The sequence below is a fragment of the Mytilus californianus genome, unplaced genomic scaffold, assembly GCF_021869535.1.
Source record: "Mytilus californianus isolate M0D057914Y unplaced genomic scaffold, xbMytCali1.0.p SCAF_7, whole genome shotgun sequence".
NCBI lineage: Eukaryota > Metazoa > Mollusca > Bivalvia > Mytilida > Mytilidae > Mytilus > Mytilus californianus.
This window is the reverse complement of record NW_026262723.1, coordinates 113,787,809-113,848,756: the sequence shown is the minus strand read 5'-3', so window position 1 is coordinate 113,848,756 and position 60,948 is coordinate 113,787,809. Positions and strand designations below refer to the sequence as shown.

The 60,948-nt window shown below is 32.6% G+C and overlaps 2 protein-coding genes across 8 annotated transcripts; both read left to right on the top strand.

The window, feature by feature from the left end:
- Nucleotides 1-274: 274 nt before the first annotated feature.
- LOC127707847 (glycoprotein-N-acetylgalactosamine 3-beta-galactosyltransferase 1-like) lies at nt 275-12,796 on the top strand. Of its 3 annotated transcripts, XM_052212598.1 has the most exons (6): nt 275-391; nt 2,856-3,004; nt 4,664-4,743; nt 6,030-6,160; nt 9,046-9,854; nt 12,185-12,796. In XM_052212598.1, the coding sequence occupies exons 4-6, from the start codon at nt 6,052-6,054 to the stop codon at nt 12,344-12,346; spliced, it is 1,080 nt and encodes a 359-aa protein (XP_052068558.1). In that variant the 5' UTR covers nt 275-391; nt 2,856-3,004; nt 4,664-4,743; nt 6,030-6,051; the 3' UTR covers nt 12,347-12,796. The 3 variants fall into 3 exon arrangements, with proteins under 3 accessions (XP_052068558.1, XP_052068557.1, XP_052068559.1); XM_052212597.1 differs by lacking the exon at nt 2,856-3,004; XM_052212599.1 differs by lacking the exons at nt 2,856-3,004; nt 4,664-4,743.
- A 4,333-nt stretch (nt 12,797-17,129) lies between these two features.
- LOC127708152 (growth arrest-specific protein 6-like) lies at nt 17,130-45,639 on the top strand. Of its 5 annotated transcripts, XR_007985174.1 has the most exons (12): nt 17,130-17,268; nt 22,891-22,972; nt 23,249-23,324; nt 24,247-24,312; nt 24,864-24,937; nt 25,387-25,501; nt 28,481-28,603; nt 30,674-30,796; nt 31,641-32,708; nt 33,314-33,372; nt 44,481-44,537; nt 45,224-45,639. XR_007985174.1 is itself a non-coding variant. In XM_052212992.1 (10 exons), the coding sequence occupies exons 2-8, from the start codon at nt 23,273-23,275 to the stop codon at nt 31,802-31,804; spliced, it is 717 nt and encodes a 238-aa protein (XP_052068952.1). In that variant the 5' UTR covers nt 17,130-17,268; nt 23,249-23,272; the 3' UTR covers nt 31,805-33,372; nt 44,481-44,537; nt 45,224-45,639. The 5 variants fall into 5 exon arrangements, 2 of the variants coding, with proteins under 2 accessions (XP_052068952.1, XP_052068953.1); XR_007985173.1 differs by having other exon boundaries at nt 31,641-33,372; XR_007985175.1 differs by having other exon boundaries at nt 22,888-22,972; nt 31,641-33,372.
- Nucleotides 45,640-60,948: the final 15,309 nt, after the last annotated feature.

Here is a 60,948-nt window from a genome sequence, read left to right as displayed (position 1 = left end):
CATACCCCTCTATATCAACACACACACACACAAACATATAACCTTTTAAAAATAACTATCATGTTATTTGCAATTAAAATACGAATATAAATGGTATTTACATATCTGCAAATGATGTATTGGAAAAAATGTACAGGTAAAAATATGAATATAAATTTCATGTACACCTTTTCCCCTACAATCAATATCCCCATCATTATATGCGTTCAGTAAATTTATAAACGGGTGTTCATCGATCCACTCTATTTATTTCTCTTTCAATTTAAATCCGTAAGGTTTACCTTTGATGCACACCAATGCACAAAGTAGATTTACATTTCTTAAAGGGAGAACAATCAAGACTATATTTGTCAATGTTAGCAACAGTCATTATTTATTGAAGTATAATAATGTGAGTATATTATTTCAAAATATGAAATTATTGATACCGTATGCTTAATGTTTTTGTATATGAAATTGAGGTATGATTTCGCAAACAATGCAGACATTTTATATAAATACAATGTGGAAGAAGGAAGATAATTAGTACCAATCAACTGATGTAGTAAATATATTCTTAGCCCACATTATAAACAATTGATGAGTGCAAAAATCACAGGGTAGAATGGAAAAACGATGAAATATTGATTATATGCCTGCCATCGAGTACTCATAAGAAAGAATAATGTTTATCATTTGAAAAAACATATTACGTATAAAATTGTTGAAGCGATACATTCGTTTATGGGTATAATAGTGGTCTATTCCTTTTAATTGATTATTCAACTAAAACATATATGAAAACACATTAGTAGTGCTGGCAAGATTTTGTGAGATCGCCGAATATGGACTTAAAATGATCAAATTGGTTTTTAATGTACAAAAATATGCTGATCGGTCATATTTATAGCTCTTTAATTCACTGCTTTCGTTTAGGTTAAATTGGATTTATTACAGCTTAATACAACTGAAAAATGTTATTTTCTGTTGAGATACACTTGCTTTAACCTTGCACAGACGTTCGTGAATTGAAATTTCAATGTTTCTCTTCAAATAATTACTTTTAAAAAAATGAAAATTTCTGAAAAAGTCACAACAGGACAGGCAAATCCAACCTTTTATACATTTTGTTTCATTGATAAAATAACTGGAATTCGTTTAGCGTCAGTTGAATTGTCAATTTAATTATTGTGCATGTGTGTAAAGAAATGCAAATTAACCTCTTTTCATCTTATAAGTTTTTTATGTCAGGATATAATCATATTATAAAGGCTAAATTATTCGTATCAGGATCTTCATACCAATCAATTTTTAGGTATTAGACCATAGATTTATTATATTTATATAAACAATCAATAATACTCTTTATTTTAAGAAGGAGAAAAAAAAAACTAAAAACGAATCATAACTAAAGTTATATACCAACAATCAAGATCAATTTTATGCTTTGTTAAGGAATGATTAACTTCAGATTTAGAGTTGCCATCCCTGTTTCTATTAACAATTAGCGTTAAATAATTAAATTTCAAGGTCTGAATTAATACTCGGATGACAAATAACATCAGGTAAATAGGTAAAGGTGGAGCAATAATAACGTGATCCAATGGTTTTCCGCAAGATTTAAAAACAATGACCAACCCATATCAAAATAACTGTTAAGGGTAACTTCAGTTGGAAGAATATGATTGTTTTTTTAGACAATTTCTTATAATCACTTCAAGACAATAATCACCTAACGTTTTGCTAGAATTACATACCCCTGTATATCTGTATCGACATAATTTTTCAAACCCTCATAAGCGTATCTAAAGTAATATAAAAGTTTGGGGGCACAATAATACAACATATTTTATATGAACAGAAAATACGCCTTAATAAATCGTTAATCATAACATATAATGCACATATCAAATACATAACAATTTTAAAACGATCCTTTTTATGAACTTCATTTGTCTTTAAACCCTATTAGCGATTAGTTGTAGTTAAATTCATAGTTTCTTTGCACAAGCGTTCGCGTTTTGACGATCATCATCCAAGTATATATAGCTTAATGTTTTTATTGCACCCTAGGTATCTTATTATTTTTCAAATATTTGCAGTGTCAGAGAAAGCACTGTGCAAATTTAACAAATTTTTAAGTTTATTTTTATTCTGAAATTAATGGTTCATGTTCATTTTCTTTTCGCGATGGACATTCACAATACACTGATTGAAAAGATTTTTAAGCAGATTGAACCACTATCATGACTATGGACAGTTAAAGTAAGGCATAAAACTGTAAAGAAAAACATGACATGTATAATTCTAAACTTTCTATTACCCTTGTTTACCTTTTTTGGACGTGTATCAACATACACAATGAATTTAATGGTCAAATCCTCATTTGAAAGAAAGCTTGATGTATGTTGCTTTATTTATATTAAATTACAAATATTTCGGTTATTACGAAAATATATATGAGTTTTCATATCAACGTTTTGTAAAGTTGATGATTATAAACATCTGTTTTGGTTATATTCAAAAATGATACTGCGTAACTCTTGAAAAACGAAACAATTCATAATTCATAAAAGTTCTGAGTCGATTTACATCTGTTTACTACAACAACAAAAACGCCACGATAATAATTATCCTTTGAAATTGAAAATTAAATCTTAAGATGCAAACCTTTTGATTGGATTTTCTTTTGATTTGTTAAAACGCCTGCTTTAAGTTTAAGAAGTGAAACATAACATGAATAAAGCGACATAAATTTCGGTATTAATCACTATCATATTATGTTTTTTGTTTTTTCATCGTGTATGTGCTGCGTCATTGAAATTTATCTCAAATCACCTCGATTTGTATCAAGAAAAATTTAAAAAAAATTACAGTAAACCGACTGTAGAACTAAAGGCAAATCAGTATACATGTCTACAATAAAAGGGATTTTGGAAGTGTACTTGGAGTACGGAGACGTCGTTCAGTATTCTTAAATTAAGAGTATGTCAATCCTCATAAGGAATTACAGGCTCATAATGTGGTATGTATTTTGTCTCAATAAGACATAAATTGACCATTGATTCAAAACTTAAGGTTAAATCAATTTCAAAGTTTGGAAGCTTTACAAATGGCATGAAATCCACAAGTACCAAGATCAGATGGGTCAACATCAGATAGGTCAACATCAGATGGGTCAACAGGGTAATCGACTCCTGCTATGCATGTATCACCCCATGTGAGTTAATACACCCAGTCAAAATGTCACAATCTGGATCCAATTTAAAAACATCTGTAAAAATACAGTTCAGACAAGAATACTGATATTTGTAAAAATTTATGAGCGCAAAAACATGTAGCTAGTCAGTTGAAACACCAACACATGGTATTTTTAATAAGCTTTGGATTTTCATATATTTTGACATCGAGCATCACTGAAGAGACAGTTATTGTCAAAATACGCATCTGGTGCAGAAAAATTGGTACCGTTAATGTTATAATATGAAGCGTAACACATTAAATGAGACATGTATACGCCATTAGATGGGACCGATGGTATATTACTAAAATGGGAAGTTGACAATTGTAAAGTTGAAATTATCTCATTTGTAATAGATTCTAGTTTGAAGTCATCCGTCAGTCTCAATATCGAAAAAAAAATCAAGATATGAAGCAAACATTCTACTTTCCATAGAATCCTTAATTTCAATTTCACTGGTTTTTATGAGATGTAAAGCACTTATCATAATGTGGGTTATTGAGTGACAGAACATCATCAGTATATCTAGGGGTGATATTAAAGAACTTCTTTTTGTTTCTATTTAAATTAACTTCAAATGAGTTCAAAAACAAGTCGAACAGTAGTCTCATAGTAAATACCCATTGAAAAGATGGAAACCGATTGTTAACTCAAATATCATCGATCAAACTCATCACATTTGTTGTCGATAAACAAAAATATAAAAATGTTTTTCTATAGAATATTGAATTTATTTTACACCAAACAACAGAGGTACAGTTCTAAAAACTTTGAATGAATTTTGAGCTATAACCTAAACTGTCATAAACTGATTGGAATTTTGTGTAGCACAATTATTAATCATAATATTTTAAGATTCGACAAGACATATAAAACATAACTGCATAACCATAGTCTTTTAAAAAAATCAATACCAAACAAGAAAAGTTTTGCTTTGGGAATATTACATTTGAAAATAAGTGTTGAACTGAGACGATCATTTTAATATAAACTGAAGTATACCGCTAGGGAAGTGGCTGATCGCACGACAAAAGACGGAACACTTTTGATTTTAAGTGAAAGGAAGTGTCAGCACACCAAGAAAAGAGCAAACGAATATTTAATCTGTATTAACAACAATAGGTCGTATGCTTTCAACAATGAATATTTAGTTATCAAAAAGTCGATTTTGACAAACTTTAAAATAATTCAAACTAGAAAACTAACAAAACAAAACAAAACAATTAACGGAAAACAATATCACAGACCGGAACTAACAACAACCGTTTTCAACATAGAAATCATGACTATTAATGTCTTACAAGTTTGGATGCATACAATTTAAATTAAATTCATAACAAATACCAAAATCTCACACCAAGTAGCCCAAAATACTATTTAACTATCTCAACTACAGTTACCAATCAAATGTAGTTTCATTGGTGTGAAATTTTTGTGTTTCAGAGGAATTGAGGACAATTGATATGAACGGAATTTGTTGATTTCTTACTCAACCATGAAAATAGATTATTTATATCTTTAAGGTTAGTCCACTGTATAAATTAAAAAGCATCTCCTTCTCAAAATATTTCAATAAAAAAATCAAATGGTGATGAAATAATGTATAACCTGATACAAGCAGCCTGTTCATCTCTCGGAATGCTAATCGGTGCAAGTATCAATCTGTAAAAATGTCCTATTTATTGACTCTAATGCGTTATGGAGAACTGAATACTGGTTTTTACAAATGCCACTTTCTATGTATATCTGTTAATGAATTGTCATAGTAGTCAACGAGATTACGTCCATGAGCTTTCAATAAGAAGATATATTAAGGACCGGAAAAACCACAATTCATTGATTCGCTGTATGCATATTTTACTAAGATGATGCTATCTGAATGTGACAAGTTCAAAATGAGAATGTCCAAATAAAGTATCCTCTATTGTTTTCAAAGGACTTTCTGTTGATTTCTAGGTATAGTTCATTCGTGTGACGCACAGTTCATAATTCTATTGTGGTGTAAATGGAAGGTGTCCGTTGTTATTCTGTGGTTTACATGTTGTGGTGTACTATTATATTATTTAATTATGTATGTCCCTGTCCTGGGTGTTCTTGCGTTTAGTTGTAATGCATTCCTGTCACGTAATTTTAGCGGTATTTTTAACATTGCCATATAAGCGGGAGGTTTGGATAGCCTTAAAACCAGGTTCAACCCACCATTTTTTCTTAAAATGTCCTGTACCAAGTCAGGAATATAGCAGTTGTTATCAAATAGTCCGTTTCTATGTATATTGGCGTTTATTTTTGTAGCAGTTCAGTACTTATGTTGTTCTCTTGCTTTCCTCTTATAGTTGATGTGTTTCCCTCGGTTTTGGTTTGTGACCCGGATTTGTTACAATTAAATCGATAAATTACTATTGAACAGCGGTATACTACTGTTGCCTTTATTTATTCAAGATATTAACAGACATTACAGTATATATCGTCTCATTTAATTGACGTTCAATAGGATTGATGCGATCCACATAATAACAAAACTTTGAATTAATCTGTTTAACATGAATCATTTATAAATTATATAGTGAAAGTTAAAAGATAATACTTGCTTCGTTCATTCTTCTTGAGATGCCCACCTTTGTCGCTTCAGACGAATAACAGGAAACGTCATTATTAGGCGGATAAGGTTTTGTTCCCATATCATTATATAAATGATCTTTTTTACTGATACTGACCATCTTATCAAAATCAATGTTTATGATTTTGGTTTTCAATAAAAGACCATATGTTGTAGAATTTTGTATAAATATGTTTTTGCATTATTTTGTAGAAGATGCAGATAGCAGCTAGTCATGAGGACAATTTCATTATTCAGCAAACGAGGAAGTTTTAGTGTCATATGTCTTATTACATTCTTTATGTTTGTTATATTCTTTTTGCAAACACAACAAAAGATCAATGGTATTTTTAAAATTCTATTTAGTTGTACTTAAATGATCAGTTTAGTTTAATCCTACGTGTAATCCTGAATCCGGTCGATGGTTAAGTTGTATTCAGCTTGTGTGAAGTTGGGAACGTAATAACTAATTAAGTGTCACCCATGTTTTGTCCTGTATCGATTAAACATGTTTGCTCCTGTATAGCGCATGTTTTCCGTGAATTATTTTTGGCGTGTTCTTGTAATTTTGAGTGAGTTTCTCGTTTATTCATAGTAATATAGATGTTTATACAACAATTTAATTCAAATACATGTACTGCATTGATACGACAATGTAATTGACGTCACTACTTTCACAGATTAAAGGAAATAGTTATCAAAGGTACCAGGATAATAATTTAATACGCCAGACGCGCGTTTCGTCTACATAAGACTCATCAGTGACGCTCAGATCAAAATAGTTATAAAGCCAAACAAGTACAAAGTTGAAGAGCATTGAGGACCCAAAATTCCAAAAAGTTGTGCCAAATACGGCTAAGGTAATCTACTCCTGGGATAAGAAAATCCTTAGTTTTTCGAAAAATTCAAAGTTTTGCAACAGGAAATTTATAAAAATGACCATATAATTGATATTCATGTCAACACAGAAGTGCTGACTACTGGGCTGGTGATACCCTCGGGGACGAAAACCAGAGGGCTCACAAACATGTTTAATCCCGCCACATTCTGAATGGACCCGAACCAAGTAATTCAGTGATTCATCATGGTTGCTGTCTGTAATATTTTGTTATATCGTTTATCGTGTTTTTTATAAATCATGCCAATGTTCGCTTTTTTCATGCTGATATCTTTTATAGCTTACTCAACGGTATGGATTTTGCTCATTGTTGAAGGCCATACAGTGATCTGTTGTTGTTATATCAACTTCATTTGGACTCCCTTATCCAATTATTTCGTATCTTTTTTAAAAGGAATAGTAAAAAGTAAAATAGGAACAGATGCAAATATGTGTCACTTTTTCTAATATTTACAACATAGCCACAAAATCTAGAATGTTCACACTTATCTCCATTTCATACTATTGTACATGCTATAGATCAAAGACTTCAAAGCTTGTATAAAATCAATAATACTGTCTCGATATAAGTACTTTGAGGCACGATAATGTTTTTTTCTAAGTTGTCCCTTGATCCATAATATCAAAAGGTTTCTTTAATGACAAGTACAGTAATTAGGAAAGATACCTTTGAAGCTAAGACAATGCATACTAGACCAGTGTCTAAGCAAAACGTTGATGAGCCAAAGTTATGTCAAAGGACGTCTCGTCCTTTTTCTAAAAAGGTCCTTGGAAGATACCAAGACCTTGATGATAAATATTTCGTATCAACTTAAATACATGATGGTCTTGAAGTATAGATTCTAGGTACTGACGTTGTTTATCATCTTAATTATGCGTTATAGTGTTTTTTTTATTTTTCCGTGTACATGTTTAACCTTTAGTGTTTATAGATATAAAGAGATGTGGTATGAGTACCAATGAGACAACTCTCCATCCAAGTAAAATTTATAAAAGTAAACCATTATAGGTCAAAGTACAGTCTTTAACACGGAGCCTTGGCTCACACCGAACAGCAAGCTATAAAGGGCCCCAAGAATTACTAATGTAAAAGCATTCAAACGGGAAAACCAACGGTCTAATCTGATAGTTCATTTTTGGTAATAAATTCTTGGCGTGGCTCGGTCAATATACATCCCGCCATTGTGTTCTTGTCTTTCATTTTTGCTTATGTACTTTGTCTATAGAGTGTCTATATGCCATTGTGTTTTTCTTTGTTGAAATAGATATTTGTTTTTATAGTGGTTAAGATTATATCACAATGGTTGCTGCTGTACCTCAATTTTTGACATTTTTACCTTTTATGTCTGTTTGTTTTGCTCACACGTTGTTGTAAATATACTGTGGATTCATTTTTATTCGTGGTATACCAATTCGTGGGTTTCGTGGATCACAGCGAACCATGAATTTAAGAATTCAACGAAGAATAATCCCGAGAAATGTGTATGGAGTCGGATCTTTATTTCCAGTTATGTTTTGCAGTTCTAGTATAGTGTTGACTAGCGATAAACATTGTAAGATAACACGTGTTTTTATTGAAAGAGCATACAAGTATTTTGATTAAATCAATAATAAATATATCGAATATCAGAAATAACTTACTTTTTAAAATTAATTAAAACTGTTCATGGAAAAAAACTGCAAGTCGTTAATTATCGTGTCATAGTTTGGTTTACTGGTGATTAAAAATAAATAGGATTAAGTACGCGGATATTGCTCTAGAATGACCAAGCGAGGATCTTGACAATTCAAAACCTTTTCAATGAATTCCTTCTTTTTTGTTTGTTTTATTATTGATCAAACCAAGGAGGTTATATGATCTCCTAATTCAAAAAGAAATCCACGAATTACGTATCTGAATTTATTTTCTTTTTATAATCAGCGATCCACGAATTTACGTATACCACGAAACGTCTTTTTTCTCTGTCCACGAAAATTGATACCCACGAAAATAATTGAAACCACAGTAATTGAATTCTTTGCAACTTTCAATCAAGTCAGAGGTTTAGCTAGCTATAAAACAAGGTTTAATCCACCATTTTTTACATTAGAAAATGTCTGTACCAAGTCAGGAATATGACAGTTATTTTCCTATCGGTTGATGTGTTCGAGCTTTTGATTATTCCATATTATAAAGGACTTTCCGTTTTGAATTTTCCTTGGAGTTCGGTGTTTTTGTTATTTTACTTTTTCGTATACATTAATGTAATGATAAATGTATCAATACATAAAATTATTTGCATAATATCTGGATATATAAAAGACATTCCAATGTTTTTTTTAACTTTCTAGTTATTCAATCAGATGGCCATGTGATAAACTACAGAAGACAAGCGACAGAGCAGACACACCCAAAACCTCTTCCGGAAACAATCACATTTGTATCAACAACTTCTTTACCGGTTATTCAAACAGACAAGCATGAGGTCAAGTTTAGAAGACCAATAGCACGAAACAGATCTCCACAATCCCCACTGCCAACTTCAATCATGTGTTTAGTTCTCACAACAAGTAATACTTTACTTTCTAAAGCTAAAGCTGTAAATGATACATGGGGAAGACGTTGTAACAAGACTATTTTTTTCACAAACAGACCGAGTACAATACAGAATGTCGTTTACTTGGATTTAGCTAAAGATGGCCGAAAACATCTTACAGATAAAGTTGTTCGGATATTTGAATATGTACATAAACAATTTACAGAATATGATTGGTTTTTGAAAGCCGATGATGACACATACGTTATTTTGGAAAACTTGAGACATTTTTTATCATTTTTTAAAAGTAAAGAACCAGTTTATTTGGGTCAAAACTATAAATTGTACACTAAACAAGGATATAATAGTGGTGGTGCAGGGTATATTTTAAGTAAGGAAGCTTTAAACAAACTTATGTTTGGGATTAAATATAAAAATTGTCCGAAGGATGGCAAAGATGAAGATGTGGATATTGGTAAGTGTTTGGATAGACAAGGTGTCCCAGTATATGATACAACAGACAAATTCAATCGAGAAACATTCCATGGTGGAACTATTGAAGACCATATGGTAGGACCATTATCCGATTTACTAAAAAAGTATCCTAGTACACCGGCCAAAACGGTAATAAATATTATAATACTTAGTATACACTGCTTATATTCATAGAACCTATTTAGTACATACATTGTATGAAACAGAGAACCTTTCCATATTTACAAACGGTAATGAGCAGAATTGAACCAAGAAATGCGTAGATTTTCTTTATCATTTACCGATGCCACATGTAGATCAGGATCTGCTCTTATCCTTCTGGAGTACATGGGATCACCCCAGGTTTTTGGTGGGGTTCGTATTGCTCAATCTTTAGTTTTCATGTTGTGTTTTGGTCTTGTTCTTTTTTTCATTGCGTTGTCAGTAAATTTCGATTTATATGTTTGGATGTCCCTTTGGTATCATTCGCCTTTCTTTTACATATTCTACATAACATACTGTAGGAAAGATATTCCCGATTGTGACATTATGGCTAGATTCGCATTGTGGGGGATTCATGCGTAGCAGTATATGTTTATCCTGTCGATGCATTTGGTCTTGTTCTTTTTAAATTTATGCGATTCCCTCAAATTATGTTTGTCACATTGATTTGTCTCTTCGCTATCGGTTTATGAGATTTTAACATAGGTTAACAACTGTAGTCTTAATTTAGCAAAGATATCGAAGTGCACAAGATGTGTAAAAAATTTGATATGTTCGACATTCAACAATGAACAAAACCCATACTGTATAAAACGATATGAAAGAACCATTAATTAAAGAATGATAAACAGTCCAAAAGATAAAACTAATGGCCTGATTTCTATTTAACCAAAAAAACAAAAAACAATTAAACAACAAATATGACAGACGTAAAAAGGTTCTTCAGAGTATATGAAATTTAATGAAATTGTTCTAAAAGTTATGTATCGGTATGGCAGATGACAAAAGCAACAAGTACAACAATATTGATTTACACCATATCAGGGATTGTTCAAAGTCAACTGATCATAAAATTTGACACTGTACTGCAAAGAAACTTTGTTAGAAGCGCCATCAATTAATCTGTACTCTTGAAATGACCATATGAGATTTATCATAGGATTTGCAGTTAACATGAACAATATAACGCTTGCCACAAGTGGAACATGGTGTTATTATCATTGCTGAGAAACTACTGTAATCCCCAGCTTTTGATCGGACTAGTCATTATCGCTATTTTACGAAATTTTCCTTTGATTTTACTGACTGATAATTTCATATCTCAGCACAGTAGAGTGATGTGAACCATTATCGCTAGAAACTAAGGGTGCACGTGCCGTTGTCAATGAAATTAACAACGTCGTCATAGGTAAAATAGCGATAAACAGATTATCATTGGTCATCTCAACTGGATTGCTTTTCTCACTTTCGCCGTACCGGCTCAAGCGAGAAAATCAACCTCGTTGAGATGACCAACGATAATCTATAATTCCAGGTCTTTTGATTATTTATATATTGTTTTGTGGACGTTTTGTCTTTGTATCGTTTTTCGGACTTTGGCCATTTCGTTGTCAGTTTCCCTTAAGCTTTTGAGTTTTGAATAAGTACTTGGTATCTTCTGCTTTACTTGTTATCAAAAATGAAAAGTATCCTTTATTTTAACTTCAACTTTCGAATCAACAAAGAAGACTATCAAACTGCATTAATTGAAGCACAATTTTTCAATTTTTATTTCCTTTGTATATACACAAACTAGGCTTACTATCCTTAAATTCTACTTTATAACGGCAACTCTCCTTTCGATTTATAGTCCATTGTGCTTCGTATCATCGATCACATGTGAATTACCAGCGGTATTTTGTGTACATCCGTATTATATAGAGTTGGTCGTGATCTCCGCCACATCACATGTAAGGTACCCGTGATATTTTGTGTACATCATTATTATGTGGGGTTGCTCGTGTTCTCTGCTACATCCGATCTATCAATACATTTGTCTTTAATGCAATTTCTTCTTATCATAATCTTGTTAACTACATCGATAATACAATAGATACGAGACTTAGCATAAACGTTGGCTGCATGTTTTTAATCTGATAACGCACTAGGGTTATGTGTGAGAAATTCACCAATCAGCTTTTGTATTATGCTTTATTTCTCGTTTTGTTACGTCAATGTATTTACATGTTATATATGTTAAGAATGGTGCATTTTAATAGTAGGGTAGGAAATGCTTGCTTATTTTGAAAATATGAGCTCACCCCTTTTTGGTTGGATCATGTTTCTCAATCTCAAGTTTTTGTGTAGTACCTCATCCACTTTTGTCTGTTATTCATCGCCTTATGCTTTTTTATTGCCACCCTTTGTATATTTTCCCCTTTTCGATGTCCCAATGTTCTTAAACGGATCCTTAATTAATACAACATATTGTTTTACAGGGTAAAGACTGCTGCAGTACCAATACAATAACCTTCCATTATGTTTCACCGAAGATGATGTATATATTGGATATCTTTCTATACCATTTGACAGTGTACGGACGCAACTATAGCAGCAGCCAAAATGCTTTTGCTTTAGACCAATACCGTGAAATGTCATGAATGGATTAAGATAGGGAATCAAATGAAAAGAACAGGATGAGTTATTGTAAGGACACAGCTAGGACTCCAAGTGCAACTGTTAAAGGGGAATGTGTTTTCGGCACTTACGTTTGGTAAAACGACTGCATTGCGTTTTAGTCTGTGATAAATAACTTTAGTTTATATACTTTCTATTTATCCGAAATCAAAAAAAGATACAATATTCAACATTTATTTAATTACAAACGATAAACTAATTAAAGAAACGCAAAGACGACATATGATGAAGTTATTCGTGTTTCAATAAATACTGCTATACAATTAATGATCAATGAATTAAAACAGCTTCGAAAGCAAACGAACGAATTCTTCGGAATAAAGTGTAATTTAATGTACATAGTTTGGGTAAAGCATTAATTTGTATTTCGAAATCAAATCATACCTGTAAAGAAATAAATATTTTTATCTTTGCTTTTGTATTCATATTTTTGTTACAATTTTAGATAAAGGAGACAACAGATACAGTTAAGGTAGCCTTATATCTTGACTTACATCTAGAAATTGACAATGATGGTCGGTTGAAAACAAAACTTTACGACAAAAGAGATGATTTCAGCTTCCAAATGGTGAACTTTCTATTTCTATGTAGCAACATTCGAGCAGCGCCTGCATACGGAGTATATATCTCCTAGTTGATACGGTATTCCAGGGCTTGTATTCCTATCAGTATTTCCTTGATAGAGGGTTGCTGCTCACAAGGAAGTTTTTAATCCAAGAGTTCCAAGTGGTGACGTTGAAATCATCCCTTTGGTTGACCGTTATGAAATATCCGTTGCACAGATGACAACGAATGTGTTCAAATTGTCATAACTACAATCCCGTCCCCTTTTCCCCGAATGTGGCCTACCGAATTAGACTTATCACAGGGTTTGTACCTGAGCAACACGACGGATGCCACATGTGGAACAAGATCTGCTTACCCTCCGGGAGCATCTGAGATCATCCCCAGTGTTGGTGTGGTTCGTGTTGCTCAGTCTCTAGTTTTTTATGATGTGTTTTGTGTACTGTTGTGTGTCTTTTTGTCTTTTTCTTTTTTAGCCATGGCGTTGTCAGTTTTTTTGTTTTTTTTTCTTATGAGTTTAAATGTCCCTTTGGTATCCTGCACCTCTCTTTAAGAAAGATAAGTGAATACTAACAAAGAACACAAGTATTAAAATGAAGAGGTTAAAACATGATTTGACAAATTCGATAATTTGTGTTTGCTTTCATTAACCGTGACCATAATTTGAATTAGAGGTACTAGTAGTTCACCGATATCCAAATCGAATAAATCCACGGTGGAATTGCAAATTAATTTAAAAAGAATAAAAACAGATGGAATCTCATAAACCACACAATGAGCGAAACCGGTGTATCGACAAGACTATAGTCACCTGCTATGTATGAATCACATTTCAGGCGAATCCACATTCAGTCAAACTATCACAACCGGAAATGAGACATAATCAATACATTTGCAGAGCAGAAAATATTGTGGTATAGTGTTCACTTAGTCAAAATGTCATCATCGGGAATAGGACACAATCAATACATTTGCAGATCAGACAAATATTGTGGTATAGTGTTCACTTAGTCAAAGTGTCATCATCGGGAATAGGACACAATCAATACATTTGCAAATCAGACAAATATTGTGGTATAGTGTTCACTTAGTCAAAATGTCACCATCGGGAATATGACACAATCAATACATTTGCAGATCAGACGAATATTGTGGTATAGTGTTCACTTAGTCAAAATGTCACCATCGGGAATATGACACAATCAATACATTTGCAGATCAGACAAATATTGTGGTACAGTGTTCACTTAGTCAAAGTGTCATCATCGGGAATAGGACACAATCAATACATTTGCAGATCAGACAAATATTGTGGTATAGTGTTCACTTAGTCAAAGTGTCACCATCGGGAATAGGACACAATCAATACATTTGCAGATCAGACAAATATTGTGGTATAGTGTTCACTTAGTCAAAATGTCACCATCGGGAATATGATACAATCAATACATTTGCAGATCAGTCAAATTTTGTGGTATAGTGTTCACTTAGTCAAAATGTCACCATCTGAAATATGACACAATCAATACATTTGCAGATCAGACAAATATTGTGGTACAGTGTTCACTTAGTCAAAATGTCATCATCGGGAATAGGACACAATCAATACATTTGCAGATGAGACAAATATTGTGGTACAGTGTTCACTTAGTCAAAATGTCACCATCGGGAATAGGACACAATCAATACATTTACAGATCAGACAAATATTGTGGTATAGTGTTCACTTAGTCAAAATGTCACCATCGGGAATATGACACAATCAATACATTTGCAGATCAGACAAATATTGTGGTATAGTGTTCACTTAGTCAAAATGTCACCATCGGGAATATGACACAATCAATACATTTGCAGATCAGACAAATATTGTGGCATAGTGATCATAGTCAAAATGTCACCATCGGACATATGACACAATCAATACATTTGCAGATCAGACAAATATTGTGGTATAGTGTTCACTTAGTCAAAATGTCACCATCGGGAATAGGACACAATCAATACATTTGCAGATCAGACAAATATTGTGGTACAGTGTTCACTTAGTCAAAATGTCACCATCGGGAATAGGACACAATCAATACATTTGCAGATCAGACAAATATTGTGGTATAGTGTTCACTTAGTCAAAATGTCACCATCGGGAATAGGACACAATCAAAACATTTGCAGATCAGACAAATATTATGGTACAGTGTTCACTTAGTCAAAATGTCATCATTGGGAATAGGACACAATCGGTTAATTTATTTATCAAACGAACATACTGGAATCTAACATATAAGACTGCGAAAACACGTCGCTTGTAAGTTGAGTCTACATTGGAGCAGCGTTCATATTACTGCTGACAAATGATGTGTTGACAATTCGAAAGTTTAAATCATCACGATCGTCGTAGATTGTAGCATGAAGGAGTCCATATGTGGCAATATCGACAAAAAGATCAAGATATCAACATGATGAACCTGAACTTCTAAATTTGGTAGTATCCTGAATCACAAGTTCATGGTATATATGAGATGTAATCACTCATTGAAATATGGGTTATTACGTGACAGAAAACACTTGTTGCTTTTTCTTTTTTCTTTGAGAAGGTTCTATATGAATTCTGCTTCATAACGATACAAAAGCAAATCGGTCAGTAGAGGTGCACAATTTTAAATACCTGTTAGAACACCGACTGCCTACTGAAATATGATATAAATAAAACGAATAAAAGAAAACGTTTTTGGTGTCCAGCTTTTTTATATCATTGTCGGTGTATTTTTGGTTTTAATCAGTGCAGATGTTCACAAAGTAAATGTTTTTATGATCTAAAAATAAGAAATTTGTATTTGCGTTTCCGCTATTATTTGTATAGAATATCTGTTTGATTAGGCGATGGTGTCGATATTTCAATTGAGCATGGGAAATTGTAGTGTGAAAAGTAGAAAAATCAAAGTTTTTGATACCAATGCAAAACTATAGATATTGTGATGGAAGATTTTTGAGTAGATATTTATTTAAGAATCCACATCTGATTGAATATACCTCATCACCACATTTCGGAAGGCCCATTTGACTTAAGAAATAATGGCAGTAAGAACATAACTTTAGAAAGATAGTTATCCGGAATTATGGCCTATGACGTTTTCTTTATAAGGATTTGTGTGAAGTTTGGACATCCTGAATAAAGATGGGAAATTTTTTACTCTGCAAGTAACAGTAAATGTTGCACAAGGACATCGTTTCATAAGTAAGCTGTGTCTTTAAATTCAATAAAATGAATAATCCTTGACAATTCGCACCACATGAAAAGCGAAGGTTTTTTTTAGAGTGGATTGATATTAGGACTACTGTTGTTTAATTTTTGGGTCACAGTTCTGTATACATTTCGTTATCACTGTTTTGATGATAGATATCGTTTTTGTTCAGTAAGAAAATATGTTCATCGTTTCCTCATTGCTTTTCAACTTTGTACCTCAATTGACCTTTTTATTTTCATTTTCATTCAAGCGTCACTGAAGAGTCTTTTGTTGACGAAACTCGCGTCATGGGTACACAATTTCAATCTACAATGAGTTAATTGATAGTTTTCTTTCTATAAATCTAAAATCTGACTTGATGTTTAAATAAAAAGTAAAAAGATTAATGCTAATTAATCACGACTCAAAGTTAAAATAATCATATCTTCTCATCAGTAAAATTCAAAAAATTTAAAAAGTGCCAAATCCAGCTAAGGCCATCTAAAAATGGAGGTAGACAAACTTTAATCTTTATGATGATTTTAGGGTTGTATTAACAGTAAACGGTCGTATCGTCGATATTTTATGTCAGCACAATACGCGGAAAATATCATAAGCAGACAAGTTATACCATTTTGGAATATAACTGTCAGTTGGAGTTACAGCTGCACTTTGATCGTTAAGTATCATATAGACTTTCAGGGTTTTATTATCTCCTGATACCAGCAATCTTTATGTATTATTTCTGCAGTTAAGCACTTTTTATGGACTTTAATATAAAACTACCTTATCAGTTTTCTGAGGGCTTCTTTTGGTTTCACAATTTAAACTCAAGAATGTTTAGGCATTATAATCCTTTTGTTTTGTGTTACTTCGTGTGTAAAGCAATTGTCTTCTAGCGAAAAAAAATAAAGTATCATTTCATTGTGATTAATTTCCTGATAATAATGTCTTAAATGGGTGACTGGTGTAACATTTATTTATTCATTTGAGTGTTATAAGCAAAATATAGACCAATGAATAGTCTTAAAGTATGATATAAGGAAATATATGACGGTTTCACCGAAATTACTACATAGATCATCATTAGAAAGGTAAGGTTCATTATAATGAAATACTAATATCAACAAATTTACAACGATTTTCCTTCATTTTCATATCGAAACAATCTTCAATGTTTACGTCCAACTTAGTTATCTTGATTTTAATATTTGGTGAAGATAAACTTTTTGAATTTTTATCAACTATCAAATTTTATGTTTCAATAGCTCATTTCGAATAACAAAATGTGCCTGTAAAAATATCATGAATACAGATACAGTGTATTTTTTTTAATACTAGTAATGAGCCATAGAAAACATATTTATCACTTATGTCCTGTTGTTTTACGACTGATTCAGTTTTTGGCGACCATCAGAACGTGTAGATATTTTTTAATCGACACAATTATATTGAAATAATCCAATTATGTAAAACAATATTCAAATCAATTAAATTATAGCATGATTAAATACAAAAAAAAAGTTTTTATCAGTCAAAGAGAAATTAGTGTGAAGGATTTTCCACTAATTTTACATTGTTTAAACATTTGTTTTCCTTGACATATATATATGTGGAATACCAGATATCTTTACAAGTTCCTCGATACATTGTTTATTAATTGTTTACATGGTTCCTCCTTTATAAGGTCAGATGATTATCAAACTGCCTGTTGACACGAATATTCTAGCGTCTTAATATTCACCTATTTGTCCCTCTCAAATATGTAGTTATTATTTTTCTATTGTTTCATTTAAACGTCTCATCTATGTAAATGAAAAACAATATTTTAAAAAACGGCTGGTCGAATTGTCCTTTTAATCTCTTTATTTTTTGTTCGAATCATTATTTGCGGATTTTATTCCATTTTGATACAATACCTTTTGAAAAGAACGAAATTTTATCCCCCAACGGATTGTGTCATTCATGCATGACTTTTCATCCGTGAGATGCATCTATTACCGTCTCGTGTCGATTATGTTTAATATTAGTCCATATAACAGTCACTCCGAATAAAGTGTTTCGTATGAATTATGGATACAAATATTTGATTTTGTTATTTGCCTAACTGTTGGACAGGTTAGGGTTAGGTAAATATAATGAAATAATATGGCCTTTTTCTTGCACCCTGTTCATGGAAGACAATAATTCAAAGATAACAAAGAAATGGAATGTAGATAGAGGAGTAATCTCCATTTAAAAAATTCACATAGAGCATTTAAATATTTTTTCTCAGCACATTATTATCGAAGTCATAGTTAGCTTTTGAGTCAAATTTACATTGAGTAGAGCATTAATTATATAAATGTTTCCTACCTATTGTAAATATAGCGATTTTGCGCCAGAATATGTAGACAGATCCGTATTTAGATTTTACTTGATCGTAATTAGATGGAAGACAAAACTTGGCATATTACATATAAGGAAATTAACAAAAAAAGTTTCAGTGATAAAACTTCATGTACTGAAAACCTTGCAAATAAAGACAACAGTAGTATACCGCTGTTCGAAATTCATAAATCGATTGAGAAAAAACAAATCCGGGTTACAAACTAAAACTGAGGGAAACACATCAAATATAAGAGGAGAACAAAGACACAACAGAAACACTAAAATGCAACACACACAGAAACGAACTATAAGATAACAATAGCCATATTCCTGTTTTGGTACAGGACATTTTAAGAAAAAATGGTGGGTTGAACCTGGCTTTGTGGCTAGCCAAACCTCCTGCTTTAATGGCAATGTTAAATATAACACTAAAATGACAACATTACACGACAGGACTACAATACAAATAAATGGAAGAACATACAGGACAGAGAAACACACAAATAAACAATACAATGGAACATTACGACAAGCTAATAGTTATCAAAGGTGCCAGGCCTAAAGATGAAGATCATTGATGACCCAAAATTCCAAAAAGTTGTGCCAAATACGGCTAGGTTATCTGCCTGGGATAAGAAAATATTTAGTATTTAGAATAATTCATATTTTTGCAAACAGTAAATTTATAAAATATAAAAATGACCATATAATTGATATACATGTTAACACCGAAGTGGTGACTAACAACAGAATATAAGCAAATACGTAAAACAACCTAGATCAGCACATAAAAACAGCACAGCCGAACAACGAAAAAGCGGTACAACATATATATATATATTTAATAAACACAGAATGTTAAATTATGCTATCATATAATGTTATGTATTATAGAATTCGAAACGTCAGTTATATATTGTCAAGATAAATAATTAAGAACAGTATTTTTCATATTTGATAAATCTGCTATTATGCGAATTGTACTATTTATATGGAAATGTCTGTACCAAGTCAGGAATATGATAGTTGTTTTCGATTCGTTTGATGTGTTTGAGCTTTTAATTTTGCCATTTGATCAATGACTTTCCGCTTTGAATTTTCCTTGGAGTTCGGTATTTTTGCTGTTTTACGTGTTTTTTTTATCTTTGTTTATATTATGCTACCTTCCGTAAAACTTTACAAAATCAAACAAACTTATGCGTTTTTTTGTATTGTGTCTATCAGTAAATGCACTTAGCCAATTATAACACACAATTTCCATTACATGTATTAAAGAAAAGTTAAATACATCACCATGATATTTTGGTGTGACATCTACAATTTATTAGCATTAGAAGACACCTGCGACGCCAAAGGTTCGTGACTGATTTCAATTAGTATATCTATTGTACATGTAAGTCGATATCTACAGTTTGCGTATTGTCATTTGGTGAAGTCACGCATTGAATTATGTGGGCAGTTTACTCTCCTTGCAATGACATTCTGTCTGAAACTTTTATTGCTTTTGAAAATGATTTTATACTATAGAACTTTTACCATGAACAGCTGGGCGGTTGTGAGAATGGAGCAGAAATCGCTTATCATTTTTAAAAACCTAATTTTGTATGTAGTTTTATGAGGGTGCAAGTTCGACACTTGTTTTTCACCTTAGCTTCTACTAAAAGGGCGAATACATTATAATGAGTATAATGGTTATGTCTATCAATAATTATTATTTCTTGTTCATTTGTCTGAGCCTTCAGTAATATCGGTGTTATATGTAGTAACCCATATGTCTGTCAGCATTCACCTATTATATGTAACTTCTCCAAAACATGAAATATTTCTTCCCGTCTAAAATATTCAGATTTACACCCTCTTTTTACTTTCTAACTAATGCCTTTTTTTTTAGAATATCGCGTTTACTTAATAAGGTGCAGTAAGCGGTGAATTGACAGTACAGCCTAAAGTTATAAATTACAAGTTACAAATGTATGTTTATTTATGCAAATTTAAACTTATCCCAAAACGTAAAGTGTTCTCATGAAAGAAGCGACACTCTCAAATGTATATAGTTTGTATTATCATGTAATTATATATGTGTTTATTCAACTTTTATGGTTGAGGCTCTGTATACTGCAGTTTAATGTTCATACTTCAGTGTATTCATTTTCATAGTACTTAGACATATAAGATATACCCGTAGTATGTTATGTGAACAGGATTTGTTTACGTACTCATATTTCATCTCCGCCATATAAACATATGCTTGATCATTTAAAGGCGCCAGTTGTTTAGACCAAGATATGAAGGAAACCTTCTAGTTTCGATAGTATCCCTCATCTCAAGTTCACTTGGATATATGAGATACAACCACGCACTGAAATGTCGATTCTTGAGTTACAGGACATCTATAATACATCTAAATCTGAAATTAAGGAACTTTACAAGACGTTGTTTTTTATTTTAATTTTTGAATAGGTTTTTTTATGAATTCTGATTCATATGAGTACATAAACAAGTTGGGCAGTATGGGTACGCAATAAGTACCAACTGGAATACAGACTGCCTGTTGAAATATCAATCCACCAAACTGAACATACATGTTGTCGATAAATAGTCGTGCCTTTTTGTGACATCATCTTTGGTGTATTTTTTGTTGGAACCAGAGGGGTTCCTCATACAGTTAGATTGTTCCCGAAGTAAAGAAAGTAAGTTACTTTGTTAGTGGTTATCATATGATGTTGTATCTCACTATATTTGTCATTTGGAGAACGAAGTGGTAATCATTATTATTAGATAGTTTGTGTTTTATCTATTTGAAATTTCACTAGACTCGAGGCTATTTAAAGGTTGACATATTATTAAACAAGAATCCACACGCTGAAATGTCTCGCCTGTTTTACTGACCATTGATTTTATATTGAAAGTCTTAAAGATAAAGGTTTTACTACAAGTATCACATAAACTTAACATGTTTAAAGATCCATGACAATTTGTTCAAGGTCAAATAAAAACTGTCACACAGAATATGTACACCTTACAATTATTCCATACACCAAATATAGTTGACCCATTGATTATGGTAACTGAAAAACAGACCAAAACACAAAAATTAATGTTAACCAATGAACCATGGAAATGAGGTCATGGTAAAATGATATTAGTTAGACAGACATGCACGCCTAACAATCATTTCATACACCAAATATAGTTGACAAATTAGTATTTGAAACACAGACCAAAACACAAAAACTTAACATTGACCAATGAACCATGAAAATGAGGTCAAGGTCAGATGACACCTGCTAGACAGACATTTACTGTTTGCAAAATTATAAATTATTCTAAATAATAAGGATGTTCTTGTCCCAGGCATAAAATCCTGTCCGTGTTAGGCGCAACTTTTTGGAAGTTTTGGTCCTCGGTGCTCTTCAGCTTTGTACTTGTTTTGGCTTTCAAACTTTTTTTATCTGAGCGTCACTGGTTGGTCTTGTGTGGAAGAGACGCACGTCTGGCGTATTGAATTTTAAGCCTAGTACCTTCTGCTAGCTATTATTCGTGTGTTTCTTTGTCCTATATGTTCTCCCATTTATTTGTATTGTGGTCCTGTAATGTGATATTGTCGTTTTGGTGTTGTGTTTGACGTTGCCATAAAAGCGGGAGGTTTGGCATGCCACAAAACCAGGTTCAACCCATCATTCCATAAACCAATATAGTAGACCTATTGCTTACAGTATTTGAAAAACAGACCAAAACACAAAATCTTAACATTGACCAATGAACCATGAAAATGAGGTCAAGGTCAGAAGACACCGGTTAGACAAACACCTAACAATCATTCCATAAACCAAATATAGTTGACCAATTGCCTACAGTACTTGAAAAACAGACCAAACCACAAAAAATTAATGTTAACCAATGAACCATGGAAATGAGGTCATAGTCAAATGATACTAGCTAGACAGACATGTACGCCTTACAATCATTTTATACACCAAATATAGTTGACATATTGCTATTAGTATTTGCAAAACAGACCAAAACACAAAAAACGTAACATTGACAAATGAACCACTAAAATGAGGTCAAAGTCAGATAAAACCTGCCAGTCTGACATGTACCCCTCTCAATCATTCCATACACCACATATAGTTGACCTGCTGCTTGTAGTATCTGAGAAACGGACATAACCTTGATCACTGATCCATGAATTGAAGTCGAGGTCAGGTCAACCCTGTCTGACCCTGTCTGACGGACATGTAGACGTTGCAAGGAACCCATATATCAAATATAGCTATCCTATTACTCATAATAAAATGAGAAAGTCACATGACAAAAAAACCGTTTTTTTCTTTTTCAAGCAGTCACTGAACCATGAAAATGAGGCCAAGGACAATTGGCATATGACAGACAGACACTTCATAACAGAAGGTATCGGTATTCAAGGTATGAAGCATCTAGGTCTTCTACCTTCTGAAATATAAAGCTTCATACAAATAGTTTACGCCGCCGCCGCCGGATAGTAATACCTATGTCTCGCATACTGCGACTTTCGTCGCAGGCGAGATAAAAACCCTGTGCATTGTTGAACTCTACATTTGTTTTATGCATTGTTGTTTCTTATTCATTATTGTATCACCCACATTTCCTTTTTATTCATAAATATCAAATGTACATTACAAATTATCACATTAAAACATTAAATACAAATTTTCGTTTTAGGTTGATAGCAACATAAATGCAAATATGGAATTTTGTTTATTAGTTATCCTGGCGACGGTTGTAAAAGATGCAAGCGGTAATATTGTTGCTTAAGATTATTTTTATCTTTTTAATTTGAAAGTTACTCAGTATATTCATGTAATTTTTAATTGTTTTACTTTAACATTTGTTAAAAGATAAAGCCGGTACTACATAAAAGTTTTGAAGACAAACAAAATAATGAGACTTTTTAAAAATATTTATCATGGTGAAGTAATGTAAAGAAAAAGGACGGCATAAAGTAAATTGATGACAATAATATAAAAATAATAATAATAATAATAATATTAATAATAATAATCATAATAATAATGATAATAATAATAATGATACTCATGATAATAATAATAATGATTTTCATGATAATAATAATAATAATGATACTCATGACAATAATAATAATAATGATACTCATGATAATAATAATAATGGTACTCATGATAATAATAACAAATGATACTCATGATAATAATAATAATAATAATGATACTCATGATAATAATAATAATAATAATGATACTCATGATAATAATAATAATGATACTTATGATAATAATAATCATGATACTCATGATAATAATAATAATAATGATACTCATGACAATAATAATAATAATGATACTCATGATAATAATAGTAATGATTCTCATGATAATAATAATAATAATGATACTCATGATAATAATGATAATATTAATAATGATACTCATGACAATAATAATAATGATACTCATGATAATAATAATAATGATACTCATGATAATAATAATAATGATACTCATGATAATAATGAAAATGATACTCATGATAATGATAATAATAATGATACTCATGACAATAATAGTATTGATACTCATGATAATAATAATAGCAATGATGGTAATAGTTAAGTAAATTAATAATAATAATAATAATAATAATAATAATAATAAAATGTAAAATCAGTTTTCTCGTTGTAGGACATGCCAATGATATGTTCATTGAAAAGACAGAAGCAATCTCATTCCTTTCTCGTCAAAAGCGCAGTAAGTCTTCCATATGTGAAAAATAGAGAAAGGAGTCATATTTGTTAAAAACTTGAAGGTGATATACCGAAGTCAAACTCTAGCACAAAATTGAGATTGATTCCAAGTGAGAAAAGGTGACGTACTTTGATATAGAAATCCTATCCATTATGCAATACATCCTATGACCTCAAGTTTTACCATGCATAAAGGACATAAATCAATAATGTAAGCTTATGCATTGTGAAGTAATAATTATACATAGGGTGTATTTCCAACATGCAAAGGAAACAGTTTACTTGCACCAGATATGCATATCGACTATAATTTTTCGAGGTGAAAAATCTAATGCAAATAAGAGCTGATCAATAAAGAGGACAAAAAATGAAGCTGAACCCGGTCAAGAAATCAAAGCAAATTGTAAGTGAAGTATCGAAACCTGAAACAAGTAATTCAGTCTGTGACAAGAAATGTGATATATAGTATGATTAAACACGTTCGTCTCATATTATGATCTCATTCGAAACCATGAAAATAAAATTTAAAAAGCAAACATTTACTTTTGAATTTAGGTCTAGTACATGAGTGTGACGAGGGATGTTCATTTGAAGAGGTTGATGAACTATTTGAAAACCATTCTAAAAACGTGAGTATTTTTTTGGCTTTTCAAACATTTAATTTTAATTGTACCCGTTGAAAGTCATTCCAGAAGTATGTGTCACGCGCACTACGACCAGGATCATACTTTTATATTATATACCCGAGGCTAAATACTCAGACGATATGATTACAATATACAACAGGTATGTCATTTATTCTTTTAACTTTTTGCTGTGCTATTTTTTAAATTCATCGACTTAAAAATGGCGTGTTACAAAAAAATCTAAATTATCAAAATGCGCATCTAGTTCAGTAAAATTGGTACCGTTAATAGGGTTAATGTTATTGCAGTATTGCAGTTTTGTCCTGTTTTATTATGATCCTTTACACAAAAATATTTGAAACAATTTTATAGTTAGCATAAGCTTATCTGGTTAATTTTAGTCACCTGAATTATAGAAACAGAAATAATATATAATATTATAATAATATCAGAGATTGTGGATGGTTTGGTACAAATGTAGACGTGTGACCTGTCCTTCTGGAACACTTTGTAGTAAAACAAACAATGATTTCTCACATATACACAGACTGAGGGTTCATTGCGAAGGTTAGTATATCATGCATATGTATACCAAATAAACTCATCATAGATACCAGGATTGAAATTTTATATTTGCGCCAGACGCGCGTTTCGTCTACATAAGACTCATCAGTGACGCTCGAATAAAAAAATGTTAAAAAGGCCAAATAAAGTACGAAGTTGAAGAGCACTGAGGACCAAAAATTCCTAAAAGTTTAGCCAAAAACAGCTAAGGTTATCTATTACTGAGGTAGAAAAGCCTAAGTATTTCCAAAATTTAAAGTTTTGTTAACAGTTAATTTATAATTATGAACATATCAATGATAACTCAAGTCAACACAGAATTGCTGACTACTATGCTGGTGATACCCTCGGGGAATTAATACTCAACCAGCAGTGGCATCGACCCAGTGGTTGTAAATAAACTCATCATAGATACCAGGATTGAAATTTTATATTTGCGCCAGACGCGCGTTTTGTCTACAAAAGACTCATCAGTGACGCTCGAATAAAAAAATGTTAAAAGGCCAAATAAAGTACGAAGTTGAAGAGCACTGAGGACCAAAAATTCCTAAAAGTTTAGCCAAATACAGCTAAGTTATCTTTTCCTAAGGTAGAAAAGCCTAAGTATTTCCAAAATTTAAAGTTTTGTTAACAGTTAGTTTATAATTATGAACATATCAATGATAACTCAAGTCAACACAGAATTGCTGACTACTATGTTGGTGAAACCCTCGGGGAATTAATACTCAACCAGCAGTGGCATCGACTCAGTGGTTGTAAATAAACTCATCATAGATACCAGGATTGAAATTTTATATTTGCGCCAGACGCGCGTTTCGTCTACATAAGACTCATCAGTGACGCTCGAATAAAAAAATGTTAAAAAGGCCAAATAAAGTACGAAGTTGAAGAGCACTGAGGACCAAAATTTCCTAAAAGTTTAGCCAAATACAGCTCAGGTTATCTATTCCTAAGGTAGAAAAGCCTAAGTATTTCCAAAATTTTAAGTTTTGTTAACAGTTAATTTATAATTATGAACATATCAATGATAACTCAAGTCAACACAGAATGGCTGACTACTATGCTGGTGATACCCTCGGGGAATTAATACTCAACCAGCAGTGACATCGACCCAGTGGTTGTAAATAAACTCATCATAGATACCAAGATTGAAATTTTATATTTGCGCCAGACGCGCGTTTCGTCTACAAAAGACTCATCAGTGACGCTCGAATCAAAAAAGTTAAAAAGGCCAAATAATATACGAAGTTGAAGGGCGATGACGACCAAAAATTCCTAAAAGTTTTGCCAAATACAGCTTAGGTTATCTATTCCTGAGGTAGATAAAGAAAGGCAACAGTAGTATACCGCTGTTCGAAACTCATAAATCGATAGAGATAAAAACAAATCCGGGTTACAAACTAAAACTGAGGGAAACGCATCAAATATAAGAGGAGATCTAGAACAACGACACAACAAAAACACAACATTAAAATGTAACACACACAGAAACGAACTATAATATAACAATGGCCATTTTCCTGACTTGGTACAGGACATTTTAAGAACAAAATGGTGGGTTGAACCTGGTTTTGTGGCATGCCAAACCTCCCGCTTTTATGGCAACGTCAAACTCAACAGCAAAACGACAACATCACATGACAGGACCACAATACAAATAAATGGGAGAACATATAGGACAAACAAAACACACGAATAATAACTAACAAAAGGTACTAGGCTTAAAATTCAATACGCCAGACGTGCGTCTCGTGCACACAAGACCAACCAGTGACGCTCAGATGAAAAAAGTTTGAAAGCCAAAACAAGTACAAAACTGAAGAGCACCGAGGACCAAAACTTCCAAAATGTTGCGCCTAACACGGCCAGGGTTTTCTGCCTGGGACAAGAACATCCTTATTATTTAGAATAATTTATAATTTTGCAAACAGTAAATTTTATAAAATGACTATATAATAGATATACATGATAAAACCGAAGTGGGGACTAACTACAGAATAAAAACGGATACATAACATAAAACAACTTAATCCAACACATAAAAATACACAGCCGAGTTAGCCAAAGCCTCAACGCACAAAGTGACGTCACATTTGAAATTCTAAAAAAACACACAAAGTGACGTCACATTTGAATTTGTAAAAATATTTCTCAAAAATAAGATAGGATTAGGATTGATTCAAGATTAGATTTGTAATACTGACATTACATTTATTAATAACAATGAAAATTACATTACTTATTAATATCAAATTGTGGTAGTAATTAGATAATTAATTGTATTATCTAGCTATGTCGGTGTTTCTTCTGAATCAAACTGTAAACCAAATATATCGTATAAATTTCATTGAACCAAACTAAAATCTAATAAATGAAGGGGGTGATTAATTATCTTTACCATAACACACGAATATAACAGAAAAGACGTTAAGACAAGTGATGTCCTGACTCCAAATAACCGAATTTTAATGAGTTAATTTGCTACGCTAGTGGTTGTTTTCATTATACACCCTTCTTAACAGGAATTTTTTTCAGGAAACTACTACAACATAGCTGTGAGATGGTACGAGGTTTCTGTACGGTTGATGTGTCTAAGTTACAGCCCATTACCGACATCTTTCGTGGTCTGAGATCTTTATCGGTTTTTTTTTCACTAGCATTGAGAGTTTGTATTTGTTGTATGAGTCTGAGTGTCCCTTTGACATCTCCCGTCTCTTATTTAGATACAATAATAGTCGTCTGATCTGACAACTGACCGATGGTGTTCTATTCCCGACTATGTCATCTTTACTGAAGGTGGATTCACATGGTGGATAATGCATGCATAGCAAGAGACCCCTACCCTGACGACACACCTAAATAGATAGGACTTTTATTATTGTCCCTTTGTATCTTTAACTTCTCATTGGAAAATGAAGTTATATTTTTTGGGTGTAAGGAGATCGGTTTGATATAATTCATTAACGAGTCTTATTTTTTCAGATAATAATGAATGCATTACAAGCAACCATGACTGTAACCATATATGTACAAACACCTATGGGTCATATGAGTGTTCATGTTACCATGGATACCAATTTCAACATGACAACAAAACTTGTTTAGGTAATATAATAGCTTAATGAATGTAATTATACATTTGTCATTAAAATTCAGTGCATTGACAATAACATCATTCATCAATAAAAATGAAAAACGACTATTCTTGTGGCATGACACATTTTCACCACTTTTGATATAACATCAATTCTAGTAAATGTAGAAAGTAATAAGCACAGTGCATCACATGTACTGTACCTATTACTCTATATATTTACTAAAAAGATTTTTACATCCAAATGATTTTGTCTCACAAACCCATGTCTTAAAGACCTGGTGGCTATAAATACTTTAAAAAGGTTATATCAACCATTTGTGTTGTTAACTGGTGACAATATCAAGTTTATAAAGTAAACAGACATGGAAGATCAGTGACTTTCATTAACAACATTCTTGATTTGGGACGAGCAAATACATAAATAACGGGATAAATCTAAGTTCAGTGATTGATGTTTTGACTAAGTAATTAATTGTTAGTGTTTAACACCACTTTCAGCACTCTTTGGAAGAAAAAGCCGTGGTGCACGGTAGGCATACAGTTAAGTGATAAGGTAAATAAGAACAATTTTAAATCAAAGTATTGCATGTTTATAATTGATCATTTTATTTTAAATTTCCTCATAGACTGATCGTTTAGTCTACTAATGTAAGGAAAATCGACACGTCTATATGTTGGCTTTTTTTACAGACTGTTATTTCATATTTCTGTAATTTTGATTTATTGCATAATTATGATTTGAAAATCATATAGCATTGACTTTCGTAAGGATTGAATGACCATGTTCAGCGATATCATAACGTTATTTTAGCCTAAACACGAAACAAATAAGAAGATAATTTATATAACTGGATATATATCGGTTATCATTGTTCAAAAGAGAGGCGAAAGTTATCAACGAAACAACCTTTCAATAGAATGTTTCAAAATCTTTTATGGTCAAGCACTGAACGTTGGAAATTAGTTGATGGGAAAGATTATAAAATGTTAAAACAGTATGTCTTCCTAAGTCTTTCGTATCTAGAATTGGATCTTGCATCTTGATGACTTGTTTATTTAGATACTTCGTTTTTCAACTGAATGGCTAAATTGTTATGGTACAGAAACTTTTCATAGTTACACAAATCATTTAAGAAAAACAAGGAAACACATATTTTGAAGATTATCCTTTTGGCGTGGCTCGGTACTTGTACATCCCACCATTTTTGCTTATGTGCTTTGTCTATATGCCATTTTGTTTGTCTTTGTTGGCATATTTGTTTGATTTTATAATGATTGAGATTATAACACAATGTTGACTGCTGTACCTCTATTTTTGACATTTTTACCTATTACGTCTGTTTGTTTTGTTCGCACATTGTTGTCAATATAAGGGAATTTTATGCGACTGTCATACAAGTGAGAGGTTTAGCTAGCTTTAAAACCAGATTTGATCCACCATTTTCTGCATAAGGAAATGCCTGTACCAAGTCAGGAATATGACAGTTATTTTCCATTCGTTTGATGTGTTTGAGCTTTTGATTTTGCCAATTGTTAAGGGACTTTCCGTTTTGAATTTTCCTTGGAGTTCGGCATTTTTGTTGTTTTACTTTTGACCATATTTTGTTAAAGTTCGCCAAATGCACGGCAATAAAAATTCCGCACAAATTCATTTCTATGACATATTAAATAACTTTGTTATGCACACCCGACAGGTCCTCCTTTACAGAAAGTGCAAATGGTTTGTATTCTTTGTGGTTTAATTGTACTGTATATTTTTGAAGGGGAAGCTACTAAAGTCCAGCTTGCTGACATGCTTGTTAAAAAGTTGATTCTATTTTTTTCCGTCCATCTCTTTTTTTTGTGTTTCGTTTAAAACACGTTTCAATTTTATTTTCAATTTAGTCCTGTTTGTACTCTTAAACATTTGAGTTTGAGCGTCCTGGTCAATAGGAAAATGGCCCATTCATCTGATAAAGGGAGATAATAATAGGAACCCAGACGACAATATACGAAGTATTAAAGACATAAAGGAATAATTAACTTTATTAATTCAGGATTCTGGCAGCACAACATTTGATATCTTTTATTTATTATAGATATAAACGAATGTGAGAGCAGCGCAGATGATTGCGACCAAACATGTATAAATCTCAATGGTTCATATGAATGTTCCTGTTATGATGGTTATCTGTTACACATAGATAACAAAACTTGTACGGGTAAGTATTAATGACAATTCCTCATTGAAGCGTATCTGATAAAGCGGAAAACAGTTGCTAATTTGTTACAAAAAAAATCAAAAGTTTATCTCTTAAACCTAAAACGGAACCAACTTGATTGTAAATTAAGTAACCTGAATACACCAATCTCGAGTTGTTTTTTTATGAAGGAGTAACACCGGTTGACCGGATGTCAATCGGCGTAAACGACGTCATCGAACAATCGGTTCTTACTGTGACGTAATAACAAAAGCATTCTGACAAGGAAATTTACTGGAAAGTGCACGAGTTCGAAAGTCCTCTATTAATCATGAAAGCAATTTTTGCAAGCTTATGTGTATAATTTTTTGTTTTTGACAAATAATTAGATTTTCGTATGAACAAAACAAAATAAAAAAAAAACAAAATCATATTGAAACAGTTAAATGAACAAGAAAATAAGGAATTTTATGCCAAAAGTCCAAATTCACTTTAAAATTGGCGAACAACTAACTGATTATCACGTGATATAGATTTTAATTGTGATGCCAAGTTATTTTCTACAGTTTAATATATTTTACGATAGGCTTCGAATGTACACTATTGGAAAAATTCAATTTCTTATATGTTGTTTAGTAGCACAAAAATACATCTTGATGACTTGTTTAGTTAGATACTTTTTTTGATGGTGCATAATTTCAACTGAATGACTACAATTGTCCATAACTTTTCATGCTTATACAAATCAAGTAAGAAAAACAAGGAAAATATCTTAACATTAACTCGGGTTGTTTCCCTATTAAATTATCTAAAGGGATATTTTGGTTTATCGTTTTTAAACTATTATCTGTTTTAAATTGAACAGATTACAACAGAGATCGCTACCGTTGTATAGGTAAGATGATAAAACTTTACTGGATAATACCTCTTCAATTAGGTTTGCAATATTCGTCTACAGATACCATCCTATATACAAAGAAAACCTCTTTTTCTGACGACTTAGTGGAAACAGAAGTGCTTTTCGTTTAGTTGTCATTTAATTGAAGCTATTCCAGACGTATGTCCACATTGCTATTCATATTTAAGAAATATATTATAAGTTGATGTAGAATTTTTATATGGAACAGCTGAGTTTATAATTCTAACGATCAGTCAAAATATTAAGATACACACATTTTGAAAACCATACTAAGCAGAAATTCGAAAGGAGAATACGTATTTTACAAAAAGGGGGAGAACATTCAAGGGGGCAATTAAAAATCCTTTATGCAAATGCAATGAAAAAAAATTGTTTCATATGAATTATATATTGTTTGTATTAATTAAATTTTGCTTGCAGGCTTATTACTCTAATTTGCTTTTCTTTTATATGTGTTTAATTCGCTTTCATGTATATACAAAGCTTTAAAATGAAAATAAATATATTTATATATGTGTCTTTTTAACAACAATGAATAAAAATAAATTGAGTAGAATGCAATTTCAAAAATTGAGTTATTTGCATATCCTTATTTACAGATATTAGTTATATTTGGGGTAATTTTCAACTTTTAAAAAAAATATATAATATACGACATATACACATAAGCTAAAACCATATTAAATATCTTTTAATAGTTGTCTGAATAATGTGTATGCCAAATGCATTTCGCTCACTATACACTTGTAATTCATCAAAGTTCGTATCACTCGTACAGCAATAACATTTTAAGAAATCAACAATCCTTCATGATTATATAACATTATTGGATTGTGTGTTAAAAAAAAAATGAAAATGAACGCATAAATCTTTTATATATTAAAGAAAATGTACCATTATTTGTCTTACTATCTTTACATGTTTTTTTTATTATATGCAAAACATCGTAATTAGAATTTTTTAAGTGAAGGGATCTACAAAATCAAAGACTGTCGGAAAAAAGAAATAAATGAGGTAAGAAATTTCCAACAATTTTTTACCCAAAAATAAAGAGGTGGTATGAAGGGAGATTTGGTTGCAAAATTATTCGATAGTACTCGAACAGTCAAAAGTATAAAGAAATATACAAAGCATTTAAGGGGAGTCAATACATTTTCAAGGATGATAACTGTTTATGCAATACTGAACGTACAATGTCCCATTGTAACTAGTTCAGTTTATGCTGACGTCTTAATATATGGTGTTTTTTTCAACATTTACAGAGGCTTCTTCGTATAACTTGAATCTCAATCAAATAAAAAGAGTAAAAAAATATTCCAATTTTTCCAGACTTGGGAACTTAGTCATTCTTCAGCAAAATTTTCAAAAGATAGATGGTATTTATTTTGTGTAGTCAACTCCTACTACACTGTTTTAAAACCATATCCCTGAAACTTGACAGGAATATTGTGTATATATTGAAATTGTACACCTGCTAATATGGAACTGTATGAGCATTTTTTTCTTTTTTCTAGACTTAGGAATTTAGTCATTTTCCAAATAACTAAAGAATAGTATTGAGGAATTTTGAAAGAGAATACAAATTATTGTGTTATCAACTCCTATTGTTTTCAATTCAGATCCCTGAAACTTCTCAGGAAGATTGCATATGTTTTGAAGTTGTGCACCTGCTATTATGGTAATTATTTAAGGATTATTTGTCATTTTTCAAGACTTGAGAACTTAATATTGTTTCAAACAGTAGTTCTTTTTTTGCAGTCAACATTTAGGTACAGTCTATGAAAGATTTTAAAACTTGAAAAACCGTCTTAATCTCGTGTCAATTTATCAAATTTGGAAAAAAGGATAACACCAAAAATACCGAACTCCAAGGAAAATTCAAAACGGAAAGTCCCTTAACAGTAGGCAAAATCAAAAGCTCAAACACATCAAACGAATGGAAAACAACTGTCATATTCCTGACTTGGTACAGGCATTTCCTTATGCAGAAAATGATGGATTAAACCTGGTTTTAAGAAGTTTATGTTTAATATAGAGATAGCCCCGAACAAAATTGCAATTTTGTTTTATAAAATCCTATGCAATCAAGCAAACTTAATTTTTTGATAAGAGTAAGAAAAAGGACATTATATTTTAATCCAATTTTAGTGAATCAAGTGTATTCCTAGAAACTGTTTGGGTTTGACTCAGAGGATAGTAGTCATGACTTTTGAACGATGCGGCCATATAAAGAGTAATACACTACATGGAATTTACGTAGCGTTTACATATACTTTTAATGCCACTACATATACAGTACAAAAAAATATCGCCAATCAGTACATTTCTTACCCAAACCTTTTCAGTACATATAATTATATGCATGTTTTCAGTAAAGTTGGAAAAAAGGTGTAAAATTTTATTCATTTTTCAGTACTGAAAATTTCAGTAATTTTTTAGTGCTGAAAATTTCAGTCATTTTTTCAGTTTTGAAAATTTTTCAGTACATAAATGGAGTTATGCAATGTTTTTGACGTAGATCAGGACATTTTATTTTCTTACGATTAGTTTCACTAGTTATCAAGTTGTTTTTTATAGCCTACCATGCGCTATGATTTTTCATTGTTGATGTTTGTAAAAAACGGAAAAAGAACAATGCAATGAAGACAGCCAAATTCATATAAGCAACAAATACAAAACCAAAATAAAGAGCACCATAACGGTTCTTCAATGTTTGACAGTCCACACCATACAATAAGCTCTGAATGGCTCCGACAAAAATATAAATTAAAGGAATACTATCCAGACGTACAGCACAATGTTAGAATACCGTTTAGTAAACTAAATATATAACTAACTATACAAAGACATATCTATGACCTGCACTCGTCCGACTTGGGACCGAGGTGCATATAAATGTGGCGGGTAAAACCGGTTTTGTCGACGCCTAACGTTAGACATTATGGTTATACCTAGTATCCTTGTTCTGTGGTTGATAGTTGGCAATCATACCACATCTCCTTGTTTTTATAATACAATTAAAACTATAGATTATATATGCAGTCGTCTACCTTAAAATTGTTGATGTATAAGTAACAATGCGGGGTCATAACTATTGATTAGTTACTTTTTTGGACCACTTAAATTGCAATGAAATCTGTAATGTAGTTCACATGTTTCTCCTATAGATAGAACACTTTTCTCTGATACCATGATAATTTGTTATGGTAATAATTTCAAAGTAATTTTAACGAAAGTGCACACATTTCAAGATCTCCTTATAACATAAATCTTCGGTTAGTTTATTCAATTTTAGGATATTACCCTTTATCTAAGCTGCTAAGTAAGACTTAGCTTAAACATATTCTATTGTTCTAAAGGACAAATGGATCAGACCCAATTTTTTACTTCCTACTTGGCTTTTTAGGCCCTTTTGGTCATATAGCTCTTCGACTGTTTCGGGTATTTTACATTCGTGGCTTTCAAATATTCGACTTTGAGCGTTCCTGATGAAGGTAAATCCAGAAAAACGCTTTACACGCATGAAATTAATAACGTGTTGTTTTCATTGTTTAGTAAAGAATAACCTTTGCAGGGAAGTTCTATGAAGTACTCCTTGTAGACGATACCCAAGTTGACACAAAAACCGTACGGATGAAGTTATTGTTGTTATGGATGTATAAATACCCTGCCACGTCTGTTCTGTGGTTTTCTTAGATGTTCTTCTGCTTTGTATCGATCTGACGAGTTTAAAACTTTTTCAACTAACTTTTATAAGTTTGTTCTTATGTTGTGCTGTAACACCACTGGTTAGGGGAGAGTTGAGCACTCACAAACATTCTTTGTGTGCCTGTCTCAAGTCAGGAGCTTGTGGTTAAGTGGTTGTCGTCGGTTCATGTCTGTCATATTTGTTTTGTTATAAATTAGGCCGTTAGTTTTCTCAATTGAATTGTTTCATATTTTTCATGTCAGGGCCTTTTATGGTCGACTATACGGTATGGGTTTTTCTCATGGTTGAAGGCCGTACGATTGCCTATAATTGCTTACATCCATTTCATTTGAACATAGTGGATAGTTGTCTCATTGGCAATTATTACCACATCTCCTTATTTTTATATTCTAATACACCAATTCGGTAGTTTCATCTTCTTTGTATGAAAATACAATTATAATGCTTTAGATTACTTTGCATTTCCCATAGCTGGCTATCGGTTTAAACAAGAAACCAGCAATACCAACACTGGCATTTTTTATTCAACGGCAGGAAATTGAAACCTGAACTTTGGTGTGTATCTTTTGGTTATTTGTGTGGTTTTAGTATTACATGACAATTTTGACAGCAGTAGATGAAGAGCTGAACTAATTTTTAGGGTAGTAAGGCAGAGTCTGGTTGAAATACATAATTTGAATAAAAGGAAATGTTAGTTAAATGCAGGGACTCCCCCTATATTTCATGTGATTTGTTTTATTGTCCCATACATGAATATATATGGTTTAGGGGTGGGGATCCCGACCATTTCCAAGTTCTCAAACAGGAGGGGGTGGGGTGACCCGAGGAACTCCCCATATATTTCACTTGATTTGTTATATTGTCCCATACATGAATATATATGGTTTAGGGGTGGGGATCTTGACTGTTTACAAGTTCTCAAACAGGAGGGGGTGGAGTGTCCCCAGGGACTCCCCCTATATTTCATTTGATTTGTTTTATTGTCCCATACATGAATGTATATGGTTTAGGGGTGGGGATCTCGACCATTTCCAAGTTCTCAAACAGGAGGGGGTGGAGTGTCCCCAGGGACTCCCCCTATATTTCATTTGATTTGTGTTATTGTCCCATACATGAATGTATATGGTTTAGGGGTGGGGATCTCAACCATTTCCAAGTTCTCAAACAGGAGGGGGTGGGACGACACCGGGGACTCCCCCAAATTATTTTCATTGATTTCTTTTATTGTCCCATACAAGTATATATATTGCTTAGGGGTGGGGATCGCGACGGTTTACAAGATAAAAGTACATTTTCAAATTGAAGGGGGTTGGGTTTTTTTATTGTCCTGTTCTCATTACTGAAGACTGCATGTGTCTATCACTTACTTCGAGAAATAGTCATTTGAAAATTTAAAAAAATAAAATCCCATAGGGTTCTTTAGTAAACCCCTCCCTTCTTCAGGCCCCTCTAATACCCCTAAATAGACCCCAATGCACAAACAAAAGATTAATGGCTCTGCTAGACATGTTAGTCTAATAATTTATGAAACCCTTAGTAAATCTGACAAACGGTCAAAGTTGTCTTCTTAGACGGTTTGAGTGGATTCGGTCCGACTTGTCTCGGGGACGACTTGTCCACATTACTTAAAACATCCCATCAACGTCGATTTCCGCATCTGTTGCATGACCTGGTTTCATTCATAAAATAACAACAACCTTATTTAGCAAGATAAGTTAAAAATTACCGCCCACTTATATAACTTTATTTCCTCTATCATTGAGATTTGTTGTACATGAACAATATTCCGCGCATTTTGCCATTTGGGAAATATAAACGACTTGTAATTACCTTTTTTTCGGCGATGAAATATTTCATACAATTGTTCTTTAACATCGTAGCCAAAAGCACAGGGGATAATAAACTACGTACGGATTTCTATTGAGCACTACTTCCTATGTGCAACTTCAAAAGTTTTGGGTAGTTCGACGATCATTTAAGGTTTTTCTGGTCATATTTTAGAATTCCAGAAATAAAGTATTACAAAAATGTCCAATTAGTTATAAATAACATAAAAGCCAGCTAGATAATAACAATGGCACGTATTTCAGCATTTATTGGGTAGAACACAAATCTAGGGTGCTTGCATAAGGCAGCTTAACTGCCTAAAAACTTATCATTGACCAATGAACTGTGTAAATGAGGTAAAGATGTAACCTGACTGACGGACATGTACACCTTACAATCATTCCATACACCAAATATAGTTAACCTACCGCTAAAAGTATCTGAGAAGTGGACCTTATAATGTTACTTTAAACTTGATCATTGATCCGTGAAATGAGGCCGAGGTTAGGTCCTATTACTAATAAGTGAGAAATTCACATATAAAAAAAACCTTTATTTTCAAGCAGTCGCTGAACCATGAAAATTAGGTCAAGGCCAAAAGACATATGACAGACATTCGTAATATAAGGCATATGTTCACATGGTATGAAACCTACGGGTCAATTACCATTCAAAATTAAAGCTCAATACAAATATTTTTACCGCAGGATTGTTATCCTTATGTTTTGCATGTCGCAGGAGACACAATAAAACCAAGTAGGCAAGCAAATGTGTGACAGGTGTAGAATTTCATGTACACCAATAACTCGCATGATGGATGATACTGGTATTATTGTTGATCAATTTTGAACCAAACAAATAACCTATGGAAAAAAGTCTTACTTGCAAAAGACAGAAATGAAAGATATGAATTCTTTTATGAAAGTTTTGTTAATCTTCTCATAATTTAATCTTCTAAGAATAGTTACTCAAATATTCAAGTGAATGTACCAAGCTAGGAACCTTCCCATTGGTTAGCTCATGTCAAAACTTCGTATTTAAAAAAAAGTTGTTGTATGGGAAATTTTGTGTTGATATGGTTTTTATTTATCTTATTCACAACTTTTTAAGACTCCTGACAATTGCGAGCATGGTACATGTATAGTGTATAGACTGCATGTTGCCCTTTTGACGCTTGTTTGGTGTTTTTTGTCGATCGGTTGCTTTCGGATTCATAGGCGGATCTTCGGGGGCAGGGCCCAGCCCACCTTATGGAGCTACATAAATGATTAATGCATACACTTTGTACATATCCCACACCATGGAATGAACTCAAAGTTTGTAGAAATTCTTGTTATTTCAATGTTTTATATTTCAGTTTAAACTAAATTTTATATTTTGAGACTTTATCTGTAATGTTCATACAACAATTTTAATTTTAATTGTATAACATTTTGAAAGAGCTTGTGGTTGAAAAAATATACACTCATGACAAGTGATTTCAGGTTCTTTTGATCTCTTGAATACACCACTGTATGTCTGTTTAATTGTAGTATTGTTTAAAAGTTCTCCAATTGCATATAACTGCTATTAGTAATCATGGAATCCTTCATACATTTGCATGTTATATCCTTGAAAGATGTTGATTCAATGATGAAATCCTGTTATGCATAAACCGCATCAGACTCTTGAAATACTTCATACAGTTGCTGTAATCTAAAAACAAAAAATTTCAGGGTATATTTTTTTTCAAATAATCATAAAATACTACCTAACCAATCAGGGTTCTCACTACGGAATTTTCAAAGGTAAGTCCATAGACGTAGCATTTTTGGCCTGTGCAAGGGTGAGATTAAGAAATGTTATTGCTTTATAATTTATCATTGCAATCTCCATGATAAAATAACACAAGGAAATTATTCTAAAATTTACCAAAAGGTTTATACCAATTCAACACTTTTAATTTTTTTATTTTTTTATTGGTATAAACATTGTTATCTGTAAATCAAAACCATATTTAATATTATTGTTATACACATATATTTTGTTTAAAATTCTGTATTTCACAGATAAACGGACTCACTTTTTAGGTCAACATTGCACTTTTACACTGACATCAGCAATCGCAGGCAAGACACAGTGTTCCGAGGAACCCTTTTTTCAAACTAGATATCCCAATGATGAATGATTGAAAATTAAAAGTCGAACAACTTTATATTTGTGGATTTTTGTAAATAGTATAATTAAAAAAAACTTCCCTAAATTGTTTGCTGTTATTTTGCTGCAGTCAATATTACAAAGAAAGATCTGAAACATGAACATATCCAGAAATCAACGCCACTTTGCTTATTTGAATATTATACTAAAGAAATCGGATACAGGTCACGGAAATTATATTGAAATGATAGGGAATTTTGAAAACAAATGTCTGTTTTAACTTTAATTTAAGTGATAGACAGGTTGAGGGAACAGAAAATAAATATACACAACAATATTCACCATTTAAACGAAACATAATGACTGTCGTTGCAAAAATCAAGGTTCCTGAGCTATTTAAAAATCGAAGCGAGATACTTTTAACATTGCACTATAAAATACAGGCTAAAATGGTTGAAACGTATAATTTGCAAACTTCGTGTTGAAAATTGGCTAACAAGGTCATTACAAAAACAGGTTGCGGGGATGAAACTTGAAACTTGAATGTCCAAATAATAAGCAAGTCCAAACCTTGTATGTGTAGTCGTTGATCATGAACTCTAGGTTCCCACGTAAAGTTAAAATGCCCCTATTTCAAGAAGAATAAACTCACGAAAAAACGAAAAATTCACTAAATTCGCGTTCATTGTTTTGATTTTGACCGCCTGACAACTTTACGGAAATATCAGAGTGATTATAAACAAGGACTCTGTGACGGGCAACTTATAATATCCGTGTTTTAAAGATTTTAATGATATCAAGCCAGTCCAGTTCAAAATATTATCGCGTGGTACAATTCTCATTTACATATTATGAATATTAATTAGCAAAAGTACTACTAATTTCTGGCTATGAGGAATACTGCTAACAGATTTCGTTTTTGTGAAATAAGTGCATATATTATCATGCAATTATGACATCATAATATTATATATGAGCTGCGTCGTCAGATAGAAATCGACCTAATGCAAGTGCACATTTACATTCCGTATCAACTTTACAAATAATACACGATGGTCTTGAAGTATAGATTCTAGTTACTGACGTTGTTTTTCAACTTAATAACGTGTTATAGTATTCTGAAATTTATTACTTTTACTGTTTAGCCTATTTTTAGCAATATCCATTTGACGTGTCTCGGTACTTGTACATCCCGTCATTGAGTCGTTGTGCTATGGTAAATTTTTGTATTCTTGTTTTTCGTTTTTGCTAATGTGCTTTGTCTTTATACCTTTTTGTTTGACTTTGTTGACATATTTGCTTGTTTTTGTAGTGATTCATTTGACGTGGCTCGGTACTTGTACATCCCGTCATTGTATTGTTGTGCTATGGTAAATTTTTGTATTCTTGTCTTTCATTTTTTCTAATGTGCTTTGTCTATATGCCTTTTTGTTTGTCCTTGTTGACATATTTGCATGTTTTTGTAGTGATTAAGATTATAACACAATGTTGACTGCTGTACCCCTATTTTTGACATTTTTACCTATTATGTCTGTTTGTTTTGTTCACACATCGGTGTCAATATAATGGAATTTTATGCGACTGTCATACAATGAGAGGTTTAGCTAGCTATAAAACCAGTTTTAATCCACCAATTTCTACATAAGAAAATGCCTGTACCAAGTCAGGAATATGACAGTTGTTATCCATTCGTTTGATGTGTTTGAGTTTTTGATTTTGCCATTTGCTTAGGGACTTTCCGTTTAGAATTTTCCTCGGAGTTCGGTACTTTTGTTATTTTACTTTTGCATGTACATTTATACATGCATAAGACTTTGATTGATTTTGGAACATTCAAATATGAAATAAAAGATTAATTTTAGTCTGTTTTGTATCAACTCAAATTTTAAAACAGTTACAGACTTTGCATATAGATTTTTTCAACCCGAAAATAGTTAACAGATGTATTAATATTTATTTGCATAAGGTCGATTACTATCCGACGAAGCTCATAGTTTGTCAAATTCATTTATTTTTCTTAATTTTATATATTCCTCTTATATCATGTCCAAATTTGAATTTCATGTACTCCCAGAGACTACCATTTTCTTGGACCTTGATGCAATACAAGTCCCCTTTTGTTCATTTCCTTTGCAAAAATAATGTTAAAGACAGAGTGAACAGAGATTTTAGTGCTTACTTTTCATAGAAATAAGATGATGTTCAAATATGTACATGTAAGCAGCAAACAGGAAGTAGATAAGTGATGGATCTTACAATTATGATTATAATATACAAAACAAAAGCAATTTGTGTGTATGGGTAATTGTAGCAAAATCTCAAATAGTGATAAAGGGACGACCAATGATTGTGAAAGGGGATGGGGTGCTGGCAAGTTTGGAAATAAATATTCTGGCACCTATTAAGTTGGAAATAAATAAACTTGACGCATCATACTTGAAAATATATATTCTGACCCAAAAAAATGAAAACGTACAATCTTTTTTCACTCGCTCTGCTCGCCAATTGTACAAAGCATATACATGCATACAAATATACATAAATATTGTCGGTGGCAGTTGATCGTAAAAGAAGGGGCTTAAAATCAAAAGTCAGATTTTCTTTACCTTTACCTTGTGATAATTAGGTTCCTTCGTAGTATTTTTCTTTTTAATGCTCTAAATATAACAATTTTTATGTTAATTGGAGGAGAGGAATGTTGTCTAGGGTTTGGGAAAAGTGTCAAAGAAGAAAAAAACAAACAAACTTAGATTGTTTCTAATTAAATTTCACTTTTGTAAATGATACATATTTGTATTGTTTATTGTATATTTGTGTTATTTTGTAGCAGTCCGATTGTTCAGATTTTATACTTATAAATATCTTATATCTTACATCATAGGACCCAGTTGTCTATATCCTGTCCTGGCTGGTACACAGTGGGTCTCAACCAACAAATTTGGGTACAGACGTCCGGTTGGGGTTTGAAAAACACCTCCAATTCATATATTGATTTTTGTCAGCTAATGTTTTCTTCTTTACCAAAGAAATGACATGGAAAATGTACCAAGGATTCGAGTTCATTTGCAGAATATCTAACTCAACTTTTGTGATAAAGGTTATTTATTCAGAATATCATAAAAGAATTATACAACTAACCCTGACTTTAACCATAAACTTACCATAACCATAAAAGAACCCTTACCCTCACAGGGTCCCCTGTAGTAAACTAAAAATGTCCTAACTTTGAACACCATATTCAACTTAATGATCACCATACCATACTAACCAAATGAATGTGAACTACTTTGTTTTAAGTCGTAATTCTTTACCTAAAATCTCCAGTTTCCTTGATCTGTTGACAGTTCTCTGTTCATGAGTTGTCATCAAAATGAGTAGATTTTGAAGTTGTCGTCGTAAAAGGTTTAAAAACGTTCTCATTGCAGGCCTTCGTTGACTTCAGCGACAATAAAGCTTTTGTGTGAGTTGCCTGATACATTTCATTGATTCATATTCCCTGGATTTTCATTGTCAAGCTAAATTAACAACAAAACGTATTGTTGACAATCTTCTGCCAGCGTCCTTCTCGTCATCATAATCTACATCTGAGAAGCGTTTTAAAAACCGACTCCGGACGCAAGATTTACGGATAGCGTCACGATGAAGTCTTTTTCACCTTTTCATATACTTTTGACTTATTCTTGAAAACTATAAGATAATTCTATATAGAATTACTGAAAAATGACAAAATTTTGCAGTACTAAAATTGACTGAAATTTTCAGTACTGAAACATGACTAAAATTTTCTTCTTCCCGACTTGTTTCGTTATTATTATGAGGCTGACTTCATACAGGAACTTCTAAGGAAGAAAGATAAGAAGTTAGCAATATCCTTTAATTTTACGTCCCGCTATATAGATGATGTTCTCTCACTAAATAATACAAAATTTGGTGACTATGTTGAACGAATCTATCCCATCGAACTAGAGATAAAGGATACTACAGATACTGTTAAGTCTGCCTCATATCTTGACCTACATCTTGAAATTGACAATGAAGGTCGGTTGAAAAAAAAAACTTTACGACAAAAGAGATGATTTCAGCTTCCCAATTGTGAACTTTCCATTTCTATGTAGAAATATTTCAACAGCGCCTGCATACGGAGTATATATCTCCCAATTGATACGATATTCCAGGGCTCGTTTTTTCTATCATGATTTCCTTGATAGAGGATTGCTGCTCACAAGGAAGCTATTAAACCAAGAGTTCCAAATGGTGAAGTTGAAATCATCCCTTCGTAAATTTTACGGACGCCATCATGAGTTGGTTGACCGTTATGGAATAACCGTTTCACAGATGATATCGGATATGTTCCTTATGTCGTAACTACAATACCCTTCCCTTTTCACGAATGTGACCTACCGAATTAGACTATTTATCGGATTTGTAATAACATAAGCAACACGACGGGTGCCACATGTGGAGCAGGATCTGCTTACCCTTCCGGAGCACCTGAGATCACCCCCAGTTTTTGGTGGGGTTCGTGTTGCTTAGTCTTTAGTTTTCTATGTTGTGTCATCTGTACTATTATTTGTCTGTTTGTCTTTTTATTTTTGGCCATGGCGTTGTCGGTTTGTTTTCGATTTATGAGTTTGAATGTCCCTCTGGTATCTTTCGTCCCTTTTTTTCAATACAGAAAAATGACTGAAATTTTCAGTATAGTAAAATGGATGGAATTTTCAGTGCTGAAAAATGACTAAAATTTTCAGTATTGAAAACAAATTTTTCTCAACATTTATGAAAACATGCATATAAATATATATCCCCTGAAAAGTTATGGGTAAGAAATGTACTGATTGATGATAATTTTTACCAGTACTGTATATGTAGTGGCATTAAAAGTACATTTAAACGTTATGTAAATTCCTGGTAGTGTAGGACATTTCAATTTCAAAGGATGGGGTCTAAATTCTATGCATGGGGACACCACCATGCATAAAATTTCTAGGGAAAACAATGAGTCAATTAAAACTATCTTGTAAATAAAATGTACCTTTATAATAGAAAATGACCTTTGAAATTGAATTCAGTCAAAAAGTCATGTATCTTCACTTAAATTTTATTTTTATTACAAGAGTCTCTGGAAAGCCAAGCAAAACAAAAGGATAATTTTATGTAATGGACTTATGTAGGTAAGTATGAGTATGTATATGTATGTATATAATATTTTGTGAAAAAGCTGTTTATATCTGCATTGGTCCGCATGCAAGATTTGGGGAGTGATTTGTAACAAAAACATTTTTGTTATTCCGAACGCAGAGCTATAGTTTAACTTGATGCCTTCAATTACCAGGTTTATTTTGTAGACCTCAAACTTCAAATGTTTCATGTGTTGCCTATAAATAAGATAAATAAAAACTGACTTTCTTATGATCACAGCACTTAAAAACTGCTTGATTTTGTAGGTAAAAAGATCAGTCGTGTTTACAATTTAGTATTATAATACATTTTTTCATTCAAATATTATTGTTTTCAATTTTATTTTCCTCACATATTGTTCTCTTTCTGGTATAAATCCCCTAGTTCATTGATGTAAGATTACCTTTGGGCTTCCTGTAGCAAAAAATATGTGATATAGTGTAGTATACGGTTTTATTCAAATTCATAAATATCTAGAGTGTTGTTCATTACTGTGTTTTGTGTGGGTACATTTCCAGTTGTAATCACAGATTTAATATCACAAGGGAGACAAAGCGTGTATAAAGTCACTGATGTTATTTCGTAATGTTTAAAAAAATAAAAAACTGTCAGTATAGATGAGAAAAATATTAAAGTAAGCTTAACTGCATGATTATAAATGCAATTCTTTTCTTTTAAGATGAAGATATCTCCAAGAAGAGACGCATTTAGAAGATGGAACATTCAATTGTTATTGTTATTATTTCAACAACTTATAAATTTCATTGTACTGATTATAGAATATTTTAAATATCAATATATTGAATTCAATTTTAGGAACTTTGCTTTTGGTATATATTCTGCAACAGACGTGTTTCTTAAGGAGAATAAATACTATTGTGATAATTATGAAAATATACCATTTTCTAATCTTAAGGAATTCAGTTTTTATTTCATGACTCTAGGCATTGGCCGTTATTAAACCCGCAAGGGACAAGACTCTTGCTGAATCAAAACTGTATATAAAAACTAAAGGAAACATCTAATATACTTTGTAGGTTATCCTTTGTATATTATATGTATATGTCAATAAATGTATTTGTGGAATTGCAACAATGATTAACATTTTAACAAGGATTGTCAATCACAACACACAGACAAACTTGATTTAAGACAGCTTTGACTGTTCTGTTTCAGCTTAAAAATAAGGAGTTGTGTTAGTACTGCCAACGAAACAACATATACCAAAGGTATTGTATGTTGGTTTTTATTCCATCAAATGTTTTATATCTTTGTCTTTCTAATTATCTTGGTGTCAAATGTACTTATAATGAAGGTTATAGAAACATGGGAAATCATATCACGTATTTTTTTTAAAATTTGGCATAATAGTATACAACTATGTTATAAAACAAGAAAAACGAAGTCTGATCTGTAATTTGATACTGACATCGCCTGTCAAAGAGAAATTTGTGGTCAATATAACATAACGAGATATTGTATGATTGCCAATGAGACAACTATCCAACATAGTCCAAATGAAGCGGATTTAAGCAATTATAATTATATGTTTCTGTATGGCCTCCATCAATGAACAATACCCATACTAGTTGTATAGAATATATAATTGTGAACTAGTTAACTTGACAGATAGGTTTTATGGATGATTTGGCGACCGTAAAATTTACGAAGGAATGATTTCAACTTCACCACTTGGAACTCTTGGTTTAATAGCTTCCTTATGAGCAGCAACCCTCTATCAAGGAAATCATGATAGGAAATATAAGCCCTGGAATATCATATCAACTGGGAGATACATACTCCGTATGCGGGCGCTGCTGGAATGATGCTACATAGTAATGGAATTAAGTCTTATAATATAAGGTTCATAAGTGTTTCTCGTTTCTCGTTTTTTTTATATAGATTAGACCGTTGGTTTTCCTGTTTGAATTGTTTTACACTAGTCATTTTGGGGCCCTTTATAGCTTGCTGTTCGGTGTGAGCCAGGGCTCCGTGTTGACGGCCGTACTTTGACCTATAATTGTTTACTTTTTATACATTTTGACGTGGATGGAGAGTTGTCTCAGTGGCACTCATACGACATCTTCTTATTTATATATTATGTAGCCGAAACGAGCGTTTATGGTAATAACGTATAGCCTGATAATAGCATTGGTGTGGTTTTTTTTCAAATAAAACAGAAGACAATTTTTTGTCTTTGTTAGAATTTCTTCCTATTTAGATAAAAGTCGCGTTTTTATTCATTGAGTAGGCCAAATCTCCAAAACGGTAGAGCATAATATTCTTCAGATGATGACAAAAGGCAATAGATAGTTTTATCTTAATAGAAATAATCCCATCTTCTTTGTAGATTCAACAAAACAGTGGTTTCAATGAACGTAATTTATGTAGAACTGGTTAGGGATTTCGTTACCACAAATTAAATAAAAAGTTTACTTAATTCTTCTATATATACAACGATTTGGTAAGGAAGTTTGGCTGCACCTGTAGAATTCTTATTAAAAACGGGAAATCACATTCTAAATTTTACGGCCATATAATTCATTAAGGACGATCCGTATAAAATCTGTGATCCTTAGATAAACTTATTCTTTAAGGTTATCAATTTAACACCGTAGTGAAATCTTTAAATATTGTTGTAATCAGTACGTACACTGGTTAGGGATTTCGTTACCACAAATTAAATAAACGTTTACTAAATTCTTATATATATACAACGATTTGGTAAGGAAGTTTGGCTGCACCTGTAGAATTCTTATTAAAAACGGGAAATCACATTCTAAATTTTACGGCCATATAATTCATTACGAACGATCCGTATAAAATCATTGATCCTTAGATAAACTTATTCTTTAAGGTTATCAATTTAACACCGTAGTGAAATCTTTAAATATTGTTGTAATCAGTACGTACACTGATTCTGATTCTGATAAATTAAAACATAACTAATATATATTTTCCTATCTATGTACAGTTATGAGTAATCATGATCCTACATCGTGTCGATACCCTTTACTTTGTTTTTTTGGCATTGCACAAGGTCATGCGCTTATCTGACCGTTTATGACGTCTTACAATAAATCCATTGGATGTGTATTGATTGATACTTTATGAGTTTTAATTGATTGGCTTTGACCTAGCTTTCAGTAACTGCAAGTACTCTTATTTCGGTGCTTTGTGACTATTATTTTTATGTTAGTTGTCTTATTTGTGCTTCGTACCGATTTACTGAGTTTAGCCATATACAACTGATTTTTACAGTGTTTTCTAATGTTGTGCTGTAGCATCACTGTCCATGGTTAGGGTAGGGTTGAACGCTTACAAACATGTTTAACCCCGCCACATCATGTATGTGTCTGTCCCAAGTTAGGAGCATGCAAGTCAGTGGTTGTCGTTGGTTCATGTCTGTTATATATGTTTTTCGTAATTTGTATTCTATAAAAGAGGGACGAAAGATACCAGAGGGACAGTCAAACTCATAGATCGAAAACACACTGACAACGCCATGGCTAAAAATAAAAAGACAAACAGACAAATAATAGTACAGATGACACAACATAGAAAACCAAAGACTAAGCAACACGAACCCCACCAAAAACTGGGGGTGATCTCAGGTGCTCCGGAAGGGTAAGCAGATCCTGCTCCACATGTGGCACCCGTCGTGTTACTTATGTTATTACAAATCCGGTAAATAGTCTAATTCGGTAAGTCACATTCGTGAAAAGGGAGGGTATCGTAGTTACGACATAAGGAACATATCCGATATCATCTGTGAAACGGTTATTCCATAACGGTCAACCAACTCGTGATGGCGTCCGTAAAATTTACGAAGGGATGATTTCAACTTCACCATTTGGAACTCTTGGTTTAAATGCTTCCTTGTGTGCAGCAATCCCCTATCAAGGAAATCATGATAGGAAACACAAGCCCGGGAATATCGTATCAATTGGGAGATATATACTCCGTATGCAGGCGCTGCTGGAATGTTGCTACATAGAAATGGAAAGTTCACAATTGGGAAGCTGAAATCATCTCTTTTGTCGTAAAGTTTTGTTTTCAACCGACCCTCATTGTCAATTTCTAGATGTAAGTTAAGATATGAGGCAGTCTTAACTGTTTCTGTAGTATCCTTTATCTCTAGTTCGATGGGATAGATTCGTTCAACATAGTCACCAAATTTTGTATTATTTAGTGAGAGAACATCATCTATATAGCGGAACGTAGAGTTAAAGGATATTGCTAACTTCTTATCTTTCTTCCTAAGAAGTTCCTGTATGAAGTCAGCCTCATAATAATAAAGAAACAAGTCGGCAAGAAGAGGGGCACAATTGGTTCCCATTGGAATTCCGACAGTCTGTTGAAAAACACGTCCTCCAAACGTAACAAATATGTTGTCAATCAAGAAATCAAGCATCTTGATAATGTCAGTTTCAGAGAATTTTTGTTTGAATCAGAGTGATTCTTTACAAAGTAGGATTTATCCCTCCCCAAGACAAGATTCTTGTATCTACGTTCGCCATTCTTTTTAATGAAACAAAGTAATACCAACTCTTTCAATTTTTCTTTTAGTTTGGAATATAAATTAAATATAAATTAGGCAGCTGGTTTTCTCGTTTGAATAGTTTCACATTTTCATGTTATAGCCTTATAAAGCGGACTATACACTACCAAGAATTAACTCGCACGCACTTTCCTTGCACTTTTTTACCCTCTAATAAATCAGTACTGAGCGGCTACTTGATAAAATTGTAATGTTATACTTTCAGTCAATTCAGTACTGCTTATTCTTGTACTTATATTTGTACAGTTACTTATTTTATGGATTCAGTACTGATTTTTATTGTAACTGTTTCAGTACTGATTTTTCTATACTATACTGACGGACTTTAAAAACGCAAAACACGTTTTGGTGATTTGTTTTCCCAATTTATGATGGACCCTCATATCACTACTATTCTTGCTTCCATATTTCTTTCTGTTTAGAAAAATTCATTACCTAACTTACTTGAGGGTTATTGAACATAGCAGATTATTGCAGTCGCACGAGTTTCTAAAAGCGAAAATTGAAACCCATAATAAAAATCCTAAATAGGCCATTCGAATATTGCAGGCAGGAATACATGAACGTGCTGTTGCTAGACAATTTCACGTCAGGAACTCCTTTTACTGTCCTTACAACAACGGTACAGGCAGACGGGATTTGCTGATGATCACTCATGACCAGATCAATATGTAGTGACAACGCCTCGTCAATAAGAAAATTGATTACGCAACGTCATTTGTGAGACATGTTTACAGTCGCAACGTCAACTGCTAATCAAGTCGTCGAATGCCGTGGCAGAAAGATTCACGCCATAAATGTGTGCCATATTTGAAAAGGAGAATTCAAAAGAATTATCTAGTGTTGCGCTTTTAAAGTCCGTTAGTATATTGATATTTTCAGTAATGTTTCAGTATTGATTTTTCCGTACTTATTTAGTACTGATTTGATTTTATCAGTAAAGTTTTAATACTTATTTTTTTCTGTATTATACTGTGTTTCCATAATGATAACAAACAAAAAAAGGAGTCATAATGTTATATGATTGCCAATGAGACAACTATTCACTAGATAGACATAAAATGTTAATATAAAGTTTAGTTAATTCTTAGATACCCATGTTTATTAATTGGGTGTTGTTTACATTATATGCGGAAATAGTCTTTGATGTTGCAAAATAAAATAGCATCACATTGGAATTCCGAGACTGTGGTACAACCAACGTCAATCTTTTTTGAAAATTGTCTGAATGATGTTTGTCTAGGATGGGTAATCTTTACCCGTATTCATGCAGCAACACTTTTATCTTACCAGAATTTAAACTGACAGCATATGCATTTGCACAAAAAGAAATTTATCAATATAAACCCCGTTAGTGAAGAAAACCCAAATAAGTGGTTCTGGTCTGTATGCCTGACAGTTAGTTCATATGCAATACAATATTCAATCCCTATCCTCTGCAACACAAGTATGATAAAATTGAGAATGGAAATGGGGAATATGTCAAAGAGACAACAACCCGACCAAAGAGCAGACAACAGCCGAAGGCCACCAATGGGTCTTCAATGCAGCGAGAAAATCCCGCACCCGGAGGTGGTCCTCAGCTATTTTGCACCAGATTTCAATGTACAGCTAATTGATATTGAAGTGAGCCTGGTGTAAACATCTGCTCTGTAGTAAAGGTATGATTGTGTTTTTCTTATTAAGGGCAGCAATAAAACCCTGTTCCTTTGCTTTGGTTTTGCAATTTCTGTTAGACAAGTTAGAATAACTGGAACAAGTCTGTAGGCTCAATGTGATCCATATTTAGTACAAGATGTCAATCTACCTAAATGACGTCATTGCATAATCGACTCTTACTATGACGTAATAACATAAGCATTGTAAGATCGGAAATATACAGGAAAGGAAATTGCATGAATTCGAAAGTCGTCTTTTGGCTAATACTACACAGATGTTTGGGATGGTGCCACATTTCAAAATTACTATATCCTGTACTGTTTTTCATCTTTTCATTTAAACCATTCTGTTCTCAAGCTTTGAGTTGGTGGATCCAAAAGATTTATCAACTCCTTCCCGCCGTGGTGTGTTACTTTGAATTTTCGAATCACCAAGTACACCAGCGTTAATGATGAGTCATATGAAGAGGCAACGCGCGTCTGGCGAGTGAAGGCAATATTTTGTTTCGTACATACCATGGTAGATTTAAGAAATAATTCATGGGGGCATGAATTTACTGTGATTTTACCACGGGTTGGCCCATTAGGCTAAATATTTTACCACGAGCGATAGCGAGGGGTAAAATATCAGCATAAAGGGCCAACCCGTGGTAAAATCAATATTTTAATAGGACGTTCTTCAAACGCTTTGAGTACACACCCGTGGTAAAATATGAATATATTGTTTGGGCTGTTCCGATCATACTCCCCACGTCATATTCTTTTGATGAATGAGCTACTTGACGTCATTGAACAATGACGTAAGAATATAAGCATTTTACGGGAAAATGCACGATTGCGAAACTGAAAGCCAGCAAAACAACGAAAAATAAACAAACGATGATAAAATGTGTTATAAGCCATTTTTTTTACATATAAGTAAAATTGTCATTTAAATCATCCAAATCTATCTGAATATGTTATTGTAAATAGTTTACACTGAAATGCAGTCAAGTTTAGCGATTGATAATTCATTGATAACATTCTGGCGTATCACAAACAAACAACTTGTAACGTCTCACTTCATTGGCCGAAAGATTTAAATACAACAACAATTGTTGTGTGCACGTGAATTGACACAGGTGACCGACAATGGAATGTACTACGTTACTACGAACGTAAAAAACAATGATTTTTGGTCGAAATAATTAAATAAGTATTTTGTGAATTTCAAATAGTGGGGTCGAAATATTATACTAATAATTTGTGTTAAGTAATATTCTTTATGCATGCAGCACTTGTACCGCACTATGAAAAATATAAGGATAAAATAAAATACATGTGCCGCTTTTATACGGATGAATGTATGAACCACTTTAATTTCTTTCATATTGACGCTAGGTTATTATCCAGACAATGTCGTAGTTACTTATAATAAGGATCTCATAATACTGATCCATTTCAAATTTATGATGGGTTGCACATTCCTCTTTTATTGTTTTCATGCTATAAAACGAAAATAAAGAAGCTAAGCGTTTGTTCTTCAGAAATGACGTGTCATAAACGAGCAAATTGTCCCCGAAAGATCGTACCATGTGTGCACGTGAATATAGATGTACTATGCAATGTACTATCATGGTCACCACGAAATTCAAATGAATTCAGTGAAGGCATGTTGGTGTAAAAAGGTTTGAAATGTTTCATCGGCGAAGATTTTATTTTTGCATGTGTGGAACTAAAAAATAAATAAATACTTGTGAGAAATGTCGTAGTTTATAAGGAACTATATAAATGTACTGTTTTCGATTTTGATTGGTTGAAAATTTATCCTTTAATTTCATACCGTAAGAATAGAGCTTTGCATAACATTGTTGAACAATCCGCCAAAGTAACGTGTGGCATGCGTGCGTATTAAAATGAAATACAAAATCATACATGTATGATAAACTTATAAACGAAATATTAAGAAATTAAGGATGACTACTGTAAAAGTATGTACAAAAATGGAGTCACCTTTTATCAATACATTTAGTGAATAACCACACTGTTTAAAACTGATTGTTTTCTATGCAACTATTTAAATATTTACAATATATAATTTTCAACCGAGGATAGCAAAACAGTTAATTATAAATTAAGAAAGTATATCGCTGGAGTTTATAAAGTACATTTCCTTCCACTGTGCCATGGTTTGCCATCTCCATTTTTTCTCTAAACAAAGCATGGCTGGTTACATGTTCTGAATTTACTTAGAATTTCGGGATTTTTTTTTCAAAATCAAGTAAACTAAATCAGAAAAAAAAATCACACTATCCTAAAACTTATGAAAGAATATCAATAATGAACATGACGGTTTATAACACAAACCCATTTACTATAAAAATCGAGCAATATCTTTAGTATGTAATTTGGTTATTTTTGTAGTTAAGTACGGTTTCATTTCAAGTACAACGTTAATTCATCAAGTCCATTGAATAAAAGATAAGGCAGGGTGAGCAACTTGACAAAAAAAAGGCAGGATGACGATTTATGTAAAAAATCAGGATAAACCAATAAATATAGTCAGGACCTAAAAGACTGCAAAATAGAAAGACAGGACGGAGATAACAACTAAAAAAATTGAAGGACAAAATGTTTCATCCAAGTCCTTCACCCCCAATCAAAATAAAATTGTAGCTCCCTTAATCCAGGACCAATTGAGAGGAGACTGTTGAATTAAATATTTCGACGTGACTGTTAAGATTAAAGTTTAAAATTTTACATGCACATGTATAAAAGCTAGAATTGCCATGCGATAATCAAGAACACAATCATGTTCGGGAATACGACGATGGAAGTTTTTAACGACCTTGACCGGCTACGTGAATACTGATCAGTCCATTCAGCTTTATAGTACGCGTGTTCTATTTTCGCAGGTGTGAGGTCGAAGGTTTGAATTGACCAATGAAAACGATCGTTCCTTAACGAGTTAATCTAATAAAGTTTGTTTGACTGATTATGTTGCACGACCTTTCGCTAAGCTTGACCGCAGTTCAGTGTAAGCATGTCACTAGTTCAGTTTGCTCCGTTCTTTTATGTCAATATAACAGTGTGTTTATTTACGGGAACGGCAAATATTTGCCTTCACCTAGAGCGCTTCGATCCAAAAGAACTGCCGTTTTGTCCTATCAGAATAGAAATAAACTATTTCTATTCTAATAGGACAAAGACAGCAGTTCTTCTGTTTCGAAGCGCTCTACGTGCAGGGAAATGTTTGCTGGTCCCGTAATTGAACACACTATTAATATTGACGTAAAATACGACGACAACTGAATAATTGACATGCTTAATTGATTTACAATAACTTAAAGATACTAAGACATGTTTGGACGAAGTAGATTGATTATCTTACTTTTATTTAAGAAAATGGGCTTTCTACAAATTCTTATCATCGTTTGTTTATGTTTTCATGTGTTGACGACTTTCAGTTTCAAATTCGTGCATTTTTCTCGTAGAATGCTTATATTCTTACGTCATCGTTCAATGACGTCATTTACACCGTCTGACCTCGGATAACTCATTCATAAAAAAGCAAACAACGTTGGAGTAAGATTTGAACAGTCCAAACAATCCCTGACGTTGGCGTATCACTATATTCATAGTTTACCACGGGCGTTTGAAGAACGTCATATTAGAATGTTATTCAGCCAAATATAAAATTCGTCCCCTTGTTTCTTTCTGGTACTGAAGACAACATATGTTACATGTTAATACATAAAGTAAGTTTTCCGGTTAACAGTTTGAATTCAAGTAGATTTGCTTCGTAAATGTGATGATGAAGGAGCTGCCAGTATTGTCAGCTTTAAAACATGAACAATACCTTCTCCAACTTTGTTTATAGCAATCAGTAGTTTGAGTTAAGTTACTAAGTCAGTTTGTGGTAAGGTTTGTGCTGCTTAGTCTTTAGTTCTTTTATAGTCTTTTGTGGACTTGTCTTTCGTCGTACTGTCCGTCTTTTGTTTTGTGTGCAATGCTTTGTCAGTTTTACTTCGACGTGTACGTTAGGAGCGTTCCCTTGGTATCTTACGCCTCTTTTTAATTAAATTGTCACGGATGTTTATTGTCTTCCAAAGGTCATGATTGGTGAAGGAAATACAGTTTTTCAAATTGGAGTCATTCTCTATTATTTGCACTTGCTTTCACTATGTTCGAGAATTGTTATATAATTGTGTTTTGGGGTCTATTTTACCGTTATGTTAGAATTGAATGCTTTTCCAACGCTGGTTTTATTGTATGTTTTTATGATGACTGTCAGATGATTTTTGTCTGCAATTCAGCAACAAATGTAAAGAAAACGTTTTGTATGATGGAAAGCCAAAATATTTTACTCAACAAAATGCCATAAACGATTAGCAATTAGATATAAGCAAATGCTATTATAAATTGAAAGACTTTGTATTTGTTATAAAGTAACGATAAATTCAGTGAAATTTGATATGAAAATAAGAAGATGTGGCATGATTGCCAATCAGACAACTAACCAGCAGAAACGGACAAGGATGTTCACTGTAGGTCACAGTACAGCCTTAACCAATGAGTAAAACCGATATAAAATGTGAAACAATACATAAGGGTAAATGAACCACCTCAATTATGATGATTGTAACATCCCTATAGCTTTGAATAATATTATAGTACGTCCTAAGACATTTTAGATATCATCTAAGATCCTCCTAGTACAATTCTTGACATCTCAATTTCTATGAAAAATATTGGGATTCTAAATTGTACTAGGAGAATAATGGATCCTATTGAAAACGTTGCCCAGAACTCCACCATGTCATGGGCCTCAACCCATTTGTTGTCTGGGGGGACTATACGATTGAAGTCACGCTTTTCTATATTTCAATTTTATTCTACTGCCATTGAACAACCAAATGTATGGCAGACGACGCTATCTGTTCGCCGCCGACAAGCATAAGACAAGAGGCTGTCAGAGTGACAGCAAACCAGATTTTTTAACATTTATTTGTGTCCTGGCATTTTTTAATATCACAAGGACCATAACTCCTGAACGGTAAAAGTGACAATCATCAATATTGAACTTGACATCCATTTTGTCATCAGTAACAACATATTAAAATTTGAAAAGCTTTGGTTGAACGGTTCATGAGTTAAAGCACGGACACGTCTGGAAAGACCATTTTTCAGTCTTTCAAGAACCATAACTCCTGAACGGTGAAAGTGAAAATCGTCAATATTGAACTTGACCTTCATTTTGTCATAAGTAACAACATATTAAAATTTGAAAAGCTTTGGTTGAATGGTTCACGAGTTAAAAGCACGGATACGACAGGAAAGACCATTTTTCAATCTTTCAAGAACCACAACTCCTGAACGGTTAAAGTGAAAATCGTCAATATTGAATTTGACCTTTATTTTGTCATCAGTAACAACATATCAAAATTTGAAAGCTTTGGTTGAACGATTAATGAGTAAATGCACGGACACTGTTTGGCAGCCGTCCGGCTGCCCGGATGGCCATCCCGGATGCCGTACATCCCCAAATCAATAACCGATTTTTCCTTCGGAAAAGCTTTGGTTGAACGGTTCATGATTTAAAGCACGGACACGTCTAGAAAGACCATTTTTCAGTCTTTCAAGAACCATAACGTCTGAACGGTAAAAGTGACAATCATCAATATTGAACTTGACATCCATTTTGTCATCAGTAACAACATATTAAAATTTGAAAAGCTTTGGTTGAACGGTTCATGAGTTAAAGCACGGACACGACTGGAAAAACCATTTTTCAATCTTTCAAGAACCACAACTCCTGAACGGTGAAAGTGAAAATCGTCAATATTGAATTTGACCTTCATTTTGTCATCAGTAACAACATATTAAAATTTGAAAAGCTTTAGTTGAACGGTTAATGAGTAAATGCACGGACACTGTTTAGCAGCCGTCCGCCCGCCCGCCCGGATGCCGTACATCCTCAAATGAATAACCGTTTTTTCTTTCGGAAAAGCTTTGGTTGAACGGTTCATGAGTTAAAGCACGGACACGTCTGGAAAGACCATTTTTCAGTCTTTCAAGAACCATAACTCCTGAACGGTAAAAGTGATAATCATCAATATTGAACTTGACATCCATTTTGTCATCAGTAACAACATATTAAAATTTGAAAAGCTTTGGTTGAACGGTTCATGAGTTAAAGCACGGACACGACTGGAAAAACCATTTTTCAATCTTTCAAGAACCACAACTCCTGAACGGTGAAAGTGGAAATCGTCAATATTGAATTGACCTTCATTTTGTCATCAGTAACAACATATTAAGATTTGAAAAGCTTTGGTTGAACGGTTAATGAGTAAATGCACGGACACTGTTTGGCAGCCGCCCGCCCGCCTGGGTGCCCAGCCCGGATGCCGTACACCACCAAATCAATAACCGATTTTTCTTTGGAAATCCGGTTAAAAAGTATAGTCCCGTAAAATAACATAAAACAGTCTAAATTTTGTTTACATTTCCGGTAACCAGAAATACCAAATAGAGGTATACAAGATTACTGTACCATATATTATACAATATTCAATGTTGTAAAAAAGTATAATAAAAATAGCGAACTCCAAGGCAAATTCAAAAAAGGAAAAATCCATAAAATCTGACAAAATCAAATTGAAGAATCTTAAGGGAAAATATATAGCGTATCCTTTTCAAAGCACTATTGAAATAGATACTTATGAGATATGCATGTCTTGTGTAGATAATGGTTCATCATTTGAGACCATGTAAGTCTCTTTACGCATGTTAGTAGTTGACGTTCATCCTTCATCTGCGTTGATTTATGATAAAACCAACGATTTCCAAACATGAAATGTACAGTGCAGTGAATATGTTTCATATCAAAATATGAAAAAGTAGGAAATAAAGTTAGTTTTGTGAAAAATTTTTATCTAAAAAATCAATCCATCTCCCTCTCTCTCTCTCTCGTTTTTTAAAATTCATTTTTGCCCTACGTCAAAAGCTACTATAGAAATATTTACCATCAATGTAATAGACGTAAGGAAAATTATGCCGACATTTATATTATGATGAAATTTATATGATGCATTCTTCCTAGCAAATACCACACATAAAAGTAATGCAATAAGGAATTGAATGACGAGCGAAGTTCCAAGTAATCCTAGAAGCACTTTGTAGTATTTTAAACTCGATCCATCTGCATCACTTTTCTCAAATGGTTTATATTTGTTGCAAGTAGAGTTGCATCAAACAGGCCTTCGGCTATGAGCTTTCGTCTACCAGGTTTACTGTCCTAAAATACATAAATCATGTTTACATTTTATAACACCGTGCATTGAAATTCATACTATGCATTTTTAATCACGTACCGTTTTTGGGTGTGTGATGGTGGTAGTGAATCGTTGTTAGATTATGTTCGACAAAGTTATTTAAGTTCTAAGCCACATTTTCTGTGATTCTTTTCATATGAATAAAAAACTTCTTTTTTTATCAAAAATATATAAAACTCCCTAACTTCAAATCTGCAAAGACTGATATCTGATGCTGTTAAACATTTAAATAGATTTAGGGGAATTGTTTTTATTCTGATTTTAAAAATTGAAAGATATTACTTCAATCCAACAATTTTGGCATGACGTTCATTTAGGCAAATTTTATGAGTAAAAAAATAAAGCAGAAATAATAAACTCCGATAAAAAAAATCGCCGCAAAGTAAACTAAAGAGGGCTTAACGCAATAATGAAAAAATAATATCCGCAAAAATTCATTCATTCGGTTACGGTGATATATATAATAATTCGAAATCATGATGAATTAAACCAAACTTTTCAATTTCCACAGCTGTTTAAAAATTTATAACAATATATATGTAAAGGACATGAAAGATAAGCTGCAAAATTTTTTTTAGCATCCGATCTTACCGGATGACTGCACGTGCCTGATGAAGCTAGTTTGTTTAGCGAAATATTACGTGAATATGTAAAATATAACAACTATTTTTATAACGCTCATTAGCGTGTTAAAGTTACTTTTTTATGCATCATGTGCGTACACATATCACATTTAAAAAATGCAGTCATTAAGGGACAGATGACCTGCCAGAAGTCACATCATACTTAAACAGAACTTTGTTTTTCTGAATACCTTTGATGAAAATATAATTTAGCACGTCTACCATAGAATTTGAATGCAAAACCACAGGCAAGTAAATAAACTCCTCATAGATACCAAGATTAAAGTTTTGTACGCCAGATTATATTTTGGCTCGTCGTCGTCCAAAATGTTCTTAGTGTTGATTAGATTAATTGGTAGTGTACGTGGCGGTATTTTTTTGTCCTTAGGCTACTTATTTTTTTTAACTATTTTGATTTGCTACATTGTAGAATATTTTAAACAAAATTTATAATAATGACTCTTTTTAATTTAGTACATCGACGCGTTTTTCATGATTTATCGAATTACGGGAACGCTCGAAACAAAAAAATATGGATGCAATTAAGGATATAAAACGTAAGGAGCTGAATGACCAATAGAATAACGAAATCCATCGAATGTCAAATATATTTTAGGAAATAGGGACTATAGTCTTTGAATAATTTCTAAGGTTATCAACAGAGAATTAACAAAAGGTAAGATATAGAATGAGAGTTAATGTAACTGCAACATGTCAATTATTAGTAATTTGAAAATTCACCAATTCTCCACCTTCAAGTACATATATAAAAGAAGCCCTTCCCTGACAAAAAATAGTGCTTCAGATGTCATTGTTAACTTAAACTAACAAACAAATTTGCAGAAATGAAACGCTTGATGAAAGAGAAATATATGTAGACAATTTTTACTTGTCCATGAGTTTTCATTAAAACTTGAGGATTAATGCTGATTTCGAAGAGTTCGCAAAACATCACTTTAAAAAACATGCAATTGGCTGAAGAGGACATCCAAAAAACTGACGACATAATAGTAAATATTGCCAAACCAAAAAACTGGTCATTTCACCACCTCTCCGTGTCATGTGTCAATGACATCAACAGGTCTCACAACATTGGTAAAATTGAAGATAGAAGGGGTCAACTCATTTGTAGTTTCCGAAATTGGAAGATAAAAAACTCCCTCTATATGTGAAAAAAAAAACTTAAGAACAATTCGGCTCACATATTTATAACAGGAGATCTTACCACAGAGAGACAGGAACTCATCAAATGCCTCAACAAGTTTTTAAAAAAAAACAACAACAAAAAACAGTTAACGGTACGGTACGTTCACTCATTTTGGACTTTTCATAGTAGAGTATTTACAAAAAAGAAATCCAGCTCCGACAAAATTCTTATCAAGTCCTTTCAAGATGTTGAACATTTTTTTATACTATTTACCTGTATTTACCTGTATCATTGGCGCAAATGAAATATGGTTTGTGGCGCAAATGAAAGATTTTTTGGCGCAAAAGCAAAGCACCGACTCGATTAACATAATGTTTGGTTCGAAAGAAAAAATAATATATGAACATCAAATTCCAAACTAAAAGTTACAACCATACTTTTCTTATTCTCTTTCATTTAAAAGATTTGGAATATTTAGTATACATGTGGTATTTGTTTTTGTAAAATCGTACAAAAAATTGTTTGTTTTTCTTTCTTATTCACTATTTTTTTTAAATCGGATGTTTCAAGCATTCATTTGCTTTCTCTATTTCTTATTAAAGTATATTCAACAACTATATTTTATAATGCAGCCTGTACATTACCTTCACAACCTAAATTATTGTACATATGTTTTGCTCTGTTTTTGACTAGAGCGATGAATGACGGTTTAGATATAGATAGTTAGTGTATTGCTTGACCTATCGTTTTCTTGTTTAACCATATTTGTATTTGACAATGGGTAATGATCTTCAAGCTTATCGCTCGTCGATAGGTCAATCCTACTAACTCGTTTCAGTATTCTATACAAAAATGTTGTATTTAAAAAAAAAGACCAACTTATTTATTTGAACTGTTCTTGCTAATTATGAAATGCAAACGTTTTGCGTCGGTATGCTATTCTATATATCTTTTATTGAAACCAATGTTAAAGGGGCATTAGCTACGAGATATAAAAAAAATTAAAATGTGATTTTTTTTTCTGTTAAATCATTAATGAAAGTGAAATAGTGAAATAATAATTCGCTTTTAGCAGCCAGTTTAGTTCAATTTTGTCAAA

Bases quoted from the DNA above. Each gene is read 5' to 3' on its own strand.
- LOC127707847 (XM_052212599.1), top strand. From the start codon at position 6,052: ATGAGGACAATTTCATTATTCAGCAAACGAGGAAGTTTTAGTGTCATA. The intron at 6,161-9,045 runs GTATTTTTAAAA...TTAACTTTCTAG, and splicing joins AACACAACAAAAGATCAATG to TTATTCAATCAGATGGCCAT. The intron at 9,855-12,184 runs GTAATAAATATT...ATTGTTTTACAG, and splicing joins CTAGTACACCGGCCAAAACG to GGTAAAGACTGCTGCAGTAC.
- LOC127708152 (XM_052212992.1), top strand. From the start codon at position 23,273: ATGGAATTTTGTTTATTAGTTATCCTGGCGACGGTTGTAAAAGATGCA. The intron at 24,313-24,863 runs GTAAGTCTTCCA...TTTTGAATTTAG, and splicing joins CCTTTCTCGTCAAAAGCGCA to GTCTAGTACATGAGTGTGAC. The intron at 30,797-31,640 runs GTAAGTATTAAT...TAAATTGAACAG, and splicing joins AGATAACAAAACTTGTACGG to ATTACAACAGAGATCGCTAC.